The sequence below is a fragment of the Oenanthe melanoleuca genome, chromosome 10 (assembly GCF_029582105.1).
Source record: "Oenanthe melanoleuca isolate GR-GAL-2019-014 chromosome 10, OMel1.0, whole genome shotgun sequence".
NCBI classification, from domain to species: domain Eukaryota; kingdom Metazoa; phylum Chordata; class Aves; order Passeriformes; family Muscicapidae; genus Oenanthe; species Oenanthe melanoleuca.
This window is the reverse complement of record NC_079344.1, coordinates 8,340,181-8,400,506: the sequence shown is the minus strand read 5'-3', so window position 1 is coordinate 8,400,506 and position 60,326 is coordinate 8,340,181. Positions and strand designations below refer to the sequence as shown.

Sequence of the window (60,326 nt, the reverse complement as noted above, 5' to 3'; positions counted from 1 at the left end):
CTTGTTCCAGCTATGATACACACCCCTCTCCCTTCTAAGCTTATTAAAGAGAAAGCTTGAGATCCTCTGGTGAGCTGCTTATCTCCAGTAATTAAGAATATCCTAATGGGCATGGTAAGTGCCTTTCTATGCATGTTGGGATGGACATAAACCATCATGGCCTCTTTCTGCCTGACATGAAGTAGCTCTGTGATTTCAGACAGTGCTCTCAGACATATCTTGCACAGGGGAATGGCTCAGTTGTGATTCAGAACAATTTCCTATTAAAATATTTAGCAGAGAAGCACTACTTTACTGAGGTCATATGCAAAATACTAATAATGGTGATCATTACTGATACATTTTTACATACAGGAAAAGGAAATGCAGAAGGAAAGAAAATTTTATCAGCCACAGGTAGGTAAGTAAAAATAAATAGTTTTATTTCATTATCTAACAGTAAAGTTGATTGTACAGGTAGCCATGGTGCAGAGCATTTGCAGTCTGATCTCAGAAGAGATTTCAGCAGGGAAAGTAAAAATTGTAAGGTGGCCAGGGACAGAATGTTAGAGGCAAATGTAATAATCCATGTGGCATCAACAGACACAGTATAGGCAGCCTCTCAAAAAATGGCAAGTGCAAGATACCAGCATGAACAGGATTCACATTCCAGACTGTCTGCATGCAAATAGGTGTGTGCAAAACCGTGATCATGGAGTATTTAATGCAAAACTTAGGTATGTTTAAAAATTCATGCAGAACTTTGGAAGGTTTTTTTGAAATTAGGCCTTTTCTGTCCACATGCTCTCTTCTGAAAGATTGATCTACACTTTCAAATCAACTAAATCCTTTCACTATGGAAGTTTTCAATCAGGAATGTGTAGTTATTCTTTTCCTCATATGAACTGGGGAGAAATGATCAGAACTAGCTGATAGCTTCTCAACAGCTTAAGAACACTGTTTCCTGGGAAAGCGAAATTCAGTAGTGTGGTAATGACTTCAGAGCAGTTATCTCAGACTCCATCTGCCCTGGGTGACTCAGGGTTTCACTGCTGACCACGCTGCTGGCCCTGCCACCTCACTCCAGGTGCTCCTGGGCCTCTGTCATTACCATCTCCCCTGCTCATGCTTGTGTGTACTGCCCTGCTCTGGGAAAAAGCACCTGTCTGGCAGGGGGGAAGTGAGAGAGAACTTGCTATGATCATTCTGGGGAGCTTAGGGAGAAGACACCCACCCCTGCTGCAGGTGTCCCTTGCTCCATAAGGACATGGCTGTTGCTGCCTCTGTGACCTGCTGATCTTTGTGCCCAAAGCAGACACAGCCCTTGGCTTCTGTAGACTTAGGACCTGGCCCATGTACGTGCAGTGCATATATCAGCAAGCCTCTGCACCCCTCCACTCACTGTTTTGATCTGAAACTGCTCATGAAGTGTTTGGAAGAAACTCTCTTCACTCGTCTTTTCCACTTCTCTATGGAAGGAGTAGATGAACTCTCCTTTGTAAGAGAAGAGAAAGGAACAGAATACAGGTGACCTAGCAGGAGATCTCAGGCTTTTGATGCTGTGATGAGTGGCTGAGGGGGTTATGCACACTACCAAACTCCTTAGCATTCTGTGCCAATGTTCTTTTCTTTCCTCTTAATGTGTGGAACATTTGATTTGGTTTTTCATTTGTCAGCAAGGAAATTTGCTTTTTCTTCTCCATCTTTTCCCAGCATCTTAACCATAGCTTGATGGAGGAACTATCTGCAGTGTGTTTTAAGAGTTTTCAGCTGGCCAAACCTGAACAGAGTTCTTACCTTAGCAACTCATTTATCCTTCTCAATCTATTCACTAGGAAAAGAGAGCTGCATCCTTGCATGTCCATAGGATGAGTTTTCTTTGGAGCTCTAGTATATGATTATCTTCACTGCAGACTAGAAGCATTATTCATTCACTGCATTCTCTGCAGACACCAATGTTGGGACAAAAGGAAATAAAAATGTGCAAATTGCAATGAGATGTTTCAGTTCTGTATCTAGTCACTTTTGAATGTTGCTATTTTGACATTCTTGTTTGGGTGTGTACATAAACTGTAGAGTTTCCTTTTGCAAGAAACTGGCACAGATCCTGCTCCTTTCTTGTTTAAGGTCACTAAATAAGTTGCTAGAAAGAGGTATTCATATCTGAGATGAAAAGCAAACAATGCATAAAATTAAAAAAAAATAAAAAAGGCAGCTCCACCTCTCTAGTAAGTATTCTGGAGGGAAGGCTGGTTTGGGGAAGTAATCCTATGTGTGTAAAACAGCACACAGGATTATTCTGGAGAGTCAGATCAGAGTCCCCAGCTTCTATACTCAGAGATTTTATATTACATTTTTGTGAAGGGAATTAGGTACCTGTTTAAGAGGATATAGAATCCTATTTGATGTGAAAGTGAAAGTGAGCTGTTTGGCCAGATGTATATAGTGCATTGGCAACCCTGTCATGATATGTACTTCAGAACAGGTAACAGCACTGAGCACAGTGCAGGCTAATTATCTAAATGTTTATCCAGCTTTTTGGAAATCTTTTTCCATTATTAGTCTGCTACTGATACCTGAGCTGATGATTTTACAGCAGTACTTCCCCTAGCAGCGAAGTGCTTATCCTTTTTTATGACCCAGAGCAAAAACTTTCTTGACTTACATTTATGCAACAGCAGCACTTGGGCTCCAGAGCCACATCTGGGGGCACCATAAATAGCAAGTCTTCTTGGTCCTGTGCCAGCCCAGGAACAGGTGCTAGAAGCAGCATTTATTTATCTTATTTTTCTGCCATTACCAGCCATTTCAGACTGGAAGTGCTCTCTATGGTCCATCTACTCCCTCCTCAAAATGTGACCCTACAGTCTTCAGCCATCTATTTTCATCTTTATCAGCAGGAACTGCCTGTGGCCAGGTGCTTTCCTTGGGAGTCAGGGAGTACCAGCCAGAGCTGTGTCCCCAAAGCCAAAGAGGACAGTTGCCATCTTAAATGTGGGAGTGGCTGGGGAACCTATTGCTAGAGTTTCAGCCAGACCTGCAGAAAATCTTTTCCTAAACTGCTGCTTGTGACCCACCTTGCAGGTGCCTATCTATTTTTATTAGATAAGGTACTTGAGTGTAATAAATGTCAATAATAATTAATGTTTGAACAGTACAGCTGAGCTGATAACATTATGGTAAAAGCAGCAATATCTGGGATTTGTGAATTACCAGGGCTTCCCTTCTACGGGGAAGAACTGGTATCACCTGGCAAACAAGAGATCCCAAGCACCCTGTGAGGGGAAGTCACCATTGTGCAGCTCCGAGGTCCATGGCTTGGTGGATGTGGGTTTTAGTTTTAAGCTGAGAAGGCAGGTGGAGGAGAGGCTGGGTACAGAAATTGGGACAGCCTTGTGCTCAGGAGCCAGGCTGGGTGTGCTCGGGCTGCCTGGCACGGGGAGGGCTCAGAGGGGCGGAGGGGCCGGTCCGAGCCGGGCCTGGGCCGGTGGCAGCGGGGCCGGGGCACGGCCGGGCCCGAGGGCCGGGGGAAGCGGGCCCGGCCCTCAGCCCGGCCGGCGTCTGCTCGCCGCGCTGCCTCCATGTCGGGCGCGCAGAAAGAACCATGTCATGCTTCAGCGGGGAAGGGAGGGCCGGGCGGGACTGGAGCGCTCTCTGCTCTCCTATTTTCATAGAAACCGATCTGTGTACCTAGAAAATAACAGGAAGGGAAAGCGCGGGGGGAGGCGCGGGCGGGGTGGGGGGGATAAGAAGATCCTGTTTTCGGTCGCTGCCCGAGGAGTAATTCGTCGGAGACGGCTCCATCTTCCCGGGGCCGCGGCGGCTGCGGCGGGGATGGAGCGGGCGGCGCGGGCGGCGTAGCCCAGCGCGCACGGGGGGGCCGCGGGCAGCGCCGCGCCCGCCGCCGCCGCGGGGCGAGGGCTCCCCGGCCGCCCCCGCCCGGCCAGCCCGCTCCCTGGAACCGGGGGCTGCTGGGGTTGTATCCAAGGCCTCCCCCTCCCCCGCGTACACACTCACACACACAGACACACGCACACACACTCACACTCACTCACACACACACACCCCATCTCCTCCTGCCGCCGCCGCCGCCGGAGAGATCGGGGATCGCCCGCGGCCCGGCCCCGCTCCCGGCTGCGCCCCGCGCCCGGGCGCATCGCTCCCCGCGGGGGCTCGCCCGGCTGCCCCCGGGGCGGCGTGCGGGAGGGCGGGGGGACACACGGCGGCTCCCGCGGCGGCTCCCGATGGCTCGTCCGCGGCCCCGAGAATACAAGGCTGGAGACCTGGTGTTCGCCAAAATGAAGGGGTACCCGCACTGGCCGGCCCGGGTGAGTACCGCGGCGGGGCACCGGCCCCGCGCCGCGCCCCTCGCCCCGCGGCCGGGCGGGAGCGGCCGGGCCGCGGCCAGGAGCCGCCGGAGGCCCCGGCCCCGGCCCCGCCGGACGGGGGGCCGCGCTGCGCACCCACCCCGTTATTATTGTGCATCTTTTCTTTGATCTGTAGATTTCTCCCCGGCCCCCCGGGAGGAGGAGGAGGAGGAGGTGGAGGAGGAGGAGGAGGAGGAGGAAGAAGAAGGGGGAGGGAGGGGGGCGAGCGCGGGCTGTACCTGGGTTGTTATCGCGGGGAGGAGGCTTGGGGAGCCGGCAGCCCTGCCTGCATCAAAACGATGCTGTTGATTATGCGCCCTCCCTCGCCCCGGCCCGGGGGCTGAGGGGCCCCGCGGCCCGGGCGGGCTGGGGCAGGGCAGGGCAGCGCGGCCCAGCACGGCCCAGCGCGGCCGGGACAGCGCTGCGGGCCGGGCACCTGCGGAGGGACGGGGACAGGGATGGGGACAGGGACAGGTCTGCAGGGGGCGAGGCTCGGGCCAGGCTGTGGCTGTGGCTGTGGCTGTGGCTGTGGCTGTGGCTGTGGCTGTGGCTGTCCCGGGGCGGCTCAGCTGGGCTGGGCTCGGTGGATCGGGGTCCCTGTGGCCGCCCCCAGCCCTGCTGCCGCCCCGCCGCTCCCCGTCTCCCGCGCCCCCCGCCGCACCTTTCCCTTTACTGGGCTGACTTTCTTTCACAGGCCTTTGTCATTTTTTTGTTTTACACTGCCGTGATACAACTGAGGTGCAAAGGCACTGTGGTCATTTGACGGTCAGATAAGCGCTGGTTGTACTTGAACATCCATTTGTGCTGCTGCCACAGTAAGGCAGGGCAGAGCTTTCCCCAGGGGGTCTGGCACTGGCACACTTACATGGCCTGTCCCTTCCCTCCTCTTTGGTCACTGTTGTGTAAACTCACTGAGTAACACGTGTTGTGGGAACTCTTGGCAGGCATCAACCAGCGAGTCTGTATTTACTTGTCTTCCCCGGCCTTGCTGGGATGATTGGGTAGTGCTTCATGCCATCGTTTGTTAGTCAAGGAAAGTTGCTGTTCTTTAGAGACTGTAAAGAGCAGGAAGATAGCGAAGAGTTGTATGCAACCTGCAGGGAAACATGGATGAGCAGGGTAGAGATGGACTGGACTGACATTTAGCATTACCCTTGGCAAGACATCCCTGGAGAAGGATGGGAGTAAGTGCTGGAAAGGTGTCCTGAGCAGAACCGGGAAGCACAAGTGTTGTTGAACAGCAGATACTGTACAAGGAGGAAGGGCCAACACAGCAAGCTTAAGCAAAGGTTGGTGAAAAAAGAATAGCGACAGGGTTCTAAATATCCAGAAGCCTGGTAATGAGGTGCTGCATGCAATTATTTTGGCAGAGCAGGCTAAAATTAGCATGCAAAAGGCCGAACATAATCAACAACGGGTTGTGGTTTTGTAATTCTATCATTATACAGGTTGGTGGATATACTACCTAAAAAATGGCAATTTATGTCAGCAGAACAGCATGAGCCACTGAAAATTGACTTCTTTCCTACCTCTGTCATGGTTTAATTTACTGTGAAAATTTTAATGTGAACAGTTGAGACCATTACCACGTTCAAGCATGTTAATCCCTTTCCTTTTTGAGCCTTTGTAAAACTCCCATTTGTTTACTCAGAAGCAGAACAGGGCCTTTTGTTTTAAATGGCATTTTCTTTCCTTTCAAAAAATCATTATATGCTATGCAGCTGGTCATAGCTTTTGACTGGGTTACTAAATAGCTACCTGAATGGCAATAATATCCAACAAAGTACATCTTGACTAGGAAAAAATAGGTGTGCTGTTCACATAACTCACTTCCTTTGTGCAGACTAACAGGATGTAAAGTTCAAGTGAAGACAAAGCAGTCTCTCGTTTTAACATGACTTAGCGAGTAGAGGCAGAACCTGTAGAGAGCCCAAAGTCTGCCATCAGGTAGGAAGAGAGCTGTCAGGAGGGGGGAGCATTAGTACTGGGTGTTAGTTCAGCAGAGTGTGCACAGAATGTGCTCCTGTACCTTGTGATGCTGTTATGTACAACTTCATGGTAGATCGGGCTGATGTCTGCCTGAACTTTGTTAAAATTACAGTTCATGCCATCTTTGCTTGGACTTTTCTTCATCTTGGTTGCCAAGTTTTGCCTGGTGCACACTTTCTTCAATGAAGGAAAAACCTAGTGAGAACATTAATCTTTATCTTCACTCTCAGTAGACATTATGGCAAACAAATAAGGAAAAAATAAATATTTGAGTTGAGAGAACAACTCAGATATTTGTGATTAACTGAATGCCTTTTATCCAGAAGATTTGCTTGCTTCCAGATCCTTGAGTGGTTGCTAGCTACTTCTCTATTCATTATGCAATTAGCATGTTTGATCTTTGTATTCTCATAAAAAACTTAGATATTTCAGGCTAATATAGCAGCTTTAGTAATATGAGTAACAATACATTTAAATGGCACTGTTATTGCTCCTACCAAGTGGTGTTTGGCATCAGTGAGACCTTTGGCATGAATTTCCTGTCTAGGGACAAACTTCTTACACTGTGTTTAATAAACCTGCAAAGTGTTAGAGCAGGACAGAAGTGATCTGCCTGCCCTTTAATGAAACACACAGACATAACTGGCCTGGCTCAGAATCAGCCCTATATTTTTGAGTATGTGGGTAGTGTCATGCAGAGGAGGTACCTCAGATCAAGGATGCTCCAGCAGCAGCTCCTGCCTCTCACAGGGATGGGGCTTGTGGGCTCAGCCAGCTCCACCTGCCCCAGCACCACAGACAAACCCAGCACAGGCAGCCCTCTCAATTCCTGTGTTAGCTTCCCACCCCCTCTCTTTGGAGCTTTGTTGATGCAGTGATCACTAAGAACAAGCCCGACAAACCTGACCTCCATCCCTGTGGGTAAAGAGAGAAAAAATATGCAGAAAGTGGCAAAATAGTGATGAAACGCCAGGGCACCATTGGAAAATTGTGTCTTACACCTGGTGGAGTGCCTGAACAGTCAAACTGCATTTAACATTTCTTCGTGGATTGGTCCAGAGTTCATTTGAGAAGGATGGAATTTGCCACACTTGGCTGAAACAATAATGGCCAGATACCTGATGGCTGAAAGAGGTCACTTAGGTCTTATTACCTGGAAGGGCTGCTTTGCATTTTGGTATCACATTTTCTTGTGCAAAGTCAAAATTTCCTTTAGCTTGATTGGAGGACAACAAATAGGTTTAGATTTGTATTGAAGATTAATAATAATGGTAAAGGAAATACAGTTTGGTTTAACTTGGTTTTTATGTTTGTCTGTAATGTCTGTTGCTCATCAGAAATGCAGAATAAATACAAACTGGCCAGTTAATTCAACAAATAAACAATTATGCATCCAGAGAACATGCAAAAGTAGAGGGAAGATGTCATTGTTGTTAAAATGTAGAAAATAAGATTTTAATTTGTTATACATGTAATGAGTGGTCTTTGCCTTTGAAGTACTAAATCCCCTATTACTTCCTTGTTTGTAAAAGACAGTTAACAACTCTTGTCCCTTTAAAAAGGTGTTGTGGAGACAAAAGCCCTAACATTTATGAGTTTCTTTGATACTGCTGTGATAGGAGCTGTATTAGCAGACACAGAGAGAAAAATCTCTTTCTTCAGCTACCCTAGTTTATCTAGGATAAATGTCCTGGTTTATTGAGAAATTGCCCCTTGAATAGTCACTCAGATGAGATAAAAGGGGAAAACTAGTGGTGGATTCAGAAAGATCAATAATGGTGTTTGTTTTATGAGTGACCCTGAAGAAACAATAGGCACTTAGTTGCTGAAATTAGCTGCTGATTTAAAAATAGGAAGGAAGCTGTTAATGCAACTGTAGAGAGCAGAGAAAAAGTCTGGAATGACCTCAATAAAATAAGAACATGCCCAAATAAATGGCTGATGCCATTATTGAACAGAAGTCTAGGATTGTGCAGCTGAGGAGACAAGAACTGTATTTGGATAAGCAGCAGGAGGTTGTGTAGGGATGGCAAAGCTTATTTGGGATAATACAAGAGACCCAAGCAGGTAAGACAATGTATTTTAATGTAAAACACATGGATGTTTAAAGCTGTTCAGAACACGTTGTGCTGGGAGGAGAACACAGCCTTTAAAGTGTTTGTGTCATACCATTATGAAGGTGTATTTGCTGTCTTGTCAGGGTGAAGTTCCTGTTTCCTGGCCTCCTGTTTGTCTTGCCCAGTTCCTTTATTGATACTCTGAATTAACACATACTTTAACTCCAAATTTGCCACTTAGCTAACAATACTCTTATTAATGCCACTGTTAAAAAAAAACATCTGCCAACAGCAGAGGCAGAATGGGATTTGGAGCATTTCAAGGTATTAGTTGTAGATGGATGTGAAATTTTCAGTATATTGCTTAGAGTAATACATAGTAGATGCTGTCATTTTAATGGGAATGGTGTCAGTGTCAGCCTGAGCCATCATAATGTAGTGATTACATGGTCGTTTTTAGCTCAGAATTTTCAGTATTGTTGACTGTGTCCCCCCTCCAACAAGGCATGAAAGTAAGGCACCTGAAAGTATGAACTAAAATAATTCAAGAGATGGGTTTAAAAGTAAGCTTATGCCTGAAGATTGTGTTAGCTGACAGCTTAGAAGGGCTCATAACACTATGGTATCATAATGTAATACAATGTTAGACACTATGAAAAGAAATTACTGCTACAGAGTAACAGCAGACTTTCAGTATCAGTAAAAAAAAAATCAAAAATATAATTTGGACACCCCTATGCAGACATTTTAATAAATAAGCCTCTGTCATCCAGTTCAGTGAAGTGTGGATGGAGCCAGTGGGTTGATTTTGATGCAGGTGTAGGTGTAGGACCAAGGCTTATGTTCTGACATCATTTGATAAAGTACAAGGAACAGAAACCACTTTGGTCTGTTACAATGGCCAGTATGACAGCTTGCAAATATCGAACTCTCCAACACATCATAGAAGAAAGGTTCTGTGTTTTAAGTGTTTGATATTTAAAACAGACCATTTGTTTTTGTATTAATATAAGAATAAGGGCAGGTGGGTTTTTCCCTGGCAGGGTTTATCTTTTTTGGCAAAGAATGACACACAAAAATCAGATTAGATCCAGAAAACTTCAAAGGGTCCATCGAAATAGACAACAGATCTTTCTCTGTGTTTTTCTGCCAAAACTTGGTCTGCAGTCTTTTGAGCTTTTCTCCTTGGCCATTTGGGACCTGTCCAGTCCTGCACCATGTGCTTTTCTCCTTTCCTCCTTTGGGTTGCTCTGGTTTATGACCTCACTTTTGCCATGTTACTAAATGTGAGTCCCCTGTGACTTCTCCTTTACTAACTCAGAGCTTCTTCAGTCTCTCTCCCTCTTTAATTATGTACCTCACTCATACATCAGTCCTTGGAGATCTGCAGGCGATTTTTCCTGGCCGGTCTCTGTTCCTTTCTGAGATGAGACATGATTTGCTGATCACTGCAATGGTCTGGCTTGTCCTAGAAACTGATGGAGAGCTTGTGGCTTCTTCAGGAAACACTTCCATGGGTTCTGCTGTGCTGCAAGGGAAAAGAGCCCATTTAAGGCAACAAGTCCTTTATGGAATTGTTTGTACTTTCTAATTCTTCTCCACCATGTTGACACATGTTGCTTGGACAGCATTTAAATTTATTTGCAGATACCTGGTGTCCTGGTTTAGGGACATATCCTACAGTGGAGGTGAATGCATTTTCAGTGACTTAATCATTGAATACTGATTCCTTTATTTCCTAAAACAAAAATAACGAGGATTGAAGTATTAATTCTCCTACTGTTTGGAAAGTAGGGAACTTAAGTACCTGATGGTCTTTTTCTGTCCTCCTGCAATCAGTTTTAAGTGTGAATTAAAAATATTTCATCTGAGGATTGTAGCATAAAATGTCATCATTTTTATACATGAGGTTGAACCATAGGTTACAGCAAAACCTTTGCTCTTTTTTGGCAAACAAATAAATTTTGGTCCAAGATGTTCCATGTTTGTTGTTAGCACAGCAAGGGTTTATGGGGAAACATCTTTAAAATTCAGTTCTTTAAATCTCTCTGTTGGCTTTTTTTCCCTCTTAAATTAGTTTAAATAATTAGCCCCAAATGTGCAAGTCTGATCTTTTTGTGTAGATGACAATAGATGAATACATTTTCTCCTGCAGTGACACAATTTTAAGTCCAAATGAAGCTAACACAGAATAAAGACAGTTGTCTCAGAAGTTTTGAGGCAATAAGCAAAGAAAGCTTTTCATACCCATACTCTACAGACTTTTTGTTAGATACATTTCCTTGTTACTTTGAAGCCACTGAATAATTTTCATCAGCTGATCTCATGGAAATCATTGGATATGTATTTTGGATGAAGGAATAATTCCCCTTTCAGTGACATCTGTAGCCTGTCAAATCTATGTGTATGTTGCTACTACTACAAAAAGATAGGAGAATTATTAGTTTTCCCTCATTAATTGACAGATCTCTTTTTTTAATTGGGTAAAGAACCTTTTAGGACCCCCAACCAGAATGAACTTTTTGTAGACAGCAAAATGAAGATAGAGTTTTCAGGTTTAACTCTTAATTTCATGATTTTCCTGTCATAATAACACATTAACAAGTCTTCCTGCATTTAGGGTAATAAAAATCTTGTAAGCAAGTGACTGCTGACAGTAAGTATATACAATTGTCATTTGGGGATAGATGAAAGAACTTCCTGGTAATGCTGGAGAAGTGATAACAATGGAGAGAGGTTGGACATTTTAACTGGTTTCAAATGGTGATGCCTGAGCAGTAAAAACCTTTCAACTGTGTACTTGAGAGACATAAGGGAGAATGAGGCTGCCTGGGGCCTCTCAGTAATACTGTAATTTGATGATAAATATAGCAGCAAACACTGGGAATTAGTCTGTGTGGAGCAGGCAGGAAGAGGTGGAGATGGCTTTTTAAAGGTGCTAGGAGTTAGCTGAACATCAGTTCTGGGCTGTTTCTTTTGGTACCTTGGTACTTTCCAAGGCTGCCCCTGTGCCATCCATCTCTGGTCCCCACCTCCCCTGGATGGATCCCTGTGTGTGCAGACACACCTGTCCTGTGCACAGGTACACATGCTCCCCTGGAGAAGATTGGCTGCTTAAAACACAGGTGTAGCACTTGAGCAGGACATCAGCTGACTCTGGACTGCAGCAGAGGCAGCATCAACAGCCAGGAGTTTGGCTGAAGCACACTGGAGCAATGAGAATGAACCATTATTTAAAGATTCCAAGAAATATTTGGCAAACAAGACAGTATCATGAGGTAAAGCTTTTAAAACTTAAAGAAGGAAACAGATCCTTGCTTCCTCCTCTTGGGAAGGTCTCTGCAGTACTGGCTTTGCACATCTGAGATTGTTTCATTCATTTGTGTAGCAGCCAGTTCTGAACCTGATACTGAAATTGGATATAAACTGCAGATTCTCTTCGTTTTCCTTTCTTCTGCTCGGCCTGGTTGACATGACAGGCTTGATAATACTTTTGCCTGAAGGGTGTATGAGACCTGGCTTTGGGGATTGGTTTTGTTTGTTTGTTTGTGTTTTTTTGGTTCTAGAAAACAAAAGGAAGGTAAGAAATTTGAGTAAATACTGCAGCATCTTATCAAAACAATGAACTTCCCATGTTATGAAGTAATTCCTATTGCCCCAGTCTGAAGTTCCCCATCCTTCAAGTGGTCTCAGGTCAACCCAAATATTATCCTTGGCATCAGTGTTTCTGCAAAAAGACACATAATGTCCTTGAATTTCAGAAGGATTTTATCTCTGCCTCCTGGCCTTTTGTAAAGCTCTGCTGAAATCTGAAAATGCCTTCAGAGTCAACATAAAGGGAGGACATGACGTACTCTGCTCTGGGCCACACAGAGCCCAGCATTGGAAAGGACAGGTGTCCATGACTTTGGTCTCTGCCTTAGAAAAGTACATTTGAATCTCTTTCAGCTTTCCATCAGCAGATTGAAAGGTTAATTAGCATACATCTGTAGCCCTGACAATGCAAACTGGAAACAACTGTTTATTTTGCCTTGCAGCAATGTGTAAAAATCCTAGAGAGAGGCTGTTTGCCAGCTCGGGTTTGGCTGCTTGAATAGGAGACATCATATAGCAAAAGAGGAAAAACAGGACAAGGAATATCATACACCAAAGAATTTCCTTCAGACCATCAGTTAACAAAACATCCTACATACAGCAGAGTAAGTAGGGCCAGAGAGGAAGGAAAAATTCCAGGCTGTAGGGACCTTACAGATGTCACTGTGGTGTCACTGATGTCAGCCAAGAAACTGTGTCAGTCTTTAAAGTCAGAAACTTTGTCCTCCTTGGGCTTGGAAGGCACCTACCTATGAAGCCACTTAAAACACAAAGAGTAAAACTACACCAAAGGCAATGAGTAGAAGGAACTTTAAGTCTGGGAGAGCTCAAGATACAATTGCACAATAATGCAAACCATTTCTGGGAATCAATCCCATATCAGACTGGATTACTGAATATACTAAATATAAGTACATATTGAAACTTAATAATAACACAGGGAGTGACCTTACAGAGATGTGTAGCATCAGTCTGGAGATGCAATCCAGGTGGGAGAAACAGGAAAGTGCAAAGAGAGGAGCAAAAGCTGTAGTTGCAAAGAGCAATTCTGGAGTTGCTATTTCCTTGATCTGTTGATGTGTTTTGCATACAAAGTCATTGGAACAAGAAACTAGCTCTTTTTTGCTAGTTTTTCTTCAGCTTCACAAAACTTATATTTTATAGCATTCACACCTCCATAAAGGGTTATTGTCAACCCTTTATTTTAATTCTTGGAGGACCGTGTATCTTCTTCATCTGGAATCTCTTCCACATGTAGAAAACAAGAATCCAGGTCTCCATTCCTGTTACCCTAGTCTCTAACCCGTTGTTTGGTAACTAGGAGGCAATTCCTGCAGCTCCTCTTCTGCTTAATCCTCTGGGAAATGTTTGGATGTAGGGCACTTACAGTTCTCCTTTTCTGTGGCACTGTGGGTATCTTCTGTGGGGTGGGAGCAAGGGAGGGAAGGGCCCATGGAGCAGTGTTTGGACTGACATGTGCCATGGGCTGTCTGTCCTGACAGCAGCATAAGGCGATGCCAGAAAGCAGAGCACTGTACCTCAAAATGAGATTTGTATCCTTCTCTTGAGTTTTGCTTTTTCTTTCCTCCCTCTGCTTGTACAGAGACCAACCAGGCACAATGGCTGGGGGGGCTCCAAAGCCAGCAGACATGGAGGGCTGTGTTTGGCACCCCTCAAAGGAAAAGCAAAGCTGTCCATGTATCTCCTGCTTCCTTTCTTGGGATAGAATTGGCTGCTGAACACTAAGTCAATGCCACCAGCCCCACTGATTGTTTTTGGTGTGTGCACTGCCCTAAGTGTCTGTGTATTTTTCCTTAGGTTCATTTAACCTGTTTCCAGTCTGTCCATCCATGTCCTGCACAAGGGCTGGACCATTCTCCCAGGTGCAGTTGCACCCTGTGGGGCTCTGCCCAGGCTGGCAGGATGTGTGTTTGTATATGGGATTGCTGCAGAGTGCCATGACCTTTGCAGCACACTGGTTATTCAAATGTAACTTGTGGTCCACTATTGGCTTCCTGTAGTATTGCTGCTTCCAGCTTTCTCTCTCTGACATTGCCAGTACTTTTTCCCAGCTGTGTTGTGTTTTTCCTTTTGCAGACTGAATTTCAGTTTACGTGCAGCTCGTGTTTCTCACAGTCCCAGGACTGTGAGTCAGTTGTCACTGGGTTTACAATCACTGGGTGTAGAGAATTGACTGCATGTTTCTGCATACACACCTGAGACTGTCTTTGAATATCTGCAAAGGTTCCCTCCTTGCTATCCCAAATGCCACTTCCAGAACATGGAAAAAGATGCTAAGGGTGGCAGATCCTGGCAAGAAATACACCTAAGCAGGGCATCTCATGCCAGACACTGTGTCCTACTGTAGTGGCATGTTTTTGTCATTTTTTTCTTAAACAAATTAGTTGCTTGTTGGTTTTCAGCCCAGATGTCATAGTTTCCATCTGAGCCAGTGTAAATTTGTATTTCTGTAAGGATTTCTTCAGACTCTATTATCTGGAATCCAATTAAGTAGCGTTCATTCAGGATTAATCACATGTGGAAGTGTTTGCAGAATTGAGGTTCCTGTGTTCTTAGCAGCATGCTATTACTGCTGTATTTCATTATCCCCCAGTAGGAAAGGGCTTGGGAATTTCATGTGTTAGTTTCCCTGCACAGATGCACTGCATGGCTGTCCTGGGTGTTATGGAATAGCAGAAGGAAGATGATACCTTATCCCAGTAGTTGGCTCTCTAAAGACCATGTCCCAGAGGTAGAGAATGAGCTTGACTGCATAAAGATTCCTTGATTTCAATAAAACTGCTTACATGTGTTCTGCCATGCTTGTAGAAATATAAAGTAGGACCACAGCCTAAGGGAGAAGGCAGACGTTCATCTTAAAAAAGAAAAAAATAAAATCTGACATTCCTTACTGCAGTGCCTCTCCAGATACCAGGACTTTTGAAAGACATTAGTGGTGCAGCAAACTCAAAAGTTAATTCTTTTCTTATGGTGTCTGGATCAGGTGACTTGCATATGTGCACATTTTCAGGTGCCCCTTTTGCTACTTTTTATCAGAAGTTCTTTTTCATAATCTTCCTCTTGTGCAAAATGTGTTTTCCTTTGTCACAGTCAGTATTTCTATCACAGCTTGCAGAAGAAGGTAGCATAAAGCTATTAAGCCTCATGGTTAGAATTTTAATGTCTGCAAAATAGTAAGTTTGTTCTATCTGATAATATTTTGTTTTCTTTGCATTTACTTGTGCAACTCTGCTTTGGAGCTTTTTAATGTTTGTAAGGTAGTGGGTCAGTTTTATTAACAGATTTTTTGAATTGGTACTTCTGGTAAAATGACAAGAGCTCCTCGTTAAAAGATGAAAACAGATTAGAGAAGACACATTTGTCAGATGGGGCTCTTCAGCATTAAAATGCTGTGAATGTTTGCTCCTTATCTTTTAGAAGATGCTTTATGCCATCTCCTGCCTTGCAAATAATGGATTCACCTGTGTATATAATTGCCATGTTATTGTGCTGGATGGGATCTGATCATACAAAGACAATGGCTTTGTTTATGCTGCCAAACTGTATGCCCAGCTGTGCTAGCAGGATCAAGCCTCTAGCTGTTAACTTTCTAGAAGGCCATAATAATAAAGATTTTAGTGGCAATATGTTCAAAAGATATGCCAGCTTCTTCAGCAGATGTGGGAGAAGGAGAACAATTTTTTAATACAAAGCTTATACTTTTTCTGAAGCATTTGCTGCTAGATGATGGTGTTTGCTTGTTTGTCAAGTGTCAGCCTGGCAGTGACCTGCTATAATGGCAGGGATGTCAGGGTTGGAACCAAGGCAGATTTATTGGAAATGATGCCATCCTGAATGCTGCATGTGAGGCTGAATTGGGGATCTTGACAGGTTAAAGCAGTGTGAGCTAAAATGCTGTGGTTATGGAGCGTGGTTTGGACACATCATGTTGTCATCACCATTGCATTAGAAAGTAAAGGCAAGTGACAGAATTAAAATTTTCAATACTGACAGAAAGGCTTTTGGTTGGATTTTCTTGATTTGTATGAGGCCTGTATAAACACTCTGTCTGGATCCTGGTATAAATCTGTATGTGCAGTGATCTCTAACGTCCTTCCTAGTTCCAGAGATGTGTATCACTAACCAACTCCTCTTTTATTTGTAATTGCCTTTTCCATTTATTATTTGCACAACATGAGTTAGAATAATACACTGTTACTTTATAGCTGCTTTTTAAAACAAAATAGCAACCTGATGTAAAACATGCTTAATATGGATGCCATCCCTGATTCTTAGGTTTTAAAAATGTAATATTAATGTATGTGGGAAATAGTACAGTTCCACACACGTAATTTGTTCCTTGACAGCCTGGATCCTTAAAATTAATCTTTTGGTTACCTCTCCAAGTCTGGGATATAAATGAGAAACAGTGATGGCCAGAAGGTATAGAGATGGAAAGTTGGAGAAAATCAGAGAAAGAAAGCAGATTCTGGAGTAAACTCTGTGACATAACTGCAGCTGAGTTACTGGGTTTTGCAGGTAACTTTGTGTTCATGGCAACACCATATTCTGAGAGGTTCTTTGGGAGTAACACAAAATACTGACACATACTTCTTACCTCTATTCAGCTTGACATATTGGATAGAAACAAGGGATATTAAAAAGTAACTCTTCATCCTACACAAATATAAACATATAGGCAACCTCAAGCCCATGATTGATCCATGTGAATTAAAAGAGAGTATTCACATGCTTTAAACTTGTATTTAGTGGTTTTGATGTAAAATATGTTCTTTATAATGATGGGCTGGCACCCTAGCAAATCTGGTCACTACCATATTGATGTATTCATCTTGTCTCTGACATTAATGCCACTTCTATTTCTAAAAATACATCTTTTTGTCTTTCATGTTTTCATTACTTGATTTGAGTTATTTTTTCTAATATGGTTTAGTAATTAGGATTTAAGTTCATAGGTCTAGAGTACATAATGGAGTGCTTTGTATATTTTAATATAGTTTCATATGTAAGCTACTGCTTGAGTTTGGAGGGGCTGGATTTAAAGAAAATGTTCATTTTGACAAAGTTGCTATTGTTTTAAGGACTATCTAAGTAAATTTCAGCAACATTATATTTAGAGTCAAAACTAAATGAAAACTCTCATTCTGAGGTTTTGGAAGCAGAAAAATGGGCAGGTGGGGAGAGATGAGACTTGACTTGGAAAAACTTGTTTCCAAGTCTCTTTAGGCAGGAGGATTAAAATTCCTAAGAGTTTAACCTAGAGTGAGGGACTTTGCAAAGAAAGCATTTGACACCCTAATGGCAGCTCTTGGAAATAGGAGCAGAGACTGAAAGCAAACAGAGTTAAAAACACCAAAGCTGGGTCCAGGTGCTGCACAGAGACCACTGAGACTGTGAATCTTTTTTCTTTCCATGGTTTTAGCAACCCAGTTGACACAAAGTTCCACAAAGGCAAAAGTTCCATCTTAGCAAAGTAGTTTGGGGGTTTAATGGCTTGTTTTGTGCCATAGAGGGTGGCTGAGGCTGGGGGAGTAAAGGAAACAATTATTTATTATTTATAGTTGTTAAATTTAGAGCGACCAGGGGCTTTCAGAGACCCTGAGCCCTCCTGCAGGTACGAGTTTGCAGCTTGGCAGCAGAGTAAACAGAAAAACCTGCCTTTGCAAAATTATTGCAAATCACTCCTTTTCATTGCCTTTGCAATTAGATTTCATGGCTTCCCATTTCCCCAGCTTGGTACATGCTCTTGTTTTTTACACGTCACTTGCATCACAGCAGAGCAACTGACGTGCGTGCCAGTGCTGCTCTGTGATCAGACCTATCCACAGCCCCCACACACAGACTGAGGCCTCTCCCAGCCCATCACCACCTGGCCAGGAGTGCTGGGATGTGGTCTGTGAGCGTGGCTGTGTGCTGCAGAGCACCTGCACCAGCCCAGTGCCTGCAGGTCTGGTGGTGTGGCTGCCTGCCTGTGCCTGTGCGTGTGCCTGTGCCTGTGCCTGTGCCTGTGCCTGTGCCTGTGCCTGTGCCTGTGCCTGTGCCTGCACAGGCTAGGTGGGTGACAGGGCACATCAGCTCAGGGTCCTGGGAAACAGAAATGGATGTTTGAACCACTTGCTTAAATCTTGCAAATAGATGTTCTGGTGTGAGCACATTAAAACCGTGAGTCTTGGTGTTCCGTGGGTCCGCAGAGAGCGGTATAATGAAGACAAACACATGCCTGGCTGTGTCCTCATTCCCTCCAGAGGACTGGTGGAACACTCAAAGTCTCATCTCTGCTGCTGCACCTGAACCTCAGAGGGTTGCACGGTATTAGAAATGTTCTGTGTTCTCAAGGTGGTGAAGATTTTGTGTTCTTTTCCCGGGTAGCAGCAGTAAGCATTTTCTGTATGCAGGCACTTGTTCAGTGGCAAGGAGTGTTTCAGGCCTCCCTTAGCTGCAACTGGTGGTAAGAAAACAGGTCACAGGGGAAACAAGCTGGAGGGTTTTCTGTACCCAGAAGCCCAGATAATAGTGGAATCTCCAGAGTCTCAAGTTTGAATCCTCCCTAGCAGGGGCTGGGGGCTGCAGTAAGTGAAGGAAGTTGTTCCTTTCTTTGTTTCTGGTGTGTGTGTATCCACCCTGTCACAAACTGGAGGATTGTGTTCTCCATCAATCACGTTTCCTTCCCCAAAACGATCTTAGCCACAAGTTGTAGTGACAATAATGTTTTGTGTATTTTTTGGAAAGCTGGACTAAATACTGCACAGGGATGCTCCATATTCTTCAGCCTGGAAATATTGTGTAGGTCCGATTTTTTCAACTGACTTTTTGGGATAGGAAATGATACTGAAAAAGAAATGGTAAATTGAGCCAAGTCTAGGAGACCACAGTCTTCTGAAAAATTGCTTACCTTTTGGCTTTAAGTGTGCTGATAGGAGTAGAAGGGCTAGCAACACTTCTTTTAATAAAAGCTTGGACAGCGAAATCTGGAGCTTTGGGTGGAACAAATGAGCCTCAAGTATAAATTCTGTTATGTGTATTTGACCAAATGTCAACACTCTAGGCTGGCTGCATCTAATTGAAAGTGTTTTGAACAAGTTAACTGGCAGAAAAATTCTACCTCATGAATGTAACATTTTTCCTTAAAACCAAAGTCAATGAAGTAGTAACATTCTAGTGTAAGTATTGTGAGGCAAAAAAGTATTCCTCAGTCTATAGAGTTCTTATACCATCCATGCACTCCTTTGAGCAGATGGAGGAAGGTTATATGACTTCTCATGTCTGTTTGGATTTTTGGAAGAGAGTAGGAAGGCAGAAATACAATGTTTGTGAATGTCCAGTCCCTGAAATTTCTTACTTATTGATGTCTTGAGTGGCTAATTAATTTTTATTTGCTGTATGACATCTAAACACATTTTTATATGTGCATTTCTTGCACACTTGTATATTTCAAGACAAAAATATTTGTGGTAAGATGGTAAAGTAGGATAACCAAATTTTGTCATCAGAAACTGCTTTCATTAGGTGTTAGTGGGCTCACTCTGATTTGCTTTGGTGAATGTACATTGCAAACAATATTTTGATATCTGAGAAATAATTCAGATGAAGGAGAACCAAGCCTATACTGTGCTTAAAAGGAAGAAAAGTAAATGTTAAATGCCTCAGAGCTGGCAATATTTGTTTAAAATAAACAAGCTCTCCCCACCCATACACAAATAAAAAGTAATTTTGTGAGCCATGAAACTTAAGGAGTTTATTTTTCTCTGGCTTGCTTTTGTGTGGATTTCCCAGTGTCTGATGTTTTGATTTAGCCTGCATTGCAAGCTGTCTCTCAGCATATGGACTACTTGTCTACCCATCTTCTGTTGGACAGCCTATTTATCACAAAACATGGGGAAACTTAATATCTCTCTGGCCTTTCTGCTTTTGTCTGGCTTGGAAAAATTGCCTGATGTGTCCCTGAGTTATTGCAGGTAAGAGTCAGACTGAAAACAGTGTGGTTACATCCTTTTCTTTCCTTAGGGAAGAGACTGGGAAAAAAAGAATCATAGTGGTAACACCATTGCTTCATTCACAGTAGCAGGGAGACACTTTATTTGGAGAAAACAGAGCATTTCTGCAGCAGCCTGGCTTTGGGGTGCACTGACTGGGAGGATTACAGTCTGGTAACCTGAAATGCAGCTCTGACAGAGCTGGAAGTCTGTGTTACTAGGAATTCCTCTCATTTTGGCAGTGGACCTCCAGTGCTTTACAAGGAGTCCCATAGTCCCATTCATAAAAGTGAGACCAAAGTGAATGCAGTGGTTCATGTGGCCAAGGTCATCCCAGGGGCCAGTGGCAGAGAGGACTTGTCTTTTATCCCCTGAGTCTCCTTCTCTGACAGTGTTCCATCCACCAGCCCCAAAATGCAGAGAGGGCTGGAATCACATGAATAGATCAGTTATCTACAAAGCCATGCATATAGATACCAGTCACGCAGAACTAAGCCATGGCCCCATTTTCATATTGGAGATTAAAGCAGCTCTGCAGAAAGTGTATTTCAACTTTCTGTCTTAAAAATATGCTGCTAATTAGGGATGTAAAGGGGCTGAACTCAGCTTCAAGACTGCTGATCTTTCCTGGTGAGACGTTGCTGCCAGCATTGTTTGGACTCCAGCTAACCCTTCATTGTCTTCTATCTCGTTGAGGTCCTGAGCATGCATAGAAAAAAAAAAGGAGGATTGATGTCTTTATATTGTCATTTCTGGCTGCAGGATACCCTTCAGCCATTTTCAGCAGTGCTCAAAAGTATGCTCTGCTGGTTTTAATCTTGTTTTGCTTTTTGCTTTTTGCTGATGGCACTCTTCCATGCCCAGAGACATTTTTAATTTTTACTTTTGTAGCTGTGCAATTCTACCTTATTAAGTTGGATTCTGCTTCTAGTCTCACCCTTCACAGGGTTATCTTTTTTAGTGGGTGAAAAAGTGCATATGCTAGCATTTCACACTACGAGTCCAGGTATGTGATGTACACTGGGGAGTAGTGCTCTGCTTCAAATATCAGTCCTGATACATGAGAGAAAAAGTCAGCAGTCTCCAATCAGCTTTAGTTGGATTGCTCTTCAATTTTAAGCACTATGGAATTTGAGTCACAGTTTTTAGCCTGAAGCAGGTTGGATTTTTTTTTTTTTACATATTAGGTCCTCTGGGAAAAAAAAAAATTAATATTTTACATCTTACAGAGCAGTATTTTAAATAATGGTTTAGAAAATATACTGCTATACTGCTGACTCCCAGTAGCATTAGCTATTAAAAAGCATAATAAATCCATTGGAATAAAAATGTTGTAGTAAAGCAAAATATTCTATTTTAATAATGGATTTTGAAGAGTATTGCTTTTATCCATCTAGAATTCTGCTAATAAGCTAACTGCAAAAGATCAAGCTGCTTGCATGTGTTGGGCAATAAAAAGCAACTTGAACCACTTTCCAGCAAATACTCCAGGCCTCTGCTCGACTGCTGTGCAGCGACTCCAGGGATTTCAGTGGGAGATAGGGATCTCAGCAATGGTTTCTGTGTGCTTTTGCCAATCAAAGGCATTTACACTATGTCAAAACAATCAGTGATTACTGCTCTGCAGTTTTAATTCCCTCTTTTTGTAAAATAAAAGGACTTATTCTTGTGGTTTCGGTGCCCACATAAGCATCCCTGCATGCTGATGTAAAGTTTTCTTTTCTGTAAATGGGGATCTGATAGGTATTTTTGCATAATACCTTTTTTATTTTGGTGTCAAATTCTGTTGGAACACACTAGAAAGCCACTCTGACATCCTGGAATTCCTGCTTCTGAACCGCAGCTTATGCAGAGAGCAGAGGTTTTGTGATGCCATAAGACATGACACTTGCTGCCGCAGCTGGAAGGAGATGCGGTGCCTCTGGGATGGCTCCGGGATGTCCTGGCGGGCAGCGCAGCCCCTTCCTGGGCGCTGCAGGAGCATCAGCATCCCGCAGCGGACACAAAGCGTGCCGGCTCCCGTGTCTGGCGCAGACATGGATCCCGTTTTGCAGGGAATGCAGAGCTCTGCAGAGCGCAGCACCCGGGAGGGGGTGCAGCTTCCTCTGCTTCTGCACCACCCTCCCAGCGAGCTCCTCCGCCTGGCAGGAGCATGCCGCCTTCTCCCACGGCAGGCACGGGGATGGTTTGTGCTTGTGGGACCGCTGTGATGTCCTTGTCGCTGGTTCTGGCTCTGCAGAGCCGGTCCAGCCCGCCCAGCCCGGCTCCCCAGGGTCCGTAAGCTCGGGGAAGGAGCTCTGCGGTGCCGGGGCTGCCAGAGCCACCCGCGACAGCCAGCGCGGAATGCTCCCCGAGAATCGGCGACTGAGAGCAAAGCGCCTGGGCTGCACACACGTCCTAACCTGACAGATCTCCTGCCTCCACATTGGTAGTCACTGGCAACACGGTTTGATAAAGCCCTGCTCTGGCTGGAGAGGACCGAGCTGAATTTTCTGTTCAGTGTTCTTGACCCCAGAAGCCTGGCATTTGTTTACCGGAAAAAACCTCGCAGTAACATCTTTAAAGCTCTGCTGCTTGGCTGGCAAACAAATGCTGGGCAGTGCAGCTCTGCTGAGGTTGTGCAAAAAGAAAGCAATTGTTATTCATTAAGCAGATGACAGCAACGGGAGCTAAGGGGATAAAACTCGAAATCTGAAACCACCTGCTTTAATTTTAGCCATAATTGAAGCGGCTGCCCGTGGTGCTGCTGATGCACATATCAGATTTGCACGCCATGCGCTGCTCACTCTGATTTCTGTGGCAGCGAGCTCCAGCCTGCTCTGGTTCAGGCAGGGATGGAGCTCCTGTTTGATTGCAGCTTATAGCGGGTACTTGAGAATCTGTTTGTTTCCTTCCAGGAGCAAAACACAGTCTCAGTCTGGCTCTCTGATAGACAGATGCTTTAGTCATTAGTGAGGTTTCTGTGACTACAACACTGTGTTCCAGTATGGGTGCTCTTCCCTCTTTTGTTCCTGGTTCAAGGCAGCGATGCTTTTTTCGCTCTTGTGCTCATGCGCTCACTCTTCATCTCCCTCCCTCCCTCTCTCTCTCTGTCTTTGATCTTGCTGATATGGGGAAAAATATCGGATCCAAATCTGCAGCGTATTTAACCAAAACATCCTGTAGAATGGGAATAAATTGTGACTGAGTGCAGCAGCAGGAGATTGCAGTATGGTTGCTTGTACTGCTTGCTTTCTGCTACAACAGAACAGCAGCAATTGTCATGGAGTGCGGGGTTGTTCTGCAGCTAAATAAGCACGTAGGGACTCCACGTTCAGAGGGCTAAGGTGGCTTTGCTGGGAATAGGGAGACTGGGCAAAGCTCTCCTCTCACAGTCTCTAGTGCAGGGATTTGTGTGAAAGAGGTAAAACGGGAAGAGATCTTTTCTAATGGCAGAGAGGGTCTCATCCTTCACTAAATTCCCTGGAGTTTTTACCACAGAGTTCAATGGCCCTAAGATAACAGTGTCACTTTATATCCAACCTTGTTACAGTACTAGCAACATAAGCCCCAGAGCTGGGGAGCTCACAGCAATATCAGTGAAGGAAGGAAAAGTCTTGACCTCAGCTGCAGAGTGAAATGTTAGAGTGGGAGCACTGACAGTCTCTCCTTGAGCTGTTTGGTGCAGATTTATACTGCATGTGTTTGTATGTGTAAGCCAACTCCCAAAAGCTATGAAAAGCTTTTTTATGGTTTCCTGTGATGATACATAGTCAGAAGGGATACTTGGATGAATAAAGAAATATGCCACGAAATGGGGAGCAGGTGAGCTGCGTGACAGATGTGTGTTCTGTCCTTTGTTGATTTGGTGCTGCTCCTTAGCTAACAGTATTAAGTGCTGGGAATAAGACAGAAGGCTTAACTCCACTTGGGATTTTGCTTAGGAGATCCTCACTGCTTAGAGCATAGCACATTGTGTGATGTAAGATTCCCAGTCCCTTCTGATCAGCATTCCCTACTAAGCATGTCTTCATTCCCCCCTTTACTGATCATTTACAGCTGTTTACTTTATTTCATGAGAGATTCTGAGAGGGCTGAGGCTGTGCTGCTCTGTAATGCAGCCCAGAGCTGGCGCCGTGTTTCAAGTGGCCAAATGGGATTTGCACTCAGGTCCCAGCAGACACTGTTTGTCTCAGTCAAAGGAGTCCACATTTTTCTGGGGTCTGGTATCTGGACATCTTCCTTGTCACAATAAAGAGGAGGATGGCTGTGACATCCAGGCAGTCGAGGTGTGGTACCCCTCCCTGTACTTGGTAAACTGCCAGCACAGCCTTTTTTGCTCTGACATGTAGATACTTCCATCTTTAAGGAGGCATAAAATGTTTTGCAGACATGCAGTATATCCCTGGCTTAATATCAGTTTGGAAAGGGAGTTGTAGTGTTTTTAACCTGCAGTCTTTTTATCACTCTTACAATAAGTCTAATACCTATATTTAAATAATTAATTGTGAGCAAATAGCAACATTATGAGCACTTTATAAAAAGACACATAATTAATGTCAGAAAATTATGAGCTCTAAAATAATGTCTTCAACAGCCTTTCCTCTTTGTGCTCCTGATGATAAAGAGGACACCAGAAAGCCTGTCATGTTGTTTCAGTTCCTCCTTTCACAGCTGAGCTACAAGTGAAAGCACGTGTTCATTCTGCATCAGTGTGTATTTTCCTTCTATGTGCATTTCAATAATAGATTCTTCTTTTATGATCAAATTCTTAGCTCTGTTCAGTACTAGAAACAGGTAATTGCTGTGCCCACAAGGCATGTGACACCTGTGACAGTCCTGGATTGTCTCCTGCAGACTGTGCTGGGCAGTGGGTGCACGGTGACACATGGCCCAGTGTGCCAGAACCCCACCAAACCCCTGAGGGAATGGTTTGGAAGAGCTCTCAGATCTCCAGATTTTGGTGCAGCTTCAGAGAATGTTGCAGTTAGACCTAAAAGATAGGCATCCATTTCTTCTACAGAAAGGAGTCCTGTGATGTTACAGTTCCACATGTGGCTCTCGTTTCTCCATGCCCAAGGGGTGTCCTTGCAGAAAGACCAAAAGGGTTTGAATTCTTACCAAAGCTCATACTCCTTTGAAAGCTATGTAGCCAAGCAGATGCTTTACCGTGAAAGAGGACATCCTTTGAAAACAATCTGGTGCCTATTAATCAATAAGAATTCAGTGTTAGGAGTCCTTTGGCAAGAAAAGAGAAGGAAAGCACATGTGGGTCTGGCCTCCTGAGTGAAAGCAGGCAGGTTCCATCCCTGTGCTCTGCTGAGGAGCAGATTTTGTATAGCACTGTTATGTCAGCACTTTGCTCTCAGTTGCAGTGACATTTGGCAGGATTTGATATGCTTATGTTGAGACTGAGTTGCCTTAGACCAGGCACCAAGCCATTCACCTGCTCACTGCTGCTGCCCTGTAGATATCTAGATTCACTGGGCTCTCTCTTAGCCAGAGAGTTCTCTGGACACTTAATTTCACACACCCACATATGCTCAGAAGTGCCATTTCTGGGAAGGCAGGCACTTAGAAAAAAAGCTTTATTTAAAGCTTTGCTGTGTTTCTGGTTTATGTGGGTAGGCACCTGGACTCTCTTATTTCTGTTGCAGAAGACTGCAAAATTAGACATAGACAAGATGAAGTCCTGGGTCTCACCTCCTGCCTCACAACCAATGCTCTCACTCAGACACTGGGAGAAGGGGTCTGGGCTCTGCTCAGCCTGAGGGGTTTGTTTCAATACCAGCTCTGTCTCAGGACAACACCCTCAGCACCCCATCCCTCCACTACTCTGCAGCTGTATCCTGAGAAGTACAAGGCCAGGATTAAAATGTGGAAGAAGAGAGAGGGTAGAGAGGGTAGAGGAAACCAAAGCCAGTTATCAGGGTGCTGCAGGGGAAGGAGAGTCCCTGGCCCCCCTCCCTGGTGTGCATTACACACTTTACACTGTACCACCATCACCACAGGGAGCACCACTGGGAGATTGTCCATTTTTCCAGCTGCAGAGTCCCAGAGGTAGCATCTGTTCCCCATTTGCTGCAGAAGTGATTGAGGTGGCTGTGTGAGACAGGCAGGATTACCCTCTGGGCTTCGATGCCTTTGATGAGAGGCAGCATCTGAAGTTAACACTTAAATTAAGCAGACTTGATTTTATTGCCTTTGTGTATTATAATGCCCATGAAATTATTAAAACTTTGTGTGTGCTCCCGGGTTTTCTGTGTCTTCCTGCAGTATTTCAGCCATGTGCTGACTTTGTATGACCTGCCTGCCTGAAAAACCAGCAGCTGTCTTCCCTTCCCCAGCCCAGCACACAGTGGGACCTCCCAGGGCTGCAGGATACCTGTGCTAGCACCTCCATGGCTTGCTAGGGATTCCACTTTTGGGAATAATCTTTTTTTCTACTGCTTTTTGTCTTACAGATTGATGAACTTCCTGAAGGAGCTGTGAAGCCTCCAGCAAATAAATATCCCATCTTCTTTTTTGGGACTCATGAAACGTAAGTGAATGGACGTGACCTGTTCCTTTGAAAATGTCTTTTTCCACTGCAGCTAACATCATTTCCTCTGATTATATTGGAACAAATCCTCACTGAAGCCGTTGGGAGCCTAGAGATAAGTCCTGCAAGCCCAACTCATTTGTATTAACAAATGGGAGTAAAAGCTGAAAGTAGTTGGGAATGCTGCTGTCTTCATGGTCTACCATGAGCTAAACATAAAATCCTGTTTCCTGTAAAGAAATGTTGGCATGAATTCATTAACAGGTCTGAAAAATCCCTGAACTCAGAGGAAGGGACAAAACATTTTTTACTTGGATGTCCATGATAGCAGAGACCAGGCTCTTTGTGTTTGGACATGTTTGAGCTCGTGTCCTGTGTGAGAACTGGCTTGGTAGTTTGTGATAGGAAAGGAAGCAGACCCCAGAGTCTCAGGCAGTGCTCACAAAGCTTTAAAATGTGCATTCCTGGGAGATTTCTGCTGGGGATATTGTAGGATGGAAGAACTGAGCTGGCTGAGCCCATAGGGAAAGAAAGGAATCACAGCACAAGAGGTAAGTTAGGACTCATCATAATTGCTACAAAGTACAGAGTTTTAAGATTATAATGTCTGAGGTAGCTAAAAAATAAGTCACATTCCATTTTGCATGAAATATTTTAATTTTAAAATTTTTCCTTCATCATTTGCAGGTAATATGTTTTTTAGAATTCCTTTAAAACTGGAAAAAATGAAATTCTGATGATATTTTAAATTCAATGCTAGATACTTGAAGCTTTATTAAAAATGTATTTTTATTGTTTAAATTTTAATATTATTCCAAAATATGATAAGCTATATAGCTCATACTTCACATTTTATTTTAAAAAAATCTTTAAAGGCAGTTTCTGCTTTATAAAGTTCATAATAGCCTCTCTTTGGTTGAAATAGTTCTTCCCATTGCTAGAATGAAACAACCTGATATTTTGATATATTGTGGTCGACTAGTACTGTCACAAAATAATCTGAAAATAATAACATTTAAATAAATTTACAATGCTTTCAAGTCAGAAATCAAAATGTAATTATTTTTTAATGGAAATATCATTTTTGAGAAACATTTAAGAAAAAAACTGACCACTTTTCTTCCAAAATTAGTGAATCCTAAACTGATAATCTCTATTGTTTTGGATTTTGTGAGCCCATGATCTCACAGTAGCATCTGAAACAGGAAAAAGTTTGTAGTTCCTACTTTATAAATGTAAAAGCCTAACTATTAAATATGAACTGTAGATTGAAGCTCCTTAGTTTTGTAGCAGAGCAGTAGAAAATTATACTCTCCCAGTGGCAATGAATATATTTCAAGCAAAGATGTAGACAGTTTTTCAGTGTTTACTTTACATAAAAGGCTGTAGAAACATTTCCATACATTACTGTGGAGCTAAGTTAAGGTAGCTCATACTAAGTTTCATACAGTTTTCCTTTGTTATTTGTGTTAGAATTGTTTGTTGATATTTTTGACAAGGAGACATCTCCTGGTATTAGCAAAAGCATAGATAACATAATTTATTCAGTGGAGCATTTAATATTAACATGACATCTGTTAGTTTGGAAATCACTGTTTGGCTTTCAGGTAGAAATGCATTCTTGGCTTTGTAATTATATAATTAAGGCATTTCTCAATATCCAGCTGAGTGTGGATCCTGTGCTGTCTCACGTGGAGTTAGAAGGAAGCTCTTTCCTCAGGGACTTGTCATCTGATGCTTTTAGCAACCAGTTGGCTCTGCACTGGCAAACTGCTTGGCCAGTGGGATGATTTAAGTGAATGGAACTTTGCACATTCATAAATGCTGGGCATAAATCAGGCATTAATCTGAAATAATGATTGCAGAAAGGAAGAAATATGATCCTGTGATTAAGGTGTTAGACTGAGACTGAGGAGAGCTGGTTTTTCCTCTGTGCGCTGCTCTCAGTTTGAGTTTGACCTTGGATAAATCTTTGTGCCTCAGAAGCCCATCTGGGCACAGGGCAAGGGCAAGGGCAGATTCCCAATGTCATGGTGAGGTTACAATGAACGTGTTGGACATGGTGGAGCTCCACAATCCCCCAGTAATGGAGACCAGAGTTAACATGAATTGCAAAGATCATCAGGAAAGTAGGACAGTGACTATGGCGAAGGACACTGGGACTTGCTCAGCTCTGGTCATTGATGACACTGAATCTTTACATGTGGGAATGAAGGGATCTTTTTGCTTTCATTGTTTTAATTTGACTTGTGATTACAATCTCAATGCCACGATGCAGAATACAGTCAATATAGATACCCAAAAAAAAGAAAGTTATGCTTTCTTCAGTTAAAGTGTTAAGAAGTTAGAGTTTTAGAGGTTTTTTTAGAGTTTTACAGTTTTAGAGTTTGTAATGTGTGTGGAAAAAGCAGGACAAATCATCACTCTTCTTTTTTTTATAGTTATTTTTCCCTGCATTGTGGTGCTTGTGCCTGAAATTAGTTGGCCCAGTGTGTAGCTGACTTAGGCAGCAGCAAAGCACAAAATCCCTCCTTTGCTGTGCTGTCTAAAAAACTATTTGGCCACAAGCACCCTGTGTGTCTCATTGTTTCCTTGTATTACTCATCTGTCTATATTCATCCATTGTTTTTTGTTCTTATATGAAATTATAAGATTTTTGGGAAAGAGAATTTTTATTGTGTTTGTACAGAATTTAGTGTGCAGGGGGCTAATTCTAAGAAAGCAGCTCCCAGGCTTACTGGCAGTATAGATAATAATAAATGCCACTGCTTTTTCTGTCCCATAGTACAAGAAATAAATTTTGGCTCATGGGTCCTAGGCACTCCTTACATGCTTAACTTTTCATGTGGCATTTTTGAGGCCTCTGGATTGGAACATTAGGATTGGAAGTTTGGTCCTTCACTATCAGAAGCAATGACATCCTAAACTGTTTCATAAACTTTCATAAACTCTTCAAGTTCCAGTTCCCAGCAGTAGTTAATAAAATAGAGATGTTTCAGTTGTTTCTAGAGATCCCCAGCATGATTTTACTACATCAAACATCAGGGTGGTGAGCCAATCCATTAAATCAGACTCACAGCAGTAACTCAAAGCCAGTGTGACAAATAAATAAAAAAATAAAACTAGAAAAGAAATTATGGAATGAGCAGAAGAATAGGGAAAACGTTTGCACTGTTAGTGGTTTGATTTTTTTTGAAGAGGAGAGTGATAAGTCCTTTTTTGAATGTTGCCTCTGTTAAATGCAGTGCGTTCCTGGGGCCCAAAGACCTTTTCCCGTATAAAGAATACAAAGATAAGTTTGGGAAATCAAACAAGCGAAAAGGATTTAATGAAGGCCTGTGGGAAATAGAAAACAACCCTGGAGTAAAGTTTACTGGATATCAGGTAAATTATTTTCAAACCTATTGCTCCTTATCTTTCTTGTTTTCTTCTTTACTGCTTGTCAAAGTGAGCATTTTAAGAGTGATGTGTAAGGTTCTGGTTTTGATGGAGCAAGAAAGTTTCACAGCTCTGGTAATTGTGTAATGTAAAGACAACTGTGGTCTCACACTCTGTGACAAATGGAACTTTAATCATACTGCAGAGCCTTTTGCTTTCTATGATATTCTGGGGTGGTGAAGTGGAAAATTCTGCAACACATTTAGTTAAATTAAAAATGGATGGTTTTATTTACTCCTGTACAAACATGAATAATTTCTGACTTCTTCTTTCTGCTGTTTATTTTTATATCAGGCTCTGTGTATTTTACACAGACCTTAAGGTGACTGCACTTTTGATTTTTACATTGGTGATGTACAACACATAGTGCCAAAGCTTAGAGGAGTGAGGAGGTGGAGGGTTAAGCTGCTGTTAGGAGACAGCTGCTGCTGTACAACAGCTCTCCCTGTTGGATGTCCAGGGCAGAAAATCAGTGAAGCTAGAGGAGGAGAAAAGTAGTTGGTGGGCTGTATAAAACAAAGAACGTTTCTCATTAAAAAAGTGTGGTCCTTTGAAGGCAGGAATCACCTCCAAAAGAAGGCAAACACCTTTTACATTATTATCACAAAACTCTACAAGCCAGAGATACAGACCACCTGCAGAAAAGCTGCTGCCTCTCTCAGTTCCTGTTTCATATTTTCAGTCCTACACATGTTTTGCATACACTTGGGGATTTTAAAAAAATCCAGTGAATAGTCTGTGGGAGATGGGCTGTCAAAGAGTGCTCAGCCTGCTGGTCTGGGTTTGCTTTTCCAAAACACAGAGATCTTGCCCTTTGAGGGGAGTATAATAGCCATCTTCTCTCACAAAAAAAAAGTATCTCCTATTGCAGCCAAAGTCTAAAAGCTTCAGTAGTTTTTCCCAAAGTAGAACATGCCAGGTCTCTCCACTAAGCAGCCCTTAGTTCTCCTCCAGAAAACACATTTTTGTTATCAGATCTTCTGTTTCTGTGTAAATCCTTCAGAACATGCTATCCCAGAATCTGCATCTCATAACTGAGTTCAAGTGGTTACTGAGAAAATTGCCTTTGCAGCCCTTTTTTGTGATAATTGCAAAAATAACCTGAGCTCTTCCTAACTATAGAAATTAAAGTGTAAGCTGTCCAGTTCCACTTTTACTTCAATGCAGAATAAAAGTCAAATAATAAGTATTAGTGATATTTTTATTGTCTATTCTATTATTGTTGTTATTTTAAAGGCAATTCAGCAACAGAGCTCATCAGAAACTGAAGGAGAGGGAGGAAATACAGCAGATGCCAGCAGTGAGGAGGAAGGTGATCGGGTAGAAGAGGATGGAAAAGGAAAAAGAAAGAATGAAAAAGCTGGCTCAAAACGGAAAAAATCCTACACTTCAAAGGTTATCTTCTGACTTTTCCTGGTTTTACCCATGGGCATTTATAATTGGAATACTGTTCACCTCATGGAAATTTGTTCTTCCTTCTTTGGCATTTTGATTCTGATATCACAACAGTGTGTTCAGATAGGGAAAGGAGAGTGCTCCTACTTGTAGGCAGCCTTGTTGAGACACCAGCTGAAATAGTCTGCCCTGTTCCAGTGCCCACACACTGAGAAGAAGGTGAAACTATGGGAAGGAGGTCAGAAAGAAAACCCATGCAAAGATGGATTGATAGGTTGGATCATCTCAGGTAGGTCTCTCCCCAAGAAGAAGAAAAAAAGCCTTAGGATGATGACTCCAGAGAGTCATGAGTTCAGGTTTGGTTCTATCCAGGAGAATTGCAGCTTCCCTCTCCCATCTCCCAGAAAGATCTGATGTGCTCAGCTGCTCCTCTTGGAGCTGAGTGTAATATACTTCAGTGCAGGATACAGGATACAGAATGGGAAGGAGGATGAACTAATTCATTAAGCAGGGAGTAGGATGCTCAATTTGTAGATGTAAGACCTGCACTGTAGTACCTACCAGCCCTGTTAATGTCTTAAGTAACAGTGTAGATCAGGAAGCTAAGAGTAATGTGTCTGTCTCACAGTGGCTGGTGGACATAGTCCCCTGAGAAGTGACACCTTTGGGTTCAGATAGACTTCTCACTTGTCACCTGGGTGAAGAGGAGCAGCACTATAGTCACTTCCTCTGGTTCTGCATGTGCCTCCAGGGCTGCACTTCACCTGAAAAATCGTGGAAAGTGTGGAAATTTATTCACATTCATGTTATTCTTCTCTGAAGGTGAAAACTAATTGAAGTGAGACGAAGCAAGCAAACAATCTGATCCAGGCACAGTTTGGGGGAGAGTGTGAATTTTTGTGGTTGATCCACCAATCAAAATGTATCTTCACTCTTTTTTGTGTGTTTTACATTAGAAATTCAGGTCTGGTCTACCATCTTCTTTCCAGAAGACTCTGGGCAAACAGAGGATTATGAAAATGGTGGCTTAATGCCACAATTTATCCTTTTGTACTGTAGAATTGCATAACATAAAGGGAACAGAAAAGATGTATTGGTTCCACATGGCTCTGATGTTAATATATTAAAGCTGACAGCACTAAAAAAAAGTATGGAAAGCAGCTCTGCTAATGTTATTCTCATTTTACATCTCTGTGTTTAATCAAAACTTTTGTCAAGCTGGCACCATCTGTTTCCTTAACTAACAAAACCTACAGGTGACCCAACACTAATACCCAGCTCCTATTACTGTGTCTGTCTTTCAGTCAATTGAGCTGCCAACCTGTGCTGAACATAGAATTTCACAGAAATTTTCTTCACTGGTGGCAGTAACTCCAGCTACTTCACCTGAAAAATGCTTTTCACCCCAAAATCCTCCCCAATATTCACCTTAAACAGGGCAATGCATGACATCATTTCACATACATTTCTAAAGTGTCTTTCTGTGGCTGAAGCTCAGGTTTTAATTTTAACTTTTTTGTTGATTATTTTAGAAATCCTCCAAGCAGTCACGAAAATCTCCTGGAGATGAAGATGATAAGGACTGCAAAGAGGAAGAAAATAAGAGTAGCTCTGATGCTGGGGACGCAGGCAATGACACAAGAAACACTTCTTCAGATTTGCAGAAAACCAGTGAAGGGGTAAGGAATCTTCTCTTCCTGTCATTCAGTTCCCATGCAGTTTTCTCCTGGGGGTCTTTGGAGCCAGGGGTGGCCTGTGTGTGTGTGCCACCTTCTTGGGTTACATTTCAGTGCTCAGAATGTGTCTAGAACAGAGACATGGACTTGGTGACTGCAGTGGTACAAATTTTGCTCTAGAGAAATGGCTGAAAAAGAGCATTACTTTTGTTCTGACACTTGCATAGATGTCAGCTGAGAGGAGCTACTGAAAACCATGAGCTGGAATGATGCAAAATTGATGTGAGAGCAGAATCAGACTGTTTGCATAATGCATGTTGGCTCACTGACAGGGGGAGCCTGCTGACCCTTTCACACTTGTTTAATTTGTGCAGTCCCAGTGTCTTCTTTGGAGTTCCTGAGGGTTCATGTGCACATTACAGACTCTGCATACTGTGGGTTCCAGGGCAGATGGTGCCCTGGACTGTGCCCTTCCAAGGATGGGATATACAGTCTGCTCCAGAGCAGCTTCACACAATCTCCTTGTGTGTTTGTGTCAGTGTGTTCATATCAGTATTACTTTGTTGTGACCACAACAACAAGATGGGAAGGCTGCTGAGAAGGGGGATTAGCAACTGGTCACTCAGCCACCTTTAACAACCCCTGCTATTTCTGAGCCTTTGGAGCAGCACAAGGCTCTCTGCTGCAGCACTTAGAGCTCCAGCTCAGAGCCAGTCCTTGTGCACTTCCCATGCCAAGGCTCTGCCACGTGGGCAGCAGCTGGGCTGGGCTGTCACAGGAGCTGAGTGACACAAATGCTCAGGTGTGACAGGAGGCCAGCCAGCACAGGCTCTCATCTGACACTGCTGAGCTGCCTTAGCACCCAGCTGTGTGCTCAGCCTCAGCCCTTTCTCACAAAACACCACCTCTGGGGAGCTGCTTGTGTCTCCTGCTAAAAGACTCCTCCCAGAGCTTCCTTCCCCATGTCTCTCTGCACTGCAGTCTAGTTGTTTTGTGACTCTGCTTTATAGAAACTTTGATAGGTGCTCGTGGGGTCACAAGGAAAATGTGCCCTGAGTGTCTCCCATTCACTCTGACAAAGCTGCTGGCTTGAGCCAGAGGCTGATGCCAGGAGACACTGCCCAGCTGTGCCCTCCCAGCCTCTCACCCACAGGGTGTCAGGGGCTGAGTGTGGCCCATGTTCTGCCTAGTGAGCCCTGTGACACTTCCATGTCTTCAAGTAGGTGTTTGAGTGAGAAAACTGTAAGCTGCATCTGAGGTAGAGAGGTTCAGCAGGGCCTGCTGTGTTTCTGTGTTTGTGGCAGTGACAGGGGATATGTCTGTGGACTTCAGGCACATTATCCATGTAAGGATAAAATGCTTACTGAGTTAGGTAAATCATAGACTAAGTGGCTAAAATGTCACACAGGATGTTGGCTTTGTGGCTATTAACATTCATATGGCTCTTCCTTGTGGGTGTGACATGCTTGTGACATGCTTGGGAGGTAGAGTCCAGCATGCTACAACATCGTGGTGCTTCTCAGCATTTTTAGGATTACAGATCTGTGCTGAAATACTGTCAACAGTCTTATCCTTCCTACCAGCACCAACTTGAGGAAATACTCACAGTCAATACTGTCATAGCCATGAGCTCACACGTGAGCAACCAGTCTGTTACTAGGTCTTGGATGCTTTTAATGTTATGGAAAAGGTGGAGTTTTAGTAATACAGATTAAAGAGTCAGTGGGGATGTGGTTTTAAGGGCAGTTTGAGATAAAAGCACTGATAAGTTTGGAAAAGTTCACATCTTGATCCACATATTTCACCTTGGGCATTTCTGCTGCAAAATCATTTCACACATGAATCTCCTCCACGTTTCACTGAGGTTTTGCCAGTGCAATTCTCTGTGAGCTCCAGGAGGGGACACTCCATCTCCTGCTGCTCCTCAGAGCCAGACCAACTGTGTTTTTAGGGCTGCCTTTAGAAGACACAGGGCACTGGGGTGCAAACATACCCTGAGGGCACAGGCAGCTAAACAAGGACAGGCTGTTTCACTCCCGTGGTTTGGCTTGGGAGCTGCCTGCTGGTGGAGGCTGGGCCACCTGTCCCTGGGCTGAGAGCACCTGCAGCCCCTGCTCTGCCCCCCTGGCCTCACTCCTGCAGGAGCAGTCTCCAGGAGACAAGCTTTGCTCTTAATACTGCTGTTAATGAGGGATTAATTAGCTTTTATAATGGACACATCTGCCCTCCTCAGATGAGATGGAATCTCGCCTTTTAATCACACTCTTACCCTCAGCATTATAGGGATCTTCTTGAAGGGCTAAAAGCCAAAGTCAGATGATTGCAGGAGCACCTTCACCTATATTTTTTAATGAAATTTCTAACCTCCAGGTGGTAGAGGTAAGCTTGAAAATGTGAAGTGATGGCTTCCTGAAAACTCAAACCCAGAGCAAATAAAAGTTCTTTCAGAGCTATTATATTTTTTTTCAGTCAATTTCATACTGTTCAAGGGCTCAACTTGTGATTTTCTTTTTATCCCTTGGGTAGGAAAAGGGGCTTTCTTTTTTTATCTCCATCCCTTAGATTCTGTGCTGTCCTTGAGTACTACAGGCACTCTCAAGAAAGGGACTTCAGTCCCAACCATAGTTGGTAATTGTGTCCCATCACTACCTGTTTTTCAAGCTTTCCCTAACTGCTGTTCTTTGTCTGAATCCTTCCTCAACAGGATGCAGAGCCTGAACCTCAGGGCTTGATAATCCAGTATTAATTAACTAATAATGTATTAGCTAAGACAGCCCATCCCAGAGTTTGCTCAAATCTTGAGTCACAGAATCTTCCCAGAACTGTTCCCTGCTGTTAAACACTAAATTGTTTTGGCTTTTTCAGAATACCACATAAAGATAATTTTCTGGTGGACAGGTATTCATGGCTCTGTGTTGTTTACTTTCATGGTATTAAATTAGCTCATAAATTGGTGAATTCATAGCAGCAGATTGACATTCCTAATTTAAATCTCTGGTGACTTGTGTCTTATGGCTGACATAACTCTGAACACCTAAAATGTTTTTTACTTTTACTTTCTGGATGGCCACATGCTCATGTTTAAAGCTGGCTGTGGTTCTGGCCTTATTAGAGAAGGTCAGAGTCAGCACACAGAGATGTGGCAGGTTTTCATTTTGGTATTCACTGTTTTAGTGACAGTCTGGGCAGTGTGTTGGTAAAGGAGGCATTTACTTGGTGTACAGGTGTAGGAGGTGAATGATTTTACTGTCTTCAGAGAAGAAATTTTCTGGAAATGAAATACATTTTCTTGCTCCTGGTACAGCCTGAATATTAAAATGGAGTAAAGGACTGTGATCCTTTTACTCACACTGACAATCAGTTACCAACTGAGTCAGTGGATCTATTTGTAGAGGCAACTGCCAGCATGAATAAGGGGATCAAAATCTGGCCCACAATTATTGCCATCTGACACCATTGCATTTGGGAGAACATATTTAAAACAGCCTGTGTCCAGGCTTTTTTGTTGTGGTGCTCTTGCAGGGTAGCAACAATCACAGTTACTGCTGTGAAATACAAGTGTAATGGCCCAACTGGCCAGGGAAACACAGGTTCACTGTGTCCTTCTGATGTGATTTTGAGATGTTTGGTTCCTTTGCTCCTCTTTAGTTGTCAAGAATAACATTGGTCAGGCTGCATAACAGGTTTGAGGGGTTATCAGCATTGAAAGCATAGCATTTAGGGCTGGGCTTAATGTAAAAGCATTTTGTACAAAAAATGAAAATTTGTTTTTCTGTCTGATTTTCTTTTCCTGCAATTTGTAACTCACTAAAATCTACCCTTCAAAGCAAAAGATAACATTTGTAAGAATGCATGTAAGTATTGCACAGTACAAATTTCTGTGTAAAAATCAAATAGTGGCACAGTATATGGTGTAAAGAGTTGTGTTGTCTGCTGGCTTCCAGTAGCTCAGGATAACAGCACTGCTGGCTAAGGACATGGGACATAACTCAGAGGAAACATAAATGTCTGAATGCAAGTTGAGATTAAAGCAGCTGGTACAGATGAAATATTTGCAGCTCTGTGTACATTGAATCCTGTAACCACTTTGACCTCAAACCAACATGGAATAACAGCTATTGTACAGAGCAAGTAAACAATTATCCTTCTGCCCATGCACTTTTAAAGTACAGGATGGCTGAATTAGTTGTCAGACAGCATTAAGGAAGAAATTTTCCGTGCCAGAAAAACCGAGAGCAGTTTGTGGATTTAGTTTTGTTTCCTGCTCTGTTTTCTCTGTGCTGCCATTGATAACAGAAGCTTTGCTCTCAAATCAGTCAGATCCTTTGTGTGCAGCAGCGCTGGGCAGCATGGCACACGTTGTTCCATAGCTTACAGTGAAGCTGAGAGACTTGTTCAAACAAAGATGTTTGAGTTGATGTGTTTCTGGGGAGATGTGAAACCATGGAGACCAGGGATGCGCACGGCTCTGCCGCATCCTGATGAGCTGCTGGGAGCCAGCCTGAGCAGCCACCCTGGGCTCTGCTCCTGGGGACAGGGACCTGCTGGCACTGCACCCAGCGGGCAAAACGTGTGCCATGGTGGAACATGGCACTGTGAAATCCCTAGAGGATGACTTGTATTATCTGTCTCTTTGTTGTCCCTCCCATGCCACACTGTATCTGTGAGACAGTGTGGAGGGGAAGCATTAGTGTTCCAGCACCCACGTAAGAATGATCCTACCCAATCTTCTGGACATAGCCCACAAGGGAATTGTGGTTAATAATTGCAAAGGTTTCATACTCCAAAAGTATCTTTCTGTACTGGATCTGAATCACAGCATAGGAACCAGCTGTGTTGCCCCATCCTACCTGTCAGTGCTGGGCAGCAGCTGCCAGTGGGAACCTTGGCAGAAAGCAGGGTTTGATTAACTGATCACATGTAGTTGTTTTAATGGGTACCTGAGTCTGAAGGGAAAGGAGCAGCAGTGAACCAACCCAAGGCATCTCTAAGTATGATCTCACTGACTCTGAAACAGGAGAGAGGCCCCTGGAGTGTGGTGTGCTGGATGGGCAGCATGTGGTTACACCTTTGGGGGAGTCAGGGCTCTGGTAGTTCCTGTAAACCATCACTGCATGCCTGAGCACTTGATAATAACCCCTGATCGTGTGTCATTAGTCAGGATGTACCAGGACTCCCACACGGAAAGCACAGGTTTCCATTTTTACTGTTCACAATCCACTTGTCACAGGAGAGAACTGCACTGACCAAACACAGGGAAGACATTGTAGTGTTGTAGGAGAAGGGATGCCTTGGCCAGAGGTAGGTGGTCATGGTGCACTGTGTGCTGTCATGTTGCTGGCTAATGTAACATGTCCCAGGGTCATAAGCTGAATTTTCTCATCTCTGTTCAATTTGAGAAAACCAAGACTTGCAGATACTTGCCATGATCATTCAAGGGCAGTCTGATCCTGATCCTGCTAATGTCAGGGAAAGGCAAGAGCTGACCTTGACTCAACTGTAGGAGTTCCTTCCTTTTCTGTCATCACCTTACAGTGAGCTGGAGCCAAACTGTTTCCTGTTCAGAAGCAGAATTTGGATCCCTTAGCAAGGAAAATGTTTATCTTTGCTCGTGCTTGCTAAGCTTTCATGTATCTGAACGAGAGAGTTTTCTTGTGACTGGACATCCAGGAATGCAGCAGTGCCTGAGCTCCTGCCTGAAGCCCAGCAGTGATTTAGTGCAGTGGAAAAAAATATTTGGTTGTGCCTGAAGTATGCTGCAACGGAGTAATTGGGGGAAAAACCCACTCACATACATCACTGGAGCTGCTTACTGAATACAGCCCTAAAAGTTTACTTTTAAACTGTGTTTATTAATATTTCGTAGTGATATGTTTAGTTGATGTAACAAAGCAGTTTTCTCTAGAAAAAAATTGTTTGAACAGACCAGGTGGTTACTTGTACTTGTGACTTTGAAGCATGGAAATACGACATCAATTGTATCAAGTTTGATGCATTTGTTATTTCTTACATTAAATGTGATTTTTTTCTCTTTCTCTTTCAGACTTAACCAACATAATGACTGCTGAATATTAAGGGAAAACACAAGAAGGTTACATGTTTGGTTGTCTAATATTCTTGGATTTGATATGAGTCACCACATCTGTTCATTAGTACCATCAACAGCATCCCAGTTTGTATGCACATTATTCACATTCCTATCTGTTGTGTTTGCAGAAATGACATTTTTACCCTTTTTTCTAAGGGTTACTTTTTGATTTTCATATTATTTGGTTGCATGAAGTTGCCCTTTTCCAGTGGCTGAGGTTTATGAAGATATCGCATACTTGAATATGTTTTAGATTCCTTTTCTAGACAGAAAAGGCATAATTCCAAATTATATCATTCTAAATCAACATTTTTTAAATACAACTAAATCTTAGAAATGAGTCCCCTCCATACAATGCTACAATTATCTTCCACATACAAACATAATTTTAAATTTTCCTATATCCATTCTCTCTTGGGTTTTGATCAGTTTACAACATAAAAGAAAAATTATTCTTCAGTTGAAATCACCGCCAAGTTCAATAATGTAATAAAATACCTTTCCTTATTAGAAGTACCTAGCTAGTTATACTCTTAATACTTCTCCAAACCATGATGTAATGTACACTATCTGACTTAGTTCCTATATGTGGAGTTAGTGAAAGTCTTTTTGTGTTTCTTTAGATTAATACAAGGATTTTTCCAATGCCAACACAATTTGAAATCATTCATTTGGATGCTTTCCATTTTTAAGCTTACTGTGATATACAGCCCTATGGGAAACCAAAACAAAACATCAATTTTAAAGAATGAAAGGCTTAAAAAAGGATGCTGTCATTCTGGCTTTTTTTTTTCCTTTTGGAAATAGAACTAGACTAGTAAGTAAGCATTCCAAATCCATTACTCTGTGTACATTATTGTTGCTATTGTGATAATAGAGATTTTTATTTATTTTTATGCCAGCTTTTATTGTGAAAACATATTTAGTCTGGTTTTATCAATCCTTGTTATGCTTGTCCTTGGAACATCTTTTGCGTATTCAAGGTTTGTAGTTGATGAGTTTACTGTAAAAAACTAAAAAAAAAAAAAAAAAAACAAAAAAAACACAAGGGAAAAAAAACTAAAAAAAACCACCAAAACAAAACAAAAAGGAAACAAAAAAAATGTATTGTTTTTACAGAATAAATTTATTGGAATGTGTATTGGGAGTAAGGTTTGAGGTTGTAAGCAACTAAGTTAGCGTCATATTTGGCTTCATACGTGTAATAATGTGAGGTATTAATGTAAGTCAAGTATTAAAGCAAAACATTCTGTTAACATGAGTTGACCATAATAGATACAAGTGCAGGTGAGATCTTTATTTTTTCTGTACTTTGCCTTTTCTGGATAACAGGAGGTCATTAAATTCACCTTGAATGTATTCAAAGTTTCTTTAAAGACATCAGAAGTCACATCAGAGGCTCAGGTACCAGTTTGTGAGCCAGCACGTCCTGTGACAGCCTGGCAGTGCTGGGTTTGTGTCCCTGGGAAGAGGCACTGGGATGGATCTAAAAGCCTAAGGAGCTGCACTGGGGATGCTGGGTGCCAACAAGCATTGCCTGAGCTGTGCTGTGGTTGTTTTGGACCTGCCCCTTTGGCTGCAGGTGTCAAACCTGGGGCCTCTCCTCTGACTGCTGCTGGGAACTGCACGGCAGTGCTCAGCAGGAGAGTGATACAGCCTGAATTCCTCAGTGCTCTGAAGGTCCCCTCGTGCAGGGTGCAACAGACAGGCACGTGAACTGCTTCCTTGTTACTGATTTGGCTTAAAAATAAAATCCATTCAATCAAAACACCAAGAAGTTAACATTCCCAAATAAAGTGTTTCCAATTAAAATGTATCAGCTAGTTTCATCTGTGAGAAGGCACTAGGTGTACTGCTTTTAATATAAAATCACATAGAAAGCATAGAAATAGCTGTAATTGCAAATAGAAACATAAGCTGCCCAAACTAAGGTCGCTGTGTTTGCTGCTGCTTGTTTCTGAGCCAGCAGCATTAGCAAGAGGAGCTGCAGAGACACAGCCAAAACCCCTCCTCTGGAAACACAGGAGCAGCCTGAGCCCAGTGGCTCACAGCCCTGAGCCCACTGTGCCCAGCCCACCAGTGCTAGTGAGCACCTGCTCAGCTGCAAGCAGGTGAGCAGTCCTTGCAGAAGTGAATCCTGAAGAGAATTAACAAAACTTTATGATTTGCTTATCATATATGGAGTCTTACCGTAAGAGTTGATTGCTTCTTCAAAGATTTCTTGGGATTTTTAACAAGGTTGACCCACAAGACATACTTTTTGACAAATAAAACATGTGCATGTGACAGAGTTATGTATGTCAATTTTTCATGCTTCACAGTGCTGACCTTCATGTTGTGCAGTAGCTCTGTGCAGGGACTGCTAGCACTGCTGTTCTTCAGCGTGCGGAGGCTAAACACTGACATCATTATTATTATTTAACTTCATGCAGTATTTCTAAAACTGTCAAAGCAGCTTACTTAAAAATAGCTGTGGGAACTGGCAATCCACTGCCTCGCAGAGTCACAATGTTGAGAAGTGGTGCTAAAGGCAGCGTCTTTATTTTCCCTTTTTCAGTAGGATAAACAAAGCAGACCGTGCGACTACACAGTTGTGCAATTTTACACATCTTACACGCTTCATTTGGGTTCCATTTGAGCAGTTCAGTTCCACCCCAACCCAATTATATACATAGCCAAGGACAGGAGCTGGAAACTGTTCTGCTATTCTGTTTTTTCTTCTTGTTTTGGTTTCATAAAAAACTCTGGCTTGTTGACACATCTGTAGGCGAACAGCTGGGGAAGAATCCCGTACATTATGTTCAATATCAGGAAAAACTCTTTTGCTTCTTCAGGGACTCTGTAGATGTAAGGAGTTCGAGCATGAAGAGAAGCACCAATATGGGAAAATTGAGCCTGTGGTGTGTATATAACACATATATTAAAAAAAGGTAAAGTTGATGTATATTTTTGGAAAGATGGCATAATATGCATGCAAGTCTGCATCTCCAGTGACATTTTCCAAGCCAGCCCTTATTCTTATTCCAGAATTATCCATCATACCTTTGCACAGTGGGATAAAAATACAGTCTAAACTAAAATCATTAATATCTTGGTGTATGAGGCATAACTGGAACCATCAGTGACATGGTAAGAAGTTTGTTTTATGCACATGGTGGCACTGATCATTTCATCAGGTACAGGATTCCACCCTGGCTTTCTGGGTCACAGTTTGTGCTAGAGAGTCCACAATCCTTCCCAGAAAAGTGCCACTGAAGGGCACATCCCTGCAGAGCCCAGTCAGGAGAGGACTCTCACCCACCTGCCTGGGAGTTTGGCATCAGTGGGAGCAGCCAGACACTCACTCTGAGTAAAGTGAGGAAGGAAAGTCTTGAAACTATGTTCGCTCTGGTTTGGGTTTGGATTTTTTAATCTTAAACCCAGATTGTTCCAGATTCTAATCCCAGAAGCCCTGATGATTTCAGAAAATGTCTGCAGTATTTGGGTTTTGGGCTGGGGCTATTCTGAAGCATAAATTGAGCATACAGTGAAGGTTATGGGCACAGACAGGCTTGCTGGCCTGAAGCATATTTTTAGCATAAACAAACATTTAAAGATAGAAGTGTCAGGGTAGTTGGTGTCTTTTGTTTCCATCTGTTACCTGCTATTTCAAGCCACAGCTCATTCACATTAACTATTGTGTGTCCAATTTTTTTATTACTATTTAGTTAGTTAGCAGTGGAGGAGATCTGAAAAGATAAACATCAATTTGATCATAAGGGGAGCACTGGGACACCAGGATTTCATGAACACAGAGGAGTGCACTATGGTCAAATCACATCCTCTGTTCTGGCCTCAGGTAGAACATAGTTCTGGTCACAGCAAAGCAGAAGAGGAAATAAAGAACAGGTGTTTCAATACATGGCCCTAGCAAAAGGCTAGGCTGAGACCATCCATCAAAACACAAACAGAAATTTCAGGCGATTCCAACCACCTCAACTGAATTGAGAGAGCTCATTGAGCAAACCTGAGCCAGGAAAAAAGTAATCAACAAAATCAAATCCACAAACACACTTCAGCAGAGTGCCACTAGCATGTTTCTGCAAATAGCTATTGCACAGCAAACATGTTCAGGGGCACACTGTCAGCAGCCTTTCTATATTGCCTGGTAACTCACTGTGTCTCTTTTACCCCCTTTGTTCCCCCCTGCCTTTGGCACCTGGGTGGGTTTGTTCAAAGCCCTGCTGCCTCTTCTCAGCCCAGGCAGCCAGAGCAGCTCAGCAGCAAAGCCCTCTCAGCACAGGGCAGAGTCCCAGACAGATGGACAGACAGCTGCCAAGGGCTGCAGGCAGGAGCTTTGGGCTGGCTGAGGTTCCCCCAGACCCTGAGAGCCTCTGGGTTGCATTTTAGAGCCTTGTCTGGGGTGAACAAGCTGCAAAGCTGCTAATTCTGTGAGGCCTGCCTGTCTGCAAGAGTGGCCAGCTGTGATCAGAGTAAAAGTCTCATCATTCATGGTAAACCTTGTGAGAAGGAGCTGTAAGGAGATGCTTCTGAGAGACCCAGAGCTCCCAGAGCCTCCCAGATGCCTGAGTATCTAAGCCTTACTCTGTGATCTTGTCTCTTACAGGACTTGTGGCACATTAGTGAGCTTTAATTGTTGTCAAACCAAAAAGCAGTAACATGATGTCCTGTCTCTAGCCTACAAAGATTTTTAGTAGTTAATGATGCACCATATAATGAAGTTATTGCATATTAGACTTGTTTTTCACTGTAACACATGGTTTCTTCTTTCATTACTGAGGAGAATGTTTAGGTCTGTAAAGTCTTCTTTTTTTTAATTTATTTGATTTACCTTTGTGAAAATCGTGTTATGTCTTTAATCTCCTGTGTTTCTCTTCCATGACTGTTCTCTGCTGCTACTTCTTTTTTTTTTCCCCCTTCTCCTCTTTTTTTTCTTACTTGGAGCAGGGGATATGTCTTAAAGGAGATCTCTCACTCACCAGTAACCCAGTCCTGCTCTTCCTTCCAGGCAGACTGGCACCAAGCCCCTAATTCTGGGCTGTCAGTCCCTGCAGAGCTCTGTGCCTGTGTGCATAGGCTGGTGCTCAGTGGGAGACACCTTGAGTGTTGTGTTACCTCTCCCTGACTGGAGTCTCTCAGTAAATAAGCCATTCCTCCTTGCTTTCTGTTACTGATCCCCTCTCCAAGTGGAGAATCTCGAGGCTCCAACAAACCCCTGAGCCTTGGCTGAGAAACCAACCAGATGAGATGCTGCAGGTAACCTTCTAAGGTAGCCTTCCATGCCTGACATGCAGCCTTTGTTTGCCCTGAAGCCTTGGCCACTCTGCTCCTCAGGCATTCATTCCCACAGCAGCTGGAAGCTGCCTGGTGCTGGATGTGGCACTGCCCAGCTTGGCAGCTGCAGCCTGTGTCTGCCTGCTTCTCATTCACCTGCTTTCTGTATGAAGCAGTCTGGATTTGGCCTTTTTACAATATTTTTTGCCTTCTTGCCTAATCATAGGCAATATTTCAAGCATTTTTTACCTGCAGTTGAGGATGGAGAAGGACCCAGAAAAAGGTTAGGAGTCCTTCACTCTGTGCCTTCTCTCTAAGACTGACTAAAATCAGGCAAAGACTATAACTTTGGAAGGGTTTTGACCTCATCTCATAAGCCTAACAAAGCCATCAAATAGTGGGGGAGTAACCTAGCAAAATACATTCCTTGGGTTTAGGGTCTCTGGTAGACAAGAAGCACTGCAGAAAGTAGCCATCAAAAATGGCAGGGTTATGGAAAATTCTAAGAGGGAGCAGAGGTAAACTTTCTACATTTGAGAAAACAGAAATGGGCTACAAAGAGCTGCTGAGACAGAATGATTTTGGCTAGCAAGGCTGTGGCTCTTCATCCCTTCTCACATGGCTCACTTGCATAGGGAAATACCAATTTCATGAAGTTCAGAGGCTGTTCCAAACCTTTCATCAAAGCTCCTGCTATTTCACTCATACAAAATTCAAAGAGCTCCTCCTGAAGATTTAGAAAATCTAGTAATTGTTGGGTCACAACTGGTTGTGGAGTCTGAATGTTAGTAATGGAGTCATTCAAGCTGAGAGTTATTTGTAATTCTGAAAATCAGTAAATGTGTGTCTGTGTGAAAGGCTAGTTGGCTCTTTGGAGGTTCCTAATTTAGATGCATCACATGGTATTTTGTGACTTGTTTTTGTAAAAAATACATCATGACAATAGAAATAAAAATAATTAAAATATCCATGTTCCCCATCTGTAGGAGCAGTGTTCATTCCCAGGGAGCAGTGCCCACTGCTTCCACCATCAGATACTTACCTTTGTGTGTGAGAGGAAGCAAAATGTGTTTCAGTAACTACATAAGTTTTAATTATCAATTAAACCAGTGTTATTAACTTAAGGTAACAGTAGACAAACCTGTAAATGTGTTTTTTGCCTCAAAATGACAGAACACCCAAATAATCTAGAAAGAATCCTCAATTTACTGTCACATTCATTTTACATCCCAGGTTGGTCACAGTTTACCAAGTCAAATCAATTAACTCATGTTCACTTGTAGGATGGCTGAAGTTCATCCTGCAGTGCATTAAAGTCAAAATGACAAAAAAAGCCCTTGGAAATGTCAAGAACTGTTTTTTGAAGCAAGATAAAATATGAAGAGTGCACAGCAACATAGAGTTCCCTTAATCAGTTTCTGTCAGCCCACAGCATTTGCTGGTGCCAGGATGAGCTTTAAATAGTGAAATGGGACATTTTGGGTGTTAGTCTAATGTGTATAAATGGACATCCTGAGGCTGAACCACAAAGAACAGCAGAGGGGTTATAGACTTCAGCCACAAAGTGTAACACACACATCTAAAAGGTACAAAGAGCTGTTAAAAAAAGGTGATTATTCATTACAGGAAACATATAAAAGGGGAAAAAAAACAAAACAAAACAACCAAATAAAAAAATCACTTCCAGACCAGCAGGCTGAGCTTTCTGGTAAGTTTGCAAGGTTGTGATAGTTGGCACACTCTGACTTCTGATTTACTTTTCCTTGTGTTAAAAAATCTTTGAAGGAGTGGTTTATTTTCTGATTGTCTGGGCAGTTTATGGAACCTGAGTAGTCTGTCAGTAGAGAAAAGTTCCTGACACAGCCTTGCCTACTTAGCTAGCTTGTGCTTTTTTCTTTTTTCTTTCTTTTTTTTTTTTTTTTTTTTTTTTAATTAGATTTTGGCCAAATACAGTTGTACAGTATTTATGATACTTTTTGTGCATCTAAACTTCCTCATTAATGTTTGCCAGATTCTGTTTTGATACCACATGATAGTTCAAGATTCTCTATAAACTGATAGAGAAGAAAAAAGAAGTCCTATTCTTTCTGGCAACTGCTCCCAAATAGAAAATGTCACTCCACCCTTGTTACTGGACAGTTAAAGTGGATTGTAGTTTGTATCTATGATTTTCTCAGACTTGAGGAAACAAGTGTTGGTTTGTGTTTGTCTCATAGTGGTATTGGAATTACAGTTATTGCTGTTGTTGTTGTCACTATTTTGGCAGGAATATTGTGCTTATTTGCTGCATTGTCTGGATGTTCTGAGCACACACATTTCATTTCCTATGTACAGAACAAACCAATTGTCCCTGTGTCTCATCTGTTTAATGTTCATCTGTCTGTCATAAGTAATTTACTAGTTCCTGTTGAATTATTTTGTTTTGGTCAGTCTTCTCATAAGCATCAGCCCCATTTAGTAATTAACTGCAGTTGTTTATTTAAGAGAACCAGAATGGAATAAGTGAAAGAAATATGATCATTGTGTGTCTTTGGCAACACAAACACCTCTGGGTGTTACTGTGGTTTGTGGCCCAGGAGGTTCCCTGAGTTCTCTCAACATCATCCTGATACTGTACATTTTGTGTGACAAGAAGATACTTTTTCCATTTATATATTTCAAACTACCTACTTGACCAACACATATGGAAACAATGTATTGTGCTGCTGTGTTGTGTTTGGGTTTTGTTGGGGTGTTTTTAAGATGGGCTGTCACAGCTTCAAGATGGGCTTCCTTTATGATGCCAGCTAAAGAGTGCATGGTGTTTAATCAGGTTTAAATGAGCCCAATAAAAACATTGTGTAGAAGGAGAGAAGCAAGCTAAAGCAAGAATGTGGTCATTAGAGAGTAGTAGATTTGATTCTTCACTCCCTTTAATTACAGATACAAAAGGTGATCTGGATTACATCAGCACAAAACCTGTGTGGGAAGATCAAGCCCTGGGCCCCTTACTGATTCCATAGGTCTCTACATGTTATTATGTAATTTAAAAGTGAACATTTTGCAAAGAAATACCTGAGCTAGTCCTCCAGCATGTATAAGGGTCAAATCAGGCATCCAGGAGCAGCCAGGCACCAGCAGGCCATAGAGAGCAATCACATAGTATGGCACTGAGTAGAACATGTAAGCCAGCATCTGCATTTCAAACACAAATATTAATTGCTTTGCATTTAAAAATCAGTCAGCTGCTTACTGAGAAGTTGAGACTACTCAAAACTACACTTCTGACAGCAATGATTCCCAGGTTTTTTTGTCACACCTGGATGCTATTGACTGGATCCAGCTACCCTAAGGTCTCTCCTAATATTGGTGGCTGTTATCTGCTTGCCCCATCCATATTCACTTTGTCCAGGACATGTATTCCTGCCCCTTACTATACTGGGGCCATGCCAAAGAGCTTATCTCCTTGTCCATGCAGCACAGGGAGCCTGTCAGCCTCCACTGCACTCTCAGCTGGGAGCTGAGACACAGCCATGCCCCCCTTTCCCAGAAAAAACTCATCCAGCTCATTTCCCACCCCTGTGTCCTCTGACTGCTTTGGGCCCTCTCCCTGTGCAGCAGCCAGGCTTGCAAAAGAATGTCAACATCAAATTCTACAGAACTAAAGCACAACATTCCTCATCTGCAATGCCTTTTGTATGAAGTGCCCTTTTCCAAGAGTGTGTCACTGGGGACAGAAGTGCAACATGAGCTTAGGGAATCTAGTCCTATTGCACCACTTCTTGCTCCATAATTCCAGACTGAAAGTCTACTTTGCCTTTCTAAGGAGGGAAATAAACATGAAAAGCATGTAGATCTGTTTCATGGGCTGTATTAAAAGAACCCTGAGTAATTAGGATGTGTAGCTCCATATTGCCAATTTGAACCTGAGTTAAGCTTATCACAACAAGGAGTTGGTATCCTGCAATGGCTAGAAATGGTACTGGAAAATACCCTTTAACTTGCCATGAATGATAATTCCCATGTTGATCTTGTTATCTCTGAAACCCATGGCTTCATCTTTGCAGCAGTTTACAAGTCACTCCTTACACTCCATGGTCAGAGCTTTACCTGAAGCTTGGGGTAGGCAGCAGGATCTTTTATGTAGGGCTCGTGCAGTTGAATGTACAGCCGGCAGAGCTCAGCAGGGCAGTCCAGGGCAATCTGAGAAGGTTCAAAACTTCAGTGATCAGTTTGTTCTGAAACCAGCCAACCTGGCACGTTACCAGCCCCAGAGGTGCACTCATGGTCTGCAGCACAGCTGCCCTGGAGTTTTCAAAGGTGATCCATGTGATCACCACTTAAAAGGTGAAATGCAGCCTCCTCTCAGCTCCCGCTCCGTGGGTTTGTGAGGAAATGCTGGAGAATTTATTCAGTTGGCTATGCTGTTGTGAAAGTATAATTGCTATTGATTGCTTTGATAGATAGCTTTTGATCCCACCAAATGAATTTTCCAATGGAAAATTGCTCTAAGAGTGGAAACTTCAGGGTAAGCACCCAGTTTTAGGATAGCAAGCTATGGATGTGGTCCAAGGAAAGAGCTGCTCTGGGACAAGGTAGCAGTGGAGAGCAATGCATGAGACAGGTGTTACTTGAAGCAATAATTTTTGAGAGTAGTAAAGGAAAGATTATTGGATTTTACATTCCTGTAGGAAGAAAAAGTTCCAAATAAACATGGAGAGATTGCAAAAATAGTTCATTTTTGTGGTAGTCCTTAAAACTACTACAAAAAATTGTGCTCTAAATTGAGCTTGTAATCCATGTGAGCAGCTGTCCCTGGCGTGTCTGTGGCATCCTTAATGCCTGAGCTACAGGGCTGAACAGCAAGTTTTGCACAGCTTGATTTCATGTGCATTTATTGTGTGACTCTGAGGGGGCAGTGCAAGACTTCAAAACTTTACAACAGTCAATATTCCTCCCTGTTCTTCTCCAACATGAGCATCCAAGAAGCAGGTCTGAGTGGACTATAATGGATTGTGTTTTATGAACTTCTGCACAAAATTATGGTTCCTGCACCTTACACAGGTGTTCAGTTGATCTCTCTATGTATAAGCAAGGCCAATAAGCAATTCCTGCTTGGTGAAGGAAATAGATAAGGAAATTACCACAGTCTCAAAATCAACAAAAAAAATTTCTCTGAGAAACTAAGTGCAGAACTGAGTAAGACCATGAGACCAAAGTCTTCCACAGTGAAATTACAGGTAAACCTGATTTAACCTGTATCAGTGGTGCTCTGAAATAACTGGATCTTTAAGAAATAAAGCAGTCTGACAAATTAGAAGAAAAAATGTTTAAGAGAAACAGGAGGTGAGAGAGGAATGAGAGCAGCACAGCTACAAAAAGACAATCTGCACTAGGTAAATAAAATGTTGTTGGGTATTTATCATCACCTCCTACTTGAATTATTCTAGAAAAGATCAAGTCTAAAAGTCAAGCAAGCAGGCAGTTATCTGAGATGCCTAAACATTTGAGCTGTGCTGATGAATGATACACAAGTTTCATTTTGCTTAAGACAGAAAATGCATTAGAGCTGACAAGGGAATAGATTTACCTACTCCTGGATTTACTCCTGAAAGTATTTTCAGTACTGCTTCCTTCCCTCAGAAATTTTAATTCCATCAACTATGCTTAGAGAGCAACCATTTTTAAAAATTGTCTCTTGGTAAGTAGAAACAATGTGTGTTGTTCAGGTAACATGGATAATATTTTTTTCCTTTTAGGTGGAAATGTTCTCCTCTATCTCATGCAGTGTAAGCTAACTTGGTTTTGTACATGATTTTAAATATGCATTACTGCTTAGAAAAACATGAATACAGAATAACTTTAGTTGCTTTGTCTCCATTTTGTTGGCCATAAATGGAACAACAGACCAATGAGAACAGTTTTGGGTCATGTTGATTTCCTCTTGGGATGCTATTTACTCTGGTGATTGTGCACCTTCTTTTGAAAAACATGCTGCACACAGCACAAAATGGAGAAGCAAAGCACCAACAGTTATCATATATAATTTATCCTTTTCTATCTAAGGCCTATTTGAACCCAAATGTTACAGGATTTCCCCTGATCACAATGTACATGCTTTTTCATACAGACTCAAAAGTTTGACTGAAAATTAGCTTAAATTAATAAAATATGTTTGACTTACCATGCCCCTAAATATGCAAAATGCTGTGGCTAGAATGAGATAAGCAGCTAACATTAAATCTATTGGTCTTCTGAAGAGTCCTTTCTTCTGGACTTCCTGAACCACCTGCAACACAGAACGTGTTCAGTAGGTACATCCTGGTTCCCTGCCACAAATATTTAACCCCACATCAGTCACTGCAAAGAGGGTGGAGTGGTGAAACATCATGAAACATCACATCTATCCACTGATTTCAGAGACAGAAAGATTTCCACCTAAAAAGGTGACTCCAGACTTTATAGGATGTAGTGAGGAAAATTCATCTGAATAAACTCTAGAAATTGATGGATCCAACTGAAGCCATTCCAATAAAAATTAGTGTCATTTCAAGCAACCTAAATCAAATTAACACTAACTCTGCAATCACCTAAGGCTTTAAAGCAGCATAACTTCTTCAAAATTGTAATTGGAAATAATTTGTTTTCCTGAATGTCCCTATGTAGAAAAGCCTTGGAAATGTAGGTTTGTCTCAAACATTTGAAGTCGAATCTAGTGTGCTTTGTAAAAGGACTGGGTCCATCTCATTATTGAATGCTGGTTTTCAGCAGCTTGTGACACTATTAAAATTACTGGACTATCACTGGCATAAAATAAAAGCTTTTCTGTGGCTGGTTGAGTTCTCTGCTGAGTTCAGTAAGCAAATATTGTGTCCTAGGGTGCAGTGCAGAAATAGAGAATGAAATATGTGTGTATGGAGTATGTGGAACCCCTTCCTTTTCCATCCCTGAAGGCTGTGAATTCCTGGGATGCACTGAGGCTGCTCCAGGGTCTGTGCCTCCCCCTGCTGCAGGGACAGAGGGGTTCCCACTCTGCAGAGCAAAGTCCAGCAGGGAAGGAGGTTTGGGGAGCCAAAGGCAGCTCTTTGCCTACACAGTAAAACCTACAAGGCCTGTGGAAATCATTTCAGCTACACTTTTTGCACTGTGTAGTCACAGACAAAATTATAAACACATCAGAGTATCTTTCTGTAGTTCAGAGGGAAAACTTCCCTGTGTATGTGTGTTACTCATTTCCTCTTTCTTTTTATTGGCCGTTTGTTGGCATGCAGACAGCAAAAGAAAAACCTGATTTCCTTCCTGTTATACACTTGTGGAATTGTCTCCAAAGTGCAAAACAAAAATTAGGGTACAGGGGCACAGTTAAAAGCACACAGGATAAGATGCTCACAATAGAGTTATTGAAACAGGAGAACAAATATTGGAAACAAAATTTCTGAGTAAATACTACAAGATCTGGATTACAGATGAACAAAAATAAGGCTGTGGCAAACATAAGCCATCCCTTTCATAACAATTTTCTTCTGATTTTCTTTTAAAGGATCTTTTTCATTAAAGAAAAAAGGGACAGCTTTGTTAGATTTTTGAGCACAAGTAACAGGTTTTGGCAGTATGGTGTGACTTCACAGTATTCAGAGTACTGGTGTAGGAGTATTTTTAATACTACCTGCAAAGAATGCCTATATTCAAATATTTCTTCCTATAAAAGAAAGAGGCTGCTTATGGCTGAGTTACAAATAATTTTCAATTGTAGACTACCTAGGATAATGGAAAGCTGATGTATTTTCTTTCCCTTTTGGACTATGTGTGAAGCTTTTAGATATATATCACCTCTTTTCAAATATTTCAATATTCCTCTTTAAATATTAAATGGATATGTGTATTTACTGTAATCACAAAGCTACAATAAACTTTGTGCTTAGGGGGTTTGGAGACAAAGCCAGTGTAAGTGGGAGCAACCTTTGGTGCAGTGCTCTGAAATTGCCAGGGTACAGAAAACTCACACCTTTTTTCTTTATGCATGCATGCAAACAAAATGAAAATGCAAAGCTTTAAATAAAAGGAAAAAAGCAGGAGCAAGAATTTGATGCACTTTGCTGACAGCCCTCAGCTTTTCCTTACCTTTCTTTTACCCAGCAAACCATCACCCCATGCTAAACTGAATTACTGCTGGCCAGGCAGAGCTGGCCTGCCTCGGGTTTCCCATGTACCACAAACTCTGAACTCTGCTCAGATCTCTGCTGCCCCAGGGATTCTTTTGTGCAGCAAGGAAGTGGGCAGGCATGCTGAGCAATGTCTCTCACTTCCAGGGAAAAGTTATTTTCCACAACTTCTGAGAGGCTTCTTACATCACCAGCTTTAAGGAATTGGAATAATCTTGTGTGCTGTCTGCAAAAGTCAGTGCCTTCAGAAGTCATGCACAAATCTGAATTTGTGTATGAATTCTGGTAAAGAATTTTAAATTATATTAAACTTTTTTGAGCTGATATCCTTGCAGATAAATCTGTTTGGCTTTGTAAAGACTGCAACACAGCTTGGCTTGATTCCAAATGAGGGCATAGCTCCATTCCACTCTCCTGCACTCCTTCTATTAGAAAACAACCAGAATTTGAACACCTCTCCTCTGCCCCTACAGTAATTTTTTCCTTAATTAGCAGGTTTGTAATAATATTATAGCAATGTATACCTTGGTCAGCAGAATACACTTTGCTTCTGTTGCTTTCATGTGAGTATTTTCCTACATACTAACAGAATGCAAAAATATTCATTGATTATATTGCTTACAACTGCTACAGAGTGCTGCAGCAATAAACTGGCTTACTTAGAGCAGCTAAAAGATCTGTTCTGTGCTATGTACTGCAGGGATTTTTAAATTTTTTTTAAATATAAAACAGTACATAAACTATTAATGCATTATTTTGATGGCTCAGTTAACCTTATTATAACCCATCTAGTTATTTCAAAGGCAAAAGTCTAAAAAGTTTCAAGTAAACATTTTAACGGATTTTTAATAATAAATGTGTAAAGAAATATCATATCAATTTATGTACTGTGCCTCACCTGTAAAATCTAATACATTACAGAAAGCACATACAAAAATTATTAAATTACATGAAATCTGTAAGTCATCTGCAGAAGAGTGCTTTCCTGCAGTGTTTCTACAGGGTTTTGTGCTGCTTTATGAAGCTGGTAAGTGCCACTATTTTCATCAGCTAAGAAACTAAAACAGACAGAAACTGAATAGATAGAGGGTAGAAACACAATTACACCTATGAATAGGTTCTCTACACTAGACATAAGATTCCTTTGCTTTTTCTTTATTCCACCATAATGAAATAGTCCTGCAGTATAGATATTTTTGCAGTCTTCACAGCCAGACAACAATTGTTGTAAGAGTGAACAGTCACAACACATCCCATGCTCACCAGGGGACCCATAAAACCCACCAGAAGCAGCCAGCATATTTCAGCTGTAGCCAGCACTGTAATGCAATAGAATTACCTTGACTGGAGTGTCGTGAGTCACTGAAGGTTGGTTATAAATTCTGAACCCAGCCCATATGGGGAGGCAGATATAAGGAATACTTAGGAAAATAGCAGGACACACTTTTGCTCCATATTTGCCTGTTAAAAATTGTTACAAGATTTATGAGAATTTGTAAGCTCTGTTGCAGAAAAATTAAAAAATGTGCTATGTAAAGACAAACCTGAAGCAACTATGGTAATGTAAACAAACATAAAACATCAGAAATCCCTGTTAACACAAATCCTCTTGAAAATTACATGCTTAACAGGAGTGGAGACAGGTAAAAGAGAGCCTATGAGACAGGAAGACATTTCAGAATTAGGAACTTTTTGAGCAGCTGGGAAGCCACATCTGTCACTCTGCATTGGGTAATCCTATAGGATGGGACAGCTATCAAATCTCTCTGCTTCAATTAGAGACCTCATTCTTTTTAAAATTTATCCATTTTTCAATGCTCCATTTCTATCCCAAAATGCTGATTTCTCCCAGAGTCCTGCACTGAGGGCAAAACTTCCAGAGATCTCTCCTCAACCTCAGGTAAACCAGGAAAATTCGTGTCCTTGGTGTTGGCACTCTGTGTGTCAGGAGGGAAGGGGGCAGGCACTCCTGAGAGGATTTCTAAGAGGAAAGGGGAAAGGACAGTCACACTAAACCTGCTGTTTTCTCTGTGTGAGTGCAGCTTCAGCGGAGGAAGCTGGGCTGGCCCCAGCCTGAGCCATGAATATTCCTCCTCTGGCACAAAAAGCAGGACCAAAAAAAAAAAAAATTCTCGAAATCTGACTGCAGGATTTGGACACATCAACGTTTTTCTCAGCTGAGCATTTGTCAACTTTGCAACAGTTCAAGCTCAGCTAAAAAGGAAATATTCTCTTGAGAAAGGTTTCACCCTTAATGGAGCACCTGCCAGTAACAATGATGTAAATATTTTTATTTCAGTCCTCACCTCTAACAGCACTGCTATGCTCCAATTTATGTTAGAAATCTAGGAATGTTAAATTTAGTTTGAAAACAGAATAACTTCCAAATTTTACTTTCAAAGGTGATTTGAGTGCCTCTTGTAAGCTGCTGGACAGTCAGACTTCTAAGCAAATTGGAAATTTTATGCAGAGTAAAATCTGTATTTTTATGATACTAAGAGACATTGTTGTCTCATTACTTAAACCTGGTTTAGATTAAAGCCTTTTAGATATATCAAAGCACAATACTTTCTTCTTTCCCCTTGAAAGCAAAGTAAATTTAAAGGTGTTTTTTCCCCCAGTCTCCATCTTTTATTCCTCATATTTAAATTTTAAAATATCTTGTGTCTCTTTACTGATATTCCTAAAATTCCTCTTCCATATTATTACAGAAATGAACCAGCACTGCACTAAAATATAGATAGCACAATGCTGAATTTAGAAAATGTTTCACAGGAAAAATCTGGTCATATAAATTGCTTCCTTACCCACAATATTTCCAGGCATAAAGACAATGATGCTCATGATAATGGAACCCAGCCAGTAGAGACCAATGGTTCTGTAGCTCTGTCTGTTAAAAAAAGAAAACAAGACGTAATTATTGAACCGCTTCTAAAAATCCCCTACCCTAAATATTTTACTTATTGCTGGGGTTGTATTTCACCAAGTAGAGGCTTTTAAAATCTGTACCACAAGTCAGGAGTGGATTGCTGCCTCTGAGAGGGGTCATGGATAAATCCTGCATTTGTGTGGGACAAGGTTATCACAGGGACAGTACAGGCTTTGAGCATATTCAGTTATTTGCTGTTGTCATTCCTCTGAGGGCTGACTGCATCACAGGTTGTACAAGACTATAAAACAATTAATAATTAATTCCATACTGTTAATGCTACTATTACCAGCAGGTACATTTGCCTCTGAAATTCAGTACTTATTCTCTCAAACTCTTTATTCTACAGCAAGAAGCATCAGAATCTCTAGAAATAACCATTTTCTCTTAAACTTCATGCTACTCTAACAGGGATGAGAGATCATCATGGTGCTAAGCAATACATTATTCCTGTCATAAATTTTTTATTTGAAAAACAATTTTTTTTTCACACATGCTTTTAATGCACATCATCTTTCAGCTTTTAACTAACACAAAGCTGTGTAGATGTGCTACACTCTGCTGCAGGATGAAGACAGGATACATCCTGAGAGGAAGGATAACTTGGCAGGGGTAGAACCCCTGAAAATAATGAAATTTTAACAGCATTGCTTTGGCTTAGAACATGAAACCACCCCGAAATAAAAATCTAAATGGTGCATGGAAAAGAAAGGCCTTTGTAGGGGATATGAGGATGCCAGGCAGGCGATGAGACTCACTCCCAGGCGATGGCTGCCACCATCAGCAGGTACATCAGGTAGTGCGCGGAGCCGTCCCAGTAGCAGATGACGTGGCCGTAGGCGGTGTTCAGGTACGGCTCACCCTGGCAGGGGTTTGGGAAAAGAGACAGGGCTTGGAGCAGGGTAACAATTCACAGAGAACAGCAAGGAACAGGCCCAGAAACGTAACTGATATTCAAGCAGTGGCACAGCTTCTGCCTGGCAGTGCACGTCTCCCAGCACAGACCTCGCCGGGCGGGATCAGCCGTAACTGAATGAGCTCTGCGCTTGCAATAGAGGGTGCAACTCCTGCTGTGGCTGCCAGCATTACTCTGCCACTTCATGGAAATAGGACTTTTCCATATTTTAGTGATAAAAAACTACAAAACAAAGATTTAGCATACAACAAATACAGATATATTTAGCAGCCTAGAGATCTGAGCAGTACTGAATAATGGATGTCGACATATGCCCTTGTAGGGTCCAACTCATTTCACACTTAAGTTCATGGAATCTTTTCAATGACTTCAGTGACTTTCCTGTCAAGAACTTACTGAGCTATTTTTGGTGGATGTTTATATTCAGCAGCCAACAGATTCTGCTGACTAGGTATCTGGCATCATCATTTTTTAACTCTACTTTAATTTCTTTTAGTAAAGTGATTAGGCAAAAATAAAATGGAAATTTTGTTTTCTTCTTGGTAACACGTTTTGGTTCTGTAGTACTCATCCACTCCTGAGTGCTATCTGTGGTTTTCTACAATCCTGCAGTCCCTTCAATTCCCACAGAAGTTTACACAGAAGTAAAATGTTACTGAAGTGTAACAACGATGGAGCTTGAAAGTTACATTATTTCTCCCAAATGAGTCAGTAGATTGCAAGTCAATGAAGGTTTTATCCACAACAATAATGAAGCAGGTCAACTACAAAGTTCGAGAAGACCATTTTGAATGTGTAAGTGACTATTTTTCTGTGACAAATACTACACCAAGTTATTTATAGTGACGATTTTATTTTCATTTGCAAGCCAAACTATTATTTACCTCTCTCAAGTAATGAGTCATGAATCCATCAATAATTCCATCCTGTTCCAGTCCAATTATTAGATTCACTACACTGGTAAAGGCAAATACAGCATAAACTGTAATAAGAAAAAGGGAGGAAACATAAATTAATAAATACTTGGAATCACACAGCTGCTTCACAGACCAATAAATTGTCTGGCAGAGATCTATTGAACCTGATATGTCAACTTTGAGGTCATAGATATTTAACACACAATATGACTTTCCTATATAGCTCAGGATTTTTTAATTAGTGGTTGGTCGACACAGCTCTTAGGAAGCATTTCTGAGGAGTGTGAAGTTCTGTAGAGCTGCAGGCACAGCCTCCACGGAAGGTCAGTGTCTGCAGAAAGGGCTGTGCAGCCTCTCAAGGGTCGTGGGCACAGGAGTTTACAGCCTTGATTGGGGCCATCACTTGGAAAGGAGAAAGGACAACAAAAAGGAGGTGGAGAGGAAAACATGACTTGTCATTTTTGCAGGTGAGCAAGGCAAAGAGCCACAGCAGCCTAAAGCAAAGCTGAGAGTGAGGCAGTCCCTGCTGTGAGCCAGGACATTCACCTTTACCAGACTTACCATAAAACAATGGGTCTTTGGGTGGCTTTCTCTTGACAAGAACACGAGCTGACAGAGCAATAAGAACCAGAACCAGCAATCCAACTGCAACAATCACCCAGGAACTGTAACGGTATGTAAAAAAAAAAAAAAAAAAAAAAAAAAAAAAAGGAAGAATTTAAAAGAAAAACAGAATTTTGCTTCATCAGCCAGCTGTCCTCAAATGCACATACTCATAAAGTAACTTTTAATAATTTAAAATACAGATTTGCAAGTTTATTGCATAGTCTGCCACAGTATTCATCCTACAGTTTTGAAGAATTTATGTGCCTCTCTTTTCACTTGTGATCAGCTAAAAAAAGAAAATAGAAAAAGTAACTAGGTAAACAACATATCCAGAAATCTAGATTTGTCTGATTAAATCAGTTTTCATACTAAAATAAACAGAAGCTATGGGAAAATTAAAGGGCAATGAAAGATGAGGATCAAACCCACAGGGATTTCAGTGCCAAAAAGGATCATTTGGGACATTTTGTCTAACTTCAGCAATAAATTATCTATCTACTCAGGAAATTAAAAATTCAAAAATAAATCACATCAATCCTGTGGAATAGGAATAGCAGTGTGGAGCACCTCTGATGGATTAATGTTCAGTTATGGGAATGATACCAGAGCTCTCTGCAGCCCTACAAGGCAGGACCACTTGAGTGGGTTCAGTGATCAGCACAGGTGGGCTCAGCAAAAGGATCTTTTCCCTGGAGATGGAGCTATAATGTTACTGCACATACAGTGGGAGTGGCATAAAGCACAAAAATTCTTTGGCACAAAGCAAATTTGTCTCCTTCCCCAAGAAAATGCAAGTTAGGAAAATCAGTTTAAAATTGTTTCATAGATCTAAGGGTGTAAATTATCTTTAGCTCTCTTTAAGGTAAGATTCTCCTCCTCAGTCTTCACTTTTGTCCTTGTGCAAGGGAAAAAATGGAGGGGAAAATTAGGTGAAGTCCAGAACATAAGCTAAAAATATCTGATACATCATTTTATACATAGTACCACCCTGTATGAAGAAAACAATCTGTGTATGAACAAATTATATTATGACATCAACCTTAGTGAAACGTGACTTAAAATTATTGCAAAGAATTTGCAAAACCAAATATTTCAGAAAATATACACACGTGCTTTCTAAGTCAGGATGAGCAGTACCAGCTTGTTGATTTATTTCATGCTTTGAATCTTCTGCTAGTCTGTTTTCCCAGTGATGAATTTCTTCATACCATTACAGCTGCTAATATTGCAGTGACTTTTCACTGCAGACTATCAATTTGAAATAAATATTGGCACTTAAGTAAGTCACCATGTGTTATTTGACATTACTCTAGCAATGAGAAACAAAAAAATTCAGTCATGGGCCAGAAGGAGGAAAATGAGGAAGGAACAGATGTAGCAAAGCCCTAAAAACAAGAAGCAAATATTTGTGCAGTAAAGTTGCAAAACACCCCGGGCTGTGGGATCACAAAATATCACGCAGACCTTTAAGTGAAGAGGGTTTTGCCGTGAGGAAAGACTTTCCTTTTCTAGAGCTGCGGTTTCTCCCGGGATCCCGGTTTTTGGCAGAGCGAGGGCACAGGGTCATTTCCAGCCCGGGCAGCCTGCGCTCGGGATCTCTGAGCCGGCGGGCTCTCCCGCTCGCGTTACACAGAATCGGATTTGGTTTGCGAGCGTCGGGGGGCCGCGGGTGGCACGGCCGGGCCACGCTCCGGGTGATGGTCCCGGGGCGAGCGGTCCCTGCATCCCGGCCCGGGGACAGGGCAGGACCGCCCGGTGCCCCGCCAGCCCCGCCAGCCCCGCCAGCCCCGCCAGCCCGCCCGCCTCACCTGCCGCTGGCCGCCAGGCAGTTGAAGAGGTAGGTGACGGGGATGGCGGTGAGGGACAGCACGAACACGCCGGTGGCCGCCGAGGCGCTCATCCCCGCGGCGGGAGCCGGCCCGGCGCCGCCGAGCCCCAGGCGCCGCCCGCCGCCCGCCCCGTCCCCGCAAAGGTTAAATCCGCCTCGGAAACCGGAGCCGCCCGCCGCTCCTCCGGCCTCGGGAGCGCCTCCGCCCGCCCCGGGCTCGCCCCGCTCCCCTCGCCCTGCCCGGGGCCGGAGCTGCCGCGGGCGATGCGGGTCCGGCCCCGCTGCTCCGGTGACCGGCGGGGCCGAGGTGCCAAAGGGCAGCGGGGACAGCCCAGCCGGGCCGGTGAGCTGCGGGCTGCAGCACGGCGGGGACCGGGGCGGCCGCAGCCGGGGCGAGGCGATCCGCTCAGGAGAGGTGCGGGATGGAGAGAGGGTCCCGTGTTCAGCTACTGCGGAACGCCCTGAGAGACCCGAAAAAAATGTATGCATCTCTTTTGCGTCAGTATTTAGCTGGGTTACTAAGGACAAGGACATTAGCGTTTTAAAAATATTGGGGGGGGGGAAAAAAGGGAGTTAATCTTTTCCATTTAAGTGCCAAAAAAATTTAGCAGAAACTAG

The 60,326-nt window shown here is 42.5% G+C and overlaps 2 protein-coding genes across 3 annotated transcripts; one reads left to right on the top strand and one right to left on the bottom strand.

Annotated features, from left to right (window-relative positions):
- Positions 1–3,812: 3,812 nt before the first annotated feature.
- Positions 3,813–40,456, top strand: HDGFL3 (HDGF like 3). The gene is made up of 6 exons (XM_056499460.1): positions 3,813–4,307; positions 26,424–26,500; positions 29,746–29,884; positions 31,175–31,333; positions 32,866–33,012; positions 39,053–40,456. Exons 1-6 carry the CDS (start codon positions 4,224–4,226, stop codon positions 39,056–39,058), a joined length of 612 nt encoding a protein of 203 aa, XP_056355435.1. The 5' UTR covers positions 3,813–4,223; the 3' UTR covers positions 39,059–40,456.
- Positions 40,457–41,608: 1,152 nt separating this feature from the next.
- Positions 41,609–60,037, bottom strand: TM6SF1 (transmembrane 6 superfamily member 1). Of its 2 annotated transcripts, XM_056499457.1 has the most exons (10): positions 59,689–59,862; positions 57,836–57,939; positions 57,242–57,339; positions 56,200–56,303; positions 55,320–55,402; positions 53,852–53,973; positions 50,535–50,639; positions 48,461–48,553; positions 47,426–47,545; positions 41,609–41,992 (listed from the first exon to the last, which is right to left on the bottom strand). In XM_056499457.1, the coding sequence occupies exons 1-10, from the start codon at positions 59,778–59,780 to the stop codon at positions 41,801–41,803; spliced, it is 1,113 nt and encodes a 370-aa protein (XP_056355432.1). In that variant the 5' UTR covers positions 59,781–59,862; the 3' UTR covers positions 41,609–41,800. The 2 variants fall into 2 exon arrangements, with proteins under 2 accessions (XP_056355432.1, XP_056355433.1); XM_056499458.1 differs by lacking the exons at positions 41,609–41,992; positions 48,461–48,553; positions 50,535–50,639; positions 53,852–53,973 and having other exon boundaries at positions 59,689–60,037.
- Positions 60,038–60,326: the final 289 nt, after the last annotated feature.

Bases quoted from the DNA above. Each gene is read 5' to 3' on its own strand.
- TM6SF1 (XM_056499457.1), bottom strand. From the start codon at position 59,780: ATGAGCGCCTCGGCGGCCACCGGCGTGTTCGTGCTGTCCCTCACCGCC. The intron at 55,403-56,199 runs GTGAGTCTCATC...TTTTTTTAACAG, and splicing joins GTGGCAGCCATCGCCTGGGA to ACAGAGCTACAGAACCATTG. The intron at 47,546-48,460 runs GTAAAGCTCTGA...TTTGAAATGCAG, and splicing joins CTGCCTACCCCAAGCTTCAG to ATGCTGGCTTACATGTTCTA.
- HDGFL3 (XM_056499460.1), top strand. From the start codon at position 4,224: ATGGCTCGTCCGCGGCCCCGAGAATACAAGGCTGGAGACCTGGTGTTC. The intron at 26,501-29,745 runs GTAAGTGAATGG...TGTTAAATGCAG, and splicing joins TTTTTTGGGACTCATGAAAC to TGCGTTCCTGGGGCCCAAAG. The intron at 31,334-32,865 runs GTTATCTTCTGA...TGATTATTTTAG, and splicing joins AAAAATCCTACACTTCAAAG to AAATCCTCCAAGCAGTCACG.